This window comes from Rhinichthys klamathensis, unplaced genomic scaffold (assembly GCF_029890125.1).
Source record: "Rhinichthys klamathensis goyatoka isolate OS25496 unplaced genomic scaffold, OSU_Roscu_1.1 h1tg000222l_1, whole genome shotgun sequence".
Lineage (NCBI taxonomy): Eukaryota > Metazoa > Chordata > Actinopteri > Cypriniformes > Leuciscidae > Rhinichthys > Rhinichthys klamathensis.
The window spans coordinates 716510-788598 of NW_026606746.1; the positions used below are offsets into that span (position 1 = coordinate 716510).

Consider the following 72089-nt stretch of genomic DNA (forward strand, 5'->3'; position numbering starts at 1 on the left):
TGTCTCCACATAGATTTTAAACAGATTGATCAAAGACTTTAGACTTTGACTATACCCAGTGCTGAAGTTGCTAGAAATCAGTGTCAGCATCATGTTACAGCGGTTAACATCAGTATTCCATGTGTAAGTCATATTAGAAAATGCATAGACCTATCCACCTAGGAAAAAAACTAAACAGTGAGCTATTTATTTATGCAAACCCTGATGCAAACAGCAACTAAAACTAACCAGTAACTTCTGAGGGCAGTATCGTCATTTCCTCGCGTCTGTTTCGACTTCGACTTGAAAAGCTTGGCTCTGATTGGTCAAATTGAATGTAGCTGAACTGAAAAAGAGGTGCTGTTACACTTTGTGTCAAATATACGAATTATAAGTGGGCTACAAACAAATACCCGTACTGACGAGCTAGATCGTCTACGCACAGCCTATGCATAGAACGTGAAAGAAATTAAACTAAACACCTTGTAATCACGGTTGACTTTGATTACATGATGGAATCATAGCTATACATCTCGTAAGTTATTTTGGCCAAAACGACATGTATCCAAATTCAAGGTTAATGGAACTGCAGTTTTTTATGTAATCTGTTATTGCATTCCACTGTATAGTGGCTTTAAAAGAAAAAGCAGATTGTCTAAAGGTTGAACGACAAAAAGGTATGTTACAGTCAAAAAATAGAAGCTATTCTGGTATATTTTACAGAAATTGCAGGGCGATTGCAAACAAAAACCAGTAAACATGCAGGGGCCAGGCCGTGTAGAATCTTATACACTAGAGTCAAGTTTGAAAAGAGTCTAAAATTTTCAAAACTCAATAAATTGTTTTTCTCTAGGATCTTGCAATGATGGTACCAAAATGGCTTTTTATCAAGGATTTTTATAGCTTGCTTATATAATGATTCTAGAGGTCTAATGGCAGATTCACTGGCCTGTCTGTCCCCAACAGGTGATACAGTATGAAATATGTGAAAAAATTAAAGCATGCATAAATATTTTGGCTACATCCATAGGGAGGGACGATCTAACCTTTCTAAAGTTTGCTAAGTTATATTTAATAGTTTTTGTCATTTTCTTGATGTGTTTCTTGAAGTTAAGATTCAAATCTAAAATGATACCAAGATATTCAAATTCAGAATCAATTGATTCATTTTTAATAAAGATGTCTGCAGTTTGAATCTGCCCCTTGGTTTTTACAAAAGAACCTACCTTTTGTCTTGCAATATTCAAGGTAAGACAAGATCGTTCAAGCCATTATACAACACCTTGCATGGCATAAGTTAATTTCTCAGCTGCTTGCTGAGCGTTTTTTGCATGTGTGTACAGAACAGTGTCATCGGCATATAATTGTATATCAACTCCGTCACAGTGTTGTGGAAGATCATTAATATAAAGACTAAAAAGTAAAGGACCTAACACACATCCTTGAGGCACGCCCATTGTGTTTTTCATATAACTGGAGCGTGCATCTTTAATTCTAACACACTGCACCCTAATTTGACAAGTAGGATGAGAGCCATGCTAGTGTTTGTGTTGAAAAATTGAATTTAAATTTTATTTCTATTGTATGTGTGGCAGTTTGGATTTTTAGGTTAAGCCCGACTACGCCACCCGGAACGGTCCGGGAACCCACCAATACTTTAAATGCAAAGCACACAGATACGTTGTGGCTGCGTCAGATAACAGACAATGAGAATGGTATAAAACAGTTTATTCAGAAACACCATTTAATAAAATACAACACAATCTCTGGTAATAAATCCTAAAAGCGTATAAATCAAACTTCACATACACGCGCGTTCACGCACACACACACACGGAAACGCCCCTACCACTTCAGAACCTGGGGAATCTGTCTTGCTCATCGGATGGACACAGCAATCACTCGTGCTCTCACCACACTCCACACACTGTGAACACTGCAAGCTGTCAGTCAAACCACCACCACACCCAGAAGACTTCAGGAACCACGTATCCCCCAGATTCTGAAGGGAAAAGACAAGAACAGTCAATACAACAGTAATGAACAAAAGACACATACACTTTACACATGAACTAGGTCTACGAAGTGGATGGGTCACACATGGCCAAAAGAGGCCGTCCTTCTTCGATTGCAACACCAGCAACCTGCTGATACTAATGGACCGGAATCAGCACAATAGGGGTTGATGGTGGGTCATTCCCTGTTCTTTTGACAACAAAATAAACAAAATCACAACCAGGGGATCAACCACAAAAAAAAAGAGCAAACAATACAAAACCCAAATTAAACCAACCACCAAGAATAACATACAAGTATCAGGGAGACACACATAGATCTTCGTCCCTCAAGATTACCCCCCCCACGTTTCTCAGTCCATCAGTCGAGGAACACGCACTGTCACCGCACCAATTTAGAGATAACCTGGCAGGCAGCACGCTAACGCGTGTTCTAATCCACTTGAGCGTCGTCCTCTTCCAGATAGAGACCCGCGCTGTCGAATTAGAGCTCCCGTACACGTCCACAAGAAAAGACAAGTCAGACAAGAGGCGGAAGGCGACCGATCAGTGAGACACCCTCCAATCCGTCCGGAGTTGTCTGTGTCACGCAAACAAAAGCTACAACCAGTAGCGCGAGCCGTCAGCGTCCTCTTAGCCTCCCGAAGGGTGCTAAGCCTGCTGCAACACCTCCACGCCCCTGTGCCACTACGTTGAATAGCTCGCATTAATGTTTTAGGAGGCAATCATCTTGTTTAACTTAGACATAAAGAAACCGCATTACATACCTGCGTTGGATAACTCAAGCCGCGCACTCGAGGGCGTGTTAAATAACAGGCTCGCTATGATGAATAGGCATTCCACTTATCTTCATCCTCCTCAGCCACACTGCAAGTCAATTAAGTCCCAAAATTATCCTTCCTGACCCCAAACATTCAAGATACACTTGCCAACACAAGCTCTTACCTCCTAAACCGGCGCCCCGAGAATGACGTCACTTCCCGAACCCGGAATAGCACGCTTGGCTAGATGTCCGTCGCAGCTGTTTTATATATTCACGGAACGCCATATTTGGGAATTAACCCTATAGTGGCTGATGACATCACCACAATCTACCCCCCCATTAGTCATCGTAGTCCCGACGATGAAAAACACTACTGGTCCCATGGTCTGAACCAGGCCGGGCCCAAACTAGAACTAGCAGTAACCTGATGGATTTCACTTCCTAACGCTCGCGGCAAATGGTACCGATTGGAGTGTTGACCTGCCCCGACACAGCCCGTTCGTCTTGGCACACCCTCCAACATAGTGGGCGGTCCTGAAGCTACGGGTTCTAGCTCTAGCCGAGAGCTAACGCCACCTCCATGGATTCTCGCTACAGGCTGGCTAGTCGATTCCTCTGCTCCCGGGGCTTGACTAACCCTAGCCTCCAATAGAGCCCTACTCACCTCTACACCCCCTGGAGTAACCGACGGGGCCTCTACCACCAGACGAGCTAAATCCCCATCTTCCAGCTCGTCCTCCATCTCAGGGGGTGACGATGGCTCAACATGCCCTACCAAGGACTCAGTGCATACTGGGTTATTCTGATTACGAGGTTTCAAGGACGCCCGATGAACGTGACGAACCTTCTCTAGGTCCTGCACCGGTGCCACAGTGTACACTGACCCACCGTCTCGTGGAGTCTGGACTACCTGATATACCGTCGAGCTCCAAAGATCCTGGATCTTATGACGTCCCACAAACCCATGCTCGCGCAGGTAGACTAGTTGACCCTTAACTAGTGGCTGTTCCCTTACTTGCCGGTCATGCTTGGCCTTCTGATGTTGGGCGGCTACTTGCAGTCGCTCACGGGCACCATCAAAAGCCACTTGAAGCCGGGACTGATGCTCTTCCACCCAATGATAGACCCTACCAGCCACTGGCTCCTGCACCCGACCCAGCAGGAAATCCACCGGCAATCTAGGCTCCTGCCCAAACATCAGATAGTAAGGGGCTTCTCCAGTGGCCTGGTGGGGGGTGGTGTTATAACAGAACAGCACCTGGGGCAAACAGTCCCTCTTTCTCCCGGTGGGCAAAGTCCGCAGCAAATTGTGCAGAGTACGGTTAAACCGTTCGCACTGCCCATTGCCCGCTGGATGGTATGGTGTAGTGCGAGACTTGCCCACCTGATAGAGGTTACAGAGCTGCTGGATAAGACGGGACTCGAAATTTCGGCCCTGATCCGAATGGATTCGGCCTGGAACGCCAAACTTATAAAACCACTCACCCACCAGGACACGAGCCACGGTCTCCGCCTGTTGATCCCGAGTAGGGATTGCCACCGTAAATTTACTAAAAACATCTGTCATCACGAGCACGTTCTCTTGCCCCGACTGAGAAGGTTCCAAGATGGTGAAGTCAAGGGCAACTATTTCATTCGGGCGAGAGGCCAATAAATGTGCCATATAACTCCGAGCCACGGGTGCAGCCCCCTTGGCCTGTTGACACCGTTCGCACTGCTGCACCCACTGAGCCACATCGGCCGACATCCCCGGCCAGTAGCATCGTTGTCGCACTAACTCCAGGGTGCGCTCGATGCCTTGATGCCCATGGCCCTGATGTAATTGGGTCAGTACCTCAGGTCGCAAAACAGCAGGCAGCACCAATTGGAGCACCTCTTCACCACCATCGGGACGACGGACCCTTCGATATACCAGACCTTCCCGTTCCTCTAGACGATCCCACTGTCTAAGTAATATTAACACCAGATTAGGTAAGGATCGTCTCTCTTGAGGCCCTGGTCCTCGCCCTTGATGCCAATACCCAAGGGCTGCACCAATAACAGGGTCCTCCTCCTGCAGAGCCAGCAATTCCAGCCCAGATCGACCTGGTATAGCCTGCACAGCCCTCACGGCGGTGGGTCCCATTGGATCTACAACCGCCGCACGCCTCAACAACTCGGGAACTACCATACCCGACTGACTATTGTCCCCTGCGGGCTGTTCCCCAGAAGGTAACCGCGATAACGCGTCCGCATTCTGGTTAGACTTGCCTGATCGATACTGCACAACAAAATCGAAAGCTGCCAATTCGGCTGCCCATCGCTGTTCTGTAGCGCCCAATTTTGCAGTGGCCAGGTGACTCAGCGGATTATTATCAGTACAGACAATACATCGATGACCTAACAGGTATTCACAGAATTTTTCTGCCATAGCCCATTTTAAGGCTAGAAACTCAAGACGCATAGAACTGTATGTGGCCGTATTGCGCTCTGCTGGCCGAAAACTTCGGCTAGCGTAAGCCACTGGCCTCACCTTGCCATTGACCTCTTGAGAAAGCACGGCCCCTAACCCTACATAGCTGGCGTCAATCTCTAAAATAAACGGAAGTCTAAAATCTGCGTAGGCAAGGACCGGCGCGGTAGTGAGTTTCTGCTTCAACGTCTGAAACGCTTGCTCGCACTGTTCCGACCACACAGGTGCCAATTCCTGCCTCCGTCTACTCGCTTTCCCTTTGGTTGCCTCGGTCACTAGCCGATGTAACGGAGCTGCTACTTGAGCGAACCCCCCTACAAATCGCCTGTAATAGCTAATGAAACCCAGAAAGGTCCGCAGCTCCGACACCGTCTTAGGGCAGGGCCACTGCGCTACGGCCTCAACCTTTCCTGGGTCTGTAGCCACCCCCTGGGACGATATTACATGTCCCAAGTACTGCACCGTTTCCCTGAAAAACGCACACTTTTCCAGCTTAACTTTGAGGCCAGCGGCTCTCAGGCGACCCAGCACCATCCTCAATCTCTGCAGATGGTGTTGCACGGATGAGGAATACACTATGATGTCGTCAAGGTACAATAAGACAGACTGGTGTCGCTGATCGCCAAAGAGCCGCTCCATCAAACGCTGGAAGGTTCCGGGTGCGTTGCACAGGCCAAAGGGCATACGATTCCATTCATATAGCCCAAAGGGTGTGCAGAAGGCCGTTTTATAACGATCAGACTCCGCAACAGGGACTTGATTATACCCGCTGGCCAGATCTAATGTCGTGAACCAGCGGGCCCCTGTTAAAGAATCCAAGGTTTCCTCAATTTGAGGCAACGGGAACGAGTCTCTTCGAGTCTTAGAATTGAGTTGGCGGTAGTCTACGCATAAGCGCAGGCTACCGTCTTTCTTCTTTACCAATACCACCGGGGAGGCATATGGACTGCAACTCTCCTGGATCACCTGAGCATCTAAAAGCTGACTAATGTGAGTCTTAACCAACTCATATTCCGATGGAGGAATACGTCTATAGCGTTGTCGGACTGGAGTTTCATCTAATAGAGGAATTTCATGAGACAACAGGTTAGTGCAACCCAGATCTCTCTCACCAGTGGAAAACACATCCTGGAACTGCCAAAGGAGAGCCCTCACCTGTTCCTGCTCCTCGTCCGACAACCCCTGCAATTCTACCTTTTCAACGCCCTCTGCCCCCGACACCACAATCTCATCACAGGTTGCTGTCCTAGCAGTCGCTGTCGGAACCTCAGTCAGCCCCACGGGAGGATCCACAAAGTACACCTCCTGCAGCTTCCCTAGGATTGTTGTAGGATATAAAACAGCATCTAGCAGACCAACATTAACCACAGGGACTAAAACTGTACCACCGCTTACGCGCACCAAAGCCGGAGAGGCTAATAAGCCCCCAGGTAACCCGGTCTCGAGGGGCTCAAATAATACTGTCTTACCACTAAAGATGGACGAACATGTAGCCGTTACAAATCTCAGAGTGCCGCCTGGAACACGACACACTCGACGCCCCACGGATTTTGGTATTACCTCCGCATGTAAGAACGCCATCCACTTTTTGACAGGCTTGGAAAGCCTGGGATAATTCTACATCCCGCGTTACTAAGGGTAAATCAAATAAAGCTGCTCCGTGTTGCCCGAAGAGCTCGCTATAGCAACGACTAAGAACATTCATTCCTAGAATGCCTGGAGTACTTGGATTAGCGCCTGGGGGGTCGCGCACCACCAATATTCCACACCCAGATACAATACGACCACACAATCCAATGTCTAATTCCATGTAGCCAATGTAAGGAATGTCTAATCCATTGGCGGCTCTAAGCCGCAACCAGTGACAGGACTGCAATCGATCCTGGCCCCACGGTTCAAACCACGACCTAAAACAGCTCTCTGTAATGGTCGATACCATGGAACCAGTATCTATCAGGCAGGGCACTGAGACACCCCCGATTGTAACGACAAGGTGTGGGCAAGAGGAGACTAGATGAGACGTGGAAGCGCCATCAAAGAACACGCGGGAGCCATTCGTAACCCCAACCGGACTGTGGCTCTGCAGCCCGGTGGGGACTAGTTTTCCGACTGGTTGGGGAAGCCAGACCTAACATTGCTAGATAACGAGTCAACATGGGGATGAACTGGAAGAACAGGAACATGCTGTTGCCGATTACACTCTCGAGCAAAATGCCCGGGCTGCTGGCACCGCCGGCAAATCACGGACGCAAGACTTGGCGGACGGCCACGAAACTGGGGACTTTGACTACGGGTTAGAATCTGAGTAAGTTGATCAATTTGCTTTTGTTGCTGATGCAATATTTCCCGTAATTCACCTAGTTCTGATGAACGCCTCCCATGTTCGGAGTTGATCCCCATATCGCCTTGAACCCCACATTGATTCCCGTGCACTAAAGGTGCAGATTGACTACAGCCCCTGGCACCACCTGGCATCCCCTCCCGCTCCCAGCGAATAGCTTCACCTCGTACCTCCAAGAGTGTTGCAGCAGGCTGACGCCGTACTAGCTGTTTTAATTCTCGGTGTAACGCATTATCCAGCAAACATTCAATAAATTGGTCCCTTACTATGACGTTTGCATTCAAAATAGCGTGCGGTGACTGTTGTTTAAGTTTGTCAAACAGGCCCAACAGTACCAGGGAGAATTCTTGTAATGTTTCTCCCTCAAATTGTCGCCGCGAGTAAAAAGCCTCTTGAAGTGCAACATAAGGTACTGCACAACCATATAGCTCACGTAATGCTAAAATAATTTTTGTTGGGTCATCTTTATCCATACTCGGTCGGTATCTAATTTCATCTCGAGCCTCTCCTTCAAGATGATCGAACAAAAAGAAAGCCCTTTCAGCAACACTCATAGTCCGCATGCGCATACACGCTTCTGCTTCTTCGACCCATTCTTCAATGCCTATACCGGACCTACCATTGAATTTTGGACAACGCCGTTCCCGCGGAACAAACACGAAGCGTTCGACGGTACCAATATTTGAGTCGACAGAACTGGGCGTTACCGGTCGCGACGCACTACCAGAGGCTGCGCCAGGATCAAGCAACTCAACTGGTGCCCGCTCCTGTCGCAGTCTCTCATTGTCAGCCTTTAACTGAATCACAAGATCTCTCATTTCCTGTAACTCAGCCTCCATTCCTAAATACTGTAGGGGGGGCACTTACCAGACGAATATCCACCGTATTGTCACCACTCAAACACACACAAAAAAGAAAACAAAAAAAACCATCACCGTGTCTGAATCTGTACGACAGCCACAAAACCCTGCCGACCATACGCCAAATGTGGCAGTTTGGATTTTTAGGTTAAGCCCGACTACGCCACCCGGAACGGTCCGGGAACCCACCAATAATTTAAATGCAAAGCACACAGATACGTTGTGGCTGCGTCAGATAACAGACAATGAGAATGGTATAAAACAGTTTATTCAGAAACACCATTTAATAAAATACAACACAATCTCTGGTAATAAATCCTAAAAGCGTATAAATCAAACTTCACATACACGCGCGTTCACGCACACACACACACACGGAAACGCCCCTACCACTTCAGAACCTGGGGAATCTGTCTTGCTCATCGGATGGACACAGCAATCACTCGTGCTCTCACCACACTCCACACACTGTGAACACTGCAAGCTGTCAGTCAAACCACCACCACACCCAGAAGACTTCAGGAACCACGTATCCCCCAGATTCTGAAGGGAAAAGACAAGAACAGTCAATACAACAGTAATGAACAAAAGACACATACACTTTACACATGAACTAGGTCTACGAAGTGGATGGGTCACACATGGCCAAAAGAGGCCGTCCTTCTTCGATTGCAACACCAGCAACCTGCTGATACTAATGGACCGGAATCAGCACAATAGGGGTTGATGGTGGGTCATTCCCTGTTCTTTTGACAACAAAATAAACAAAATCACAACCAGGGGATCAACCACAAAAAAAAGAGCAAACAATACAAAACCCAAATTAAACCAACCACCAAGAATAACATACAAGTATCAGGGAGACACACAGATCTTCGTCCCTCAAGATTACCCCCCCCCACGTTTCTCAGTCCATCAGTCGAGGAACACGCACTGTCACCGCACCAATTTAGAGATAACCTGGCAGGCTGCACGCTAGCGCGTGTTCTAATCCACTTGAGCGTCGTCCTCTTCCAGATAGAGACCCGTGCTGTCGAATTAGAGCTCCCATACACGTCCACAAGAAAAGACAAGTCAGACAAGAGGCGGAAGGCGACCGATCAGTGAGACACCCTCCAATCCGTCCGGAGTTGTCTGTGTCACGCAAACAAAAGCTACAACCAGTAGCGCGAGCCGTCAGCGTCCTCTTAGCCTCCCGAAGGGTGCTAAGCCTGCTGCAACACCTCCACGCCCCTGTGCCACTACGTTGAATAGCTCGCATTAATGTTTTAGGAGGCAATCATCTTGTTTAACTTAGACATAAAGAAACCGCATTACATACCTGCGTTGGATAACTCAAGCCGCGCACTCGAGGGCGTGTTAAATAACAGGCTCGCTATGATGAATAGGCATTCCACTTATCTTCATCCTCCTCAGCCACACTGCAAGTCAATTAAGTCCCAAAATTATCCTTCCTGACCCCAAACATTCAAGATACACTTGCCAACACAAGCTCTTACCTCCTGAACCTAAACCGGCGCCCCGAGAATGACGTCACTTCCCGAACCCGGAATAGCCAAGGGGGTAATCCATCGACCGGAAGTTGAAGCCGGCCGGGTCCCGCCATGTTGTAGCAGAACTTCACTTGCGTTAGCATTTCCATTGACTCCCATTCATTTTGGCGTCACTTTGACAGCGAATAACTTTACATCTGAGGCGTTTAAAGACTCCATTTGTCCATTATTTATTTCTAAAGAAACACGACAATGTATAAAGGGCTCCATTACCTTCTATGTTACATTATGGCCCCGTAGAAACCGATTTAGTAAAAATAGGCTAACGATTGCGTCATAACCACTCGACTCTCTGTCGCGCTGTACAGAAATTACCGTACAGACAGGAGGAGAAGCTCGCAGGCAATCGGGGGGACGTCCCGTCAAGGGAGAAGCCCATAGATAATGAGTCCATAAAAGCAACGGAATACTTACTCCTGCTCACTCACTCCAAAGAACTCTTTGCTCAAGTTCCCCGTCTCTGCAAGATTAACGTTGGCGATTTTCAAGCACAGCTACTAGAAGATTTCCGTCTGTCAGACAGGTTGCTCACGTCATCAAGCTTAGTTTGAGTCGGTTTGAGTCTGCGCGTCAGGAACGGAAGTGCTCAAAAATCGCTAAAAAAATGGGCTTCAACTGTCTCAACTGAGTTCCAATGAGATGGCTCTGTCCATTTCTTATACTGTCTATGGGAATAGCACGCTTGGCTAGATGTCCGTCACAGCTGTTTTATATATTCACGGAACGCCATATTTGGGAATTAACCCTATAGTGGCTGATGACATCACCACATATGGATAAAAAAATAACTGATTACCATTTATGTTCCACAGAAAGACAGTCATTCAGGTTTGGAATGAGAGTAAATGATGACATTTTGGGTGTAACATGTGCGTAGGACAGGCAGACTGATGAAGTCAATAAAGACGAATAAAGTGCCAATACAAGGTTTAATATAATCCAAACAGCCGTACACACACACACGTGCACGCACACACATTGAAACAAGACCGGACAAACTCAAAGGAACAATCAGAAAACGAGACGAACACAGCTGAACCAAACCAACTAATCTCAGTCACTAAAGAGTGTCGGGAATCTAGACTTTAAAGCTGTTTTGTAAATTAAATCTTTAATTGACCTAATGAAATTTACAGTTCTTAGAATCCAGAGTTTTCACTGTAGTTCTATTTAACTGTAAGATCATTGTCAGGTGTGGTGGTGTTGAAAGGAGTGAGGACTCAAGTGCAGAGTTGATGGGTTTTTAATAATGATAAAATAAAACAGACAGCAAAAACTACCCCAAGGGGGAAAACAAGACAGACTTGAACGACTTGACTTGACTGAAGCACACAGCAGGGGAACACACAGTGTACATAAGGCGACGAACCAGGACAGGACTAAAAACACAAGGAAAATAAATAGGGAGAGCAAACAAAGCAGGTAACGAGGGAGGACAGGGGCCTGTTTCAGAAAGGAGGTTAAGTGAAAACTCTGAGTATGTTAACCCTGAAATGAGGGAAACTCTGGGTTTTCTGTTTAAGTAACTCTTGAGTAAGTCAAGCCCGTTTCTGAAAGAGAGGTAACTTATACTCTGAGTCAGTTACCATTGTAACTTACTCTGTGAACCTAACCTGGTCGGGAGCAGGGTTTCTTCGGTAAACATTTTTCTTATGTAGTAAATGCATCTTGATTTAAGAATATTTAAATATTTTGACTGGAAACAATGCAAAAAGGCTAAGTAAGAAAAGCATTTTTTTGCAGTGCAGTACATTCATTCATTGCGCATTTTTATATAACATCGGAGATGCAGAGCACATTAGTAAGGCCACTGTATCAGAGCGGGAAGGAAAGTGTGCCTCGCTCTCACACTCTTTCTGTGAGTTTTTGTGTTGTTTCCTCGACACAAACCCGTGAGATCCATCAACGAGGAGTTTCACAGGATTGCAGGTCAGTGGTAGCCTGACTTCGTACTCATATTCTAGTCAGAATGTGACTCTGATACTGCTCCATAGGGCTTTGATTATGAGGCGTGTCTTAACCGAACCAGGAAAAAAGAAAACTCTGCACTCAATTGGATAGACCTACATTACAACCAATCAGAGCAACGCAGTAAGTGACGTATGTTGAGCTACTCATAGTTGTCAACAGAACGCAAATGCACGCGCACTGGAAGAAGTAGTAAAAGAATGAGTGTTACTTCTTTTACTTGGTCCTCCATGAGTGCGACCAAAGGAGAAACCAAAACGACCACAGGGTTTTCATTGCGTCCCATCTTCTTAGCGACCATCGGAGCCAGCTGATAAATTAAACTTTTGCCGAGTCCCGTAGGAAGGACGGCAAACACATCTTTCCGATCGACAAATGCCTTGATTGCAGTTCTCTGTTCGTCTTTTAAAATTAATGCGCTGTCGATTTCTTTTACAACAGACGCAATAGCGGAATACATCTCAGTTCTCCAGCTGCAGTCAACTCTGAGGGAAACCAGTTCAACCCAAGCGCTCTTTGATAATGTGATGATTACGTAACTGCAGATCATCTGTCCATCATCGTATAAAGCCCGCCCTGGCAATTTGATTGGCCCGACGATTTCTGAACCGATCATAATTACTCCTCAATGGATCGAGTCCAGACCGAACTTCCCGACCAAAAAATGTTGTGGGCGGGGTTCGGGCTGGCATCCAGGCTAGGTCAGTGGTGGAGAAATCGGTTTAAAGCAGCACTCAGTAAGAATTCCGTTTTTGTCGAACAGGGACCCCTAGAGTCGCTGTGGTGCACTTGTACTGTCGTGAATAGCACTCACGCAGAGATGGCTCGCACTCACGGCCGGATCCCCTCCCCCTGTACACTGGTACCTGTTCAGTAGGATGGACGCTGTAACGAGCATGGCTCGCCGGCCCAAGGTTGCAAGGGTGGTTTTGCGGCTCACAGGCACCAGGGGGGTGCGAGACGACCACCATTCAACACGAAATCAGTAATATAAACATTACAATGACTCCAAAGCTGTTCGGTTAAGGTAAAAAAGTGACTTAGTTCACCTTTAAATGAGGATAATCTGATAAATGACATTCACTTGATAACATCTTGCTGCGACCTCTGGAAGTAACCTACAGTCAGGGATGGGCAGTATTTCAGATACATGTATTTAAAATACGTATTTGAAATACAAAATACTATTTTGTATTTTGAAGCCTTTGGGGAAAATCAAATGTAATTTGTATTTAAATACATTTAAGATGAGTATTTTTGTATTTTCAAAATACATCAAATACTTTTTGCCAGTCAACCTCTTTATCCAGGTGCTGGTTTCGTCCATCAACTAGTTCAGACTCATTTATAATTTTAATGAACTTATAGAAACAAATAAACTTTACATAAAATAAATATAAAATTACTTTACTTAAAAAATAGGGGTGTAACAATATCGTGTCACAATATATCGCAATACAAAAATGCAACAATATGTATCGTGGATAATTCACCCCCCCCCAAAAAAACTAATGTGTGAGAAAAAATTCTAGTTTACAGAGTTTTAGTGTCAGTACTACATTTAACTATATAGTGTTGAATATAATAATAATGCAAATATTAGGGAATATTTGTGGGTCCTGATAATGCCAAATGTCTGATGTTAAAGGGATAGTTCACCCCAAAACTCTGTCAGCTCACCCTCATGTTGTTCCAACCCCTTAAGACTTTCGTTCATCTTCAGAACACAAATTAAGATATTTTTGATTGAATCTGAGAGCTGGATCACTCCTCCATAGGCTTCATTTCCTTCTCTGTTGGCCTCGAGATAGTTGTAGTGTAACAGCGCAGCGCTTCTGTGTTGTATGTCACACGTAGGCTCACTATTGGCCGACGCTGGTCATGTGTGTGATGTGTGTGACGTACAACACAGAAGCGCTGCGCTGTTACACTACGTGAAATCTCGAGGCCCACAGAGTAGGAAATGAATAGTTGAATAAAGTCATTATTTTTGTTTGTTTTTTGCGCACAAAAAGTATTCTCGTCGCTTGATAAACTTAAGATTGAACCACTGTAGTCACTTGGACTATTTTAATGATGTCTTTAATAACTTTTGGGCCGGCCAGTTTCGATCCCTTAGAAGCCTATGGAGGAGTGATCCAGCTCTCAGATTTAATCAAAAATATCTTCATTTGTGTTCCGAAGATGAACGAAAGTGTTACTGGGCTGGAACAACATGAGGGAGAGTAATTACTGACAGAATTTTCATTTTGGGGTGAACTAACCCTTTAGCTGTAAAGTAAAGTATGTGGCCTACATTATCTAGTCATTGAAAGAGTGCAAGCATATTCGTCTTAAATAATTCTGTTTTCAGCTTCAGAATCATGAATATTATTCTGGTGTCTCTATTGTCCTGTGCTTTGGGTTTCCAGCACAGAGCCCAAACCTATTCAATTACACACACAATGTAATATCAAATTTAGCATTTTAATCAACAGTAAATTTTTTGTTAACCTTTTTATCATATGTCTTGGAGTATCTCAATAATATCGTATCGTGAGTTCAGTATCGTGATATGTATCGAATCGTGAGATGAGGGTATCGTTACACCCCTACTTAAAAAGCATTGGACTACCCGAAAAAAAAAAAAAAAGCTCCAACAGAGTTTGAAATTCAGTTTTTGCTGTTGTATTAAAACTGATATTGAGAATTGTGAAACCATGATATATATTGTTACTGTGAAGTCAGATTTTGGGTCATATTCTTTGCTAGAAAGCAGACCCACAGTTTTACATGCAGTATGAATTTTTTAATAGTGTTCACCACAAGTAATCGACTACATTGTAACCTGGTCAGAAATAAGTATATAAATGGCTGTTATTTTGCACAAGTTTATTTGTAATGGCCAGCAATTAGGCCTATGTAGTTTCTTTATTCACTGTGACCTATGCCTGCACTGGATGGCCAATTTCACATGTATTTTGTGTATTTTCAAAATACAAAATACTGTATTTGTATTTAAATACATTTTTTCACACAGTATTTTGTATTTGTATTTAAATACATTTTTCCACGCAGTATTTTGTATTTGTATTTTAAATACATTTCCATGTATTTATGCCCATCTCTGCCTACAGTAATAATTAGAATTTCCTTTAGGATTTCCAGTGTGGTTGGATGTATTGATGACACACATAATCCCATCATCGCACCTTTCTTAAATGAACCAGATTACTGTATGGAATGGGAGGATGCCAGATGGAAGCATAGGCGCCGATTTATGTTTTCCTCCGTGGGTGCTCATGGGCGCATCCCCTTTAAAAAAAAAAAAAAAAAAAAAAGGAGTCAAAAAATGTTTGCATTTCAGAACCTTAGGAAATGGACAGCGGGCGGGTCGAACACACACACCTATTTACTTGATTAAAAAAAAAGCCGTAAAGTAGGCTATCTTTCAACTCAGGACAGTGCCACTTCTCACAAATACAGACAGGATTGGAGATGAAAAGTTTAACTGACCCGTAACCGCGAACAGCTTTGCTGTTATGTGCTTCTGACAGGGCACTTGTGGTGGGTGTCGATACACTCGCACACTGTATAGTGGGGGGATGGAGTGGGGTCACTAAAGAGGCGTTTCCATCCGAGAAACGCTGGGATTGGTGGATAGGATATGGAGCAGGCGACTGAGCGACATAACCAATCACAGTGTGACAGACCCTTCACATAGCACCAACTGCAATGTTTAATTTTAAATAAATGTAGTCTGGCACACGTGGGTGCTCGTGCCCCGGAGCACCCACGGTATCGGCGCCTATGGATGGAAGGGTAGAGATATATGCCATAACCACCACAGCTGTTAAATACACAAATTATTCACAATTTATTTGGTCATCTTTATTTCCTTCAAATACAAAAGCAACAGTAATTATTATTCCTGTTGGATTTTAATATTCTTCCAGTATTGTGTATCTCCTCTTCATCTATCAGTGGTGGTGCAGGTCCAGCCTCTGTTGGCGGAGTAGAAGTCAAATATTAATTTCATTAGCCTAATTAAAAAATGTAACAGGTTGGATTAGAGAACATTTAATTATGTGAAAAGTGCATTATACAACATGGAAACATGTGCGGCACATTGAAATAATATAATAGTTGATAATTGATAATATAACAGTGATTGAGAATTATACTTGTGTATTGACTCGGAAGTATGCGGACGTCTTTTTGTCGGGTGGACAATCAAGAGCACATGGCACAAGTAAACATAACAAGCCATGTGCTCACACCAAACATGACAAAAACACAAGCACATGGCCAGTAAAACAAATCACAACAAGCAATGTGCTCACACATGAACACGCACCCAATGAGAACACTCATAAGCCACTTGTTCCACAAAACATGACAACATGAAAGCACACAGCTAGTGAAAACACAAGCTGCGTGCTACACGGAGACAAATCATGACATGAAAGTAGAAACAAGACACACAGACAAGACAAAACAGGAGTATCAGGGCTCTGTCACAAAACCAAGAAATAGACTAGACAGAAGTGACAGAACCCTGACAAAGATGTCAATCCATTAAAACAATTCACACTATTTTTTCTTTTATTAATCGCAATTAAAACACTTAAGTTTTTATACGTTTTATATTTTTATAATGTAATCATTTCACAGTTCATCTCTAAATTAATGTAGAAACAACATAAAGACCGTATAATTAAATGCTTGTTTAATTACATCTTTTTTATAAACGAAGGCCAGTATCAGATACTAATACAGCTATTGATATCTTGATGAAAATGATTTTATCACCAATTTTAAACATTAATTATAGCCATTCAACATTACAGTGTAATTAAAAGCTATCAATTATTATAAACATTTATTTGGCTTCAAAAAATATAATAACTTTTAATTTTAGTGAACTTAAAGGGATACTCCACCCAAAAATGAACTTCTGCTGAACACAAAGTAAGATATTTTGAATAACTAAGATGCAGGTCCCAGGCACTCAAAAAATGGATAAGAAGGAGAAGGTTAAAAAGCCTTTATTGAATATATATGGCTTATTTCATAATAAAAAAGTCACAAGCCAACATGTTTCGACCCACAAAAGGTCTTCTTCAGGGCAAAACCTTTGTGGATTTTAAATCCAATAGAACATTCAAGATTAAAGATTTTATAAATTGTAACACTACATTTATTATTTATCCGTTGTCTTGTCCATGTAAGAATGTGTTTTGGTCGTACAAAAAGACGTCTACGTGATTGGTTAGCGGAGCATAAATATGCCATTCGTACCAGTAGCCCTGATTATCAGATGGCCCAACACTTCCTACATATGCACAATAGTAATGATTCTCTACTAAAGATAGAGGTTTTGGAGCATGTGAAACCTTTAGATAGAGGTGGTGATAGGATTCGTAAACTTAACCAGCGTGAGGCATTTTGGATTCATCAGCTGGATGCACTCCATTATCCAGGTCTGAACGAAGACATTGGGCCCTATTTTAACGATCTGAAACGCAAGTGTCAACGCGTAAAGCGCAAGTAACTTTGTGGGCGGATCCCGGCGCTGTTGCTATTTTCCCGGCGGGATAAATGCCTCTTGCGCCTGGCGCAAATCTAAAAGGGGTTGGTCTGAAGTAGCTTCATTATTCATAGGTGTGGTTTGGGCGTAACGTGAAATAAACCAATCAGAGCGTCATCTCACATTCCCTTTAAGAGCAGGCGCGCTTGTTCTAAAGCGGATTCCTATTATAACGGCGGATTTACCAGGCGCGCGCCAGGAGCGGTTCACAGCCGAGGAGAGCAACGTTCTCGTCAGGGCCGTAAAACACAGAGAAGTGACATTGGGGATGGAGAAACCCACGCAAATTAACTTCTGTTAAACAGGCGTATGATAATTTGGGTAAATGTGTAAGCTACATGTATGCTTTTATAATAAATTGTCTATCTATCTATCTATCTATCTATCTATCTATCTATCTATCTATCTATCTATCTATCGTAATAATGTATGATTTGCAAAAATGAAAACTGCTGCTTAGATGAGAGAATCAACGTGTATGCGCGTTGTGCACACGCTACATTGATTATGGCCAAGCATGCGCCCTTAAAATAGCATAATGAACAACACGCAACGCGCCACTGACTTTAGACTAGTTTTTTTCTGGTCAGTGGCGCAATTGTTTTATAGAACAGCAAAATAGCATGAGGGAAAGTTTGCGCCGGAACACGCCTCCTCTTTGCGCTGAACCGCCCCGGGGAGCGCAAGTGTATTTCTTAGTTAACCGACGTGCGTATGTGGAGGGAAAAGTCCGCTTTGCGCGGGTGCAAAATAGGAATGATACATGCGTCAGTGTACAAAGTCATTTGCGCTGAGTGCAAGATAGGGCCCATTGAGTTTAAGTGCTTCTTATGATATAATTGTCCTATACTTATGTTTTTTTGTTTGTTTTATACATGGTTTATCTCTTTTTTTTTTTTTTTTGTCTCTCCAGATAACCCATGTTGAGGGAGAATGCCTTGTGCTCAATTTGTTGATTGTCCCTATCATGTTAGACTGGGTTACCTATTGGGTTAATTAATTGATTGAATTGGACTTTATTAGGTTAGTTGTATGCTCTCTGATTACAGGTGGGACGCTATTTATAATTTTCCGCCATTCTCATTGTGTATATTACTTTGCCCTGAAGAAGACCTTTTGTGGGTCGAAACATGTTGGCTTGTGACTTTTTTATTATGAAATAAATCATATTCAATAAAGGCTTTTTAACCCTTCTCCTTCTTATCCATTTTTTGAGTGCCTGGGACCTGCATCTTATTTCATTGGAGCCTTTCCCTATACCAAGAGCACCTATCACGGATATACTTCATCTGAGCGCCTGGTTGAATTCTCTTATAGTTCATATTTTGAAGAACGATTGGAACCTAACAGTTGTTGGCACCATTGACTTCCATAGTAGAAAAAAAAATACTATGGAAGTCAATTGTAACGCACGGACAGAGGCGGTCGGATCCATGTGCAGCACTTTATTCCAACTTAAACACAAGCAGAAACAGTTAAACAAGGGGTAATCCAGAAATGCGTGGTGATAACAGGCTTAGGTCGAGGCAGGCAGCACAGGTTCATACACAGTCCAGAAGACAGGCAAGGGTCAAGAGTCCAGGGAAACACGGAATACTCAAACAGGGAATAATGCTCAGAGATGTACGCTTACAAGGTAACAAGACTTCGCAAAGGACACAGGGAAAACTCAGGTTTAAATAAGGAACTCAATAACCCGTAATGAAACACAGCTGAACATAATAAAACATAATGAGTCCATGGGGAAACATAGCACAGGAAGAGAGTGCCCTCCAGAGGCTCACGCGGGCACTCCAGCTGGCATTCATGACATCAATGGTGCCAAACAACTGTTAGGTTCCAATCGTTCTTCAAAATATCTTCCTTTGTGTTCAGCAGAAGAAAGAAACTCATAGAGGTTTGCAACAACTTGAGGGTGAGTAAATGATGACAGAAATTTCATTTTTGGGTGGAGTATCCCTTTAAAGGATTAGTTCACTTCAAAAATAAAATTGTTCCAAACCTGTATGAATTTCTTTCTTCTGCTGAATTTGATCTTCTGGTTCTGCTGTAACCAAACAGTGTTTGGTGTTAACCAAAAAGAAAGAAACTCATACAGGTTTGAAACAACTTCAGGGTGAGTAAATGATGACAGAATTTTCATTTTGAAGTGAACTATTCCTTTAAAACAATCCTCACATAAACCCATTCATGTCATATTTACCTGTGCCCTGTTATCAAACAGTCTTCACTGCATAAATTATAAATGAAATAATCATTATTAAAGTTCTATAGTCAAACGCAGTGAATTTGACTGCAGTACCGATTTTGACCAGTAGTTTTCATTCTTACATACTGCGCCTTTAAGCCTTGTGTTTCTTTCAGTTCTTGGTCAGTTCTACGTTGTTTTAAGTTGGTTGTTCTGTTCCGGTTAACCCTGTTCTTGAGAGTGATTTGAGTTTGCTTCTAAATTAAGACTGCTGCACATATATCCTGCTTCCTCTCTTCTGCAACCAACCGTGACAGTAGAAATACCAGTTGTATCCAACATGTGTCAACACATCTTTGAATCAACTTGAATAATTGAACATTAAAAAAGCTTTAATTGCAATAATTAAACCACGAACTACTGTGTGAAATATAAGCCTGTTTACTTAGGTAAAGAGTAAGACAAATATCACATAATTATGTCTCATAAATCATCACTGTGACAGTTTTTAACAGTTGCTTGACCTGATCACCAAGAAAAAGGAGACTATATAGAATCAAAAATCAAAGTAGGTTAGAAGGTTAAAACATTAAATCTGGAAAAAAGAACCTAGATAATCATAAAACAGGAGTCTGAATTTAACAAAGAATAAAAATAGATTCCATCAGGCCTCAAAGATGTTTAAGTATGTAACCAAACTACTTTTGTAGCCCTGGGTGATGAAACCTACAAAGTTTTTTACAGAACATTGACAATGCAACCTCAAACTGTCCTTTTGTCAGCTTCATTTTGATTTCCTTAATTTTTGCAAAACAAAATATTTAAGGGATAAATAGCAATAAATACAAAATTAACTAACTTAGACTTGCATTTAATTGAAATAAGACCTAGACATGTTCTTGACAGGTTTCATTTAGGATTCAGCTTAATTTATCTTGTTTCTATTTGCATGATGCAAAATCAGAAAGAACAAAAAGCGATCCTTGTCACTCGTCCAGAAGTGTCTCAGGTTTCTTGTATTCAAATAATTTAAAGTCTGTTTCATAAAGATTGTACAGCTTTTTCCTGTCAGCTACGGAAATGCTTGCAAACCAGTCTCGCTCCCAGTCTACTGCTGTCCTGTTCTCATTCCCTGGTGGAAAGTGAATATATTTATCCAGCCCAAGAATCCTCAACAAATGTTCTGTATCCTCATCAAGAGTTTCCAGCTTCCCAACAAAATCATAGTCAATTTGGCACGGATGGCAGAGTCTGTACATCTGCTGCCAGTGTTCATTGAATGGTTTTACTTTCTCAGTCTGTGGATCTAACAGGTACTGAATAAAGTGAGTAAAGGACAGTCTGATACCTGCGGCGAAGGCCTCTTGAGCAGAGTCAGGGGGGGATGAAATATTAGCATAACGCTGAAGCATTGTGGAGGCATACTGCCTATAGAACTCCTCATTTGGCACAGCAAATTTGTTCCGGAAAGCAGAAATAAGGCGTACAAAAGGATCCCGTACAAAAAGGAACTTAGTGTAATTCTTTAGTTTGTGATGCATCAATGGACGTGAGAAACGACCAAAGCGCCTCCAAAGCTTGTTAAACGTCAGATGCAGAGTAGCATTGTGGGATAATGCTGATGGTATGTCAAGAGGATCCAGATATGGAGCTCCATTAGGTGCCTTCAGGTTCTGGCTGAGCACAATCATGACTCGTTTCCAGTTGGTACATGCTACCTTCGGTACAAAACAGTAAATAACACCATGGTGATCATCCACAATGAGATGGTCCAGGGCTTTGTTTGGAATTTGGTCAAATGGGATTAATTTCTCTGCAAAATTCAGGCTGCTATTGGCTGAGCAAAGCTCTCTTATCATACGTCTACGATGTGCTTGACGTAGTTTGAGGTGTGTGAAATCTTGTGTTGAAGCCGTGTGTGGGTAAAAAGTCCCAGATCTCAAATCATTCAAGAAAATTATGAAGAATGTGACAAATACTGCTCCGAAAAAAAAGAAGCATTGGAGTTGCCTTTGCATTGCCATATTCGCTGGACACTTATTCCAGATACTCAAAAGAGATTGAATGGTATATTGTCTCTGGAATTAAGTTGAGAATTCTGGGGGAAAACACAAAAAAAGGACTTTACGATGAATTCTGAATTTACAATCTAGTTCCACAAAATATGATTCATCACTATATCTAAACTCACTCTACAATGTGAACAACATAGCACGAATGCTCTATCTTTCTGGCAGACTACAGAAGATTTTAAAAGATTTTTTGGTAACACCGGGCTTTCCCCTTAATGATTCGGGAAAAGATTCGAAGCAACAAGAGTGTCAAAAACAGTGTTGAAAAATCGAAAAATCAGTAGGCCTACTCACCTTCAATAGGAGACTATCTCTTCATCCTAGTGATGATCGATGGCCGGTTCGTGAAGGAATCGTTCTTTTGAACCGGTTCTTTTTAGTGAACCAGTCGAACCAGTACACTAAATCGGACTGAATCGTTAGAAACAGTTCGCCTCTTGCGTCAGCGCTCATCCACAAGTTACTAAAGTTACTCACTTTCAGACATGCCTGACAGTCCCTCCGAATCGAAATAAACCAATATCCCGGAGTATATTTTACTCCAGTAACTCCAACAGTTAACTGAACTGAGACATGTTGTGCTGAGAGAAGTCATGAGCACGAGCAGCTGATACTGAGCATGCGCATACTACCCAGATAGCAAACAGTCATTGAAACAATGTTGACAACGGAATGTTGATTTAACATAAAGTCATTGAATCAACATCGAACTCTAATGTTGATTCTACATCATTTTGCACCCTGTTTTAATATTGAAACAACATTGAAATCCTGTCCATAGATCAACGGAATTTCAATGGTATTTCAATTATCAGCAATATTGAAACAATGTTGAAATTTCAACTGAACTAAGGATCAACGTGATTTCAATGGAATTTCAATCGTTTTTAAATGTTAATTTTAAATGCCATAAATTAAATAGCCTGCTTTATCTACAGCCGTTGATAAAAAGTAATGGAACCTTTCAAATCTTGTATTAACACTGAACACACCACACAAACAAATTCTTTTTTTTTTGCCTTTTTATTTAATTATTTGTACTCTTTATTTACACTTCAATGTCCTCTGACGCCTGAATATTGTGTCGTCCAGTCCCTCTTACCCGGTCTGGCACATGTGAATTGGGTGACGGTGGCTGTCCCCATCTGAGTAGAGCACCTAAAACAGAAAATAAAATCACAATACAAAAAATTAGCATTTAGGCCTAAGTTAAACAGGAGATTATATTTATTTGTATTGGTACATTCGTGCCGCGAGATGAAGTGTAACGTGGGGCTAAGCCCTCTCCCCTTGACGCCAGGCCTGATTGTCAGGCGCGCAAAAATCGTGATATCCCATAAGCACTAGTACATTCATATTTTGGATTTGTATTACGACGAGATGGTCTAATCGGCATTCCCAGTTACAACTCGAGACAGTTCTGCATTGGATAAAGTAAAGTACCGGTAAGATCATGTCTTCTGTGTAATGGGCTATATGCACGCATAACTTCCGCGTTTGACGCAAGGATGCTCGTGCGTTTCCGGTTGGGGAGATTTAAAGCGGAGGAAAACCGAGGAAAACGGTATTATGGCAGAATCTTCAAAATGTACTGTCCTCTCGTCTTTGAAACGAAACTTTAATACGTTTAGATGTAATTTTATATATAGTTATGTTTATTTAATATAATAAACACAGAAGCATAAACAAAATGAGGAGTGTCTGTTTTGTCTGTTTTTGTGACTAACGTTTCTTTAGTATAGCAATAGAGTATAAAAACCAATATAAATTCTCGGTATAGCATTGGACTCTACGATCGGCGGAAGTAATCCAGCATCCTTAGACCTTCACCGGAAATACCGCCGTGCATAGAGCCCATTCTGGCCATAGACAGTATAAGAAATGGACAGAGCCATCTCATTGGAACTCAGTTGAGACAGTTGAAGCCCATTTTTAGCGATTTCAAAGCACTTCCGTTCCTGACGCGCAGACTCAAACCGACTCAAACTAAGCTTGATGACGTGAGAAACCTGTCTGACAGACGTAAATCTTCTAGTAGCTGTGCGTGAAAATTGCCAACGTTAATCTTGCAGAGACGGGGAACTTGAGCAAAGAGTTCTTTGGCGTGAGTGAGCAGGAGTAAGTATTCCGTTGCTTTTATGGACTCATTATCTATGGGCTTCTCCCTTGACGGGACGTCCCCCCGATTGCCTGCGAGCTTCTCCTCCTGTCTGTACGGTAATTTCTGTACAGCGCGACAGAGAGTCGAGTGGTTATGATGCAATCGTTAGCCTATTTTTACTAAAACTGTTTCTACGGGGCCATAACATAGAAGGTAATGGAGCACTTTATACATTGTCGTGTTTCTTTAGAAATAAATAATGGACAAATGGAGTCTTTAAACGCCTCAGATGTAAAGTTATTCGCTGTCAAAGTGACGCCAAAATGAATGGGAGTCAATGGAAATGCTAACGCAAGTGAAGTTCTGCTACAACATGGCGGCACCCGGCCGGCTTCAACTTCCGGTCGATGGATTACCCCCTTGATTCTGGCGCTAGGTGGAGCACTAGCGTTGGTTCCGCCGGTCACGGTTTTCTTCGGCGGTCAGAAGAAATAGTGCTGTTAATAGATTTCACGGCACAAGCAATAGGCTACAGACATGTATTTTGACTAAGTGTAAAAACACTAAATCTTAAGTGTTCAGTAAGTGTAACAAAATAAAACGTGTTGGAAACATGTTTATCACATAATTACTATATTTTCACTGTAGCCTATTATTTTAAAGATTGGAAACACAATGAATGGATTTTAAAACTAAACATTTATTATTATACTAAAACATTATTTTCAGGAACAGCTAATTTAATTTCTAATAAGTTGACATAAATCTTTGTCGTAAACTCTTGCCAAGGTTTTAAGGGTGCAAAGGAAATAATGTGTTAATCAAAACATAACGTAAACCTACTGTAGACAGGCATCGACTTTTTAGTTTTGTCGACTGTAGGCTGGTAGCCTATGGTTTCAGCAGTTCTCAGCTCAGCGCACACAGGCTTCTCGAGTCAAGACCTAGTTGTTGCAGCAGTTCTCGAATCACCAGTACATAACCGAGAACTGTTTCTTTCGGACACGTTCGATACGGACTACGGAGAACCGATGAGCTTGAGATACTGAGCATGCGTGATAGCACCGTCTCTGAACCGAACTTTCTTTTGGCCAACTGCATGCTGTGCTGATACATGAGCACGGGTGAAACGAGGACTTAAATGAGGGGCCGAATTCAGCGAAATGTAAGTTTATTTAATAAAAAATAAAATAAAATTGATGAAGACCAGTTTATTCACTTTAGATCTTTAAGACATGTAAAACATCCGCGTTTGCACATCGTCTGTAGCCTACAGGGTTCATTAGCAAAATGTAAAAAAACTTCCAAGAGGATTATGACGATGAGTACTATTATTTAACTCAAGTTATGATTACAAATGCCTTTATTTGAATGTATTTTGATCCGCCGGGATGATAGAATTGACGTCATTACGAGAGGACGTAAAAGAACTGATGAACCGGTTTTTTGAACCGGTTCATTGGTTCGCGGAAAAGAACCGAACTTCCCATCACTAATTTTCTGTTTGTTCTCCCTCATTTTCAGTCACTTCATTAAATCTGTTCCACTGTGGCAATCATACAATTAGTTCCAAAGTAGTATTTGTAGTAGAAGCACAGTGTGTTTTTACAACACTCACAATGCTTTTACCACAGTAACCTTAGTTTTACTGTGATATTTGTTGTAAATGCACATTAACCACAACACTTACCATGCTTTTACCACAGTAACCTTAGTTTTACTGTGATATGTGTGGTAAAGGACAGTAACCACAAAACTTACCATGCTTTTTTACCTCAGTGACCTTAGTTTTACTGTGATTGGTGTAGTAAAGGATAGTTATCACAAAACGTACCATGCTTTTAATGCCTAATAATTTAAAATCCCCAAATTGTAAGGTAAATCTGTACTTTTTCCTTTAAATAATTCTGTATATTATACATAGGCCTAATGATATTTTCTTTTCTCTTTTTTCAGCTGAAAAGACCAAAAGGGCCTTTCAGACTCAGTCAGCCCATTATTGTTTGAGGAGAAGTAAAGCTGCAAAGGCAAATATTTGCAATGGTATGTGTTGGTTTTAACCCTTAATCAAACATTTAATCAAGCATTTGTTGTTTCTTAAAACTTTTCTTACAAAACCCATTGCCCAATCAGTAGGAACAGTCTTAAATAAACACTGTCAGAAAGTTTATATTAATTGCATTGTATTCTTTAAAATTATTACAAATTGGACCCTATCTGTTCATGTTCCAATGATACATGATGTCTCTCCACACCTCATGACCTACCTCTGTTTGCAAGAGTGGAAAAGCAAATTTGACATGACATCAGATATTCAATTATTTTGTCATAATCAGTTGTTACACTGCTGATAACTGTCCCTTTTGCATGTAAATCATGTTTGTTTTTTGTTTTTTACGAATTCATATGAATATTGCTTGCTATTAAAGACAATACTTTTATTCATAGAAATGCCCGCATATCAGTGAACTTATTAGATAAAAATGCATTTAACATTTAATTATGCAACACTCTTTACAGAAATAAATCCAACAGTTATAAACTGACTACTTGCATGTAATGTAATAAAATTACCTTCCTTTCTGTCTTGCAGGATTACTTGCAGATAATGTCTTTGATGCTATGTTTGCTAAATGTTGGGCACAGTTTTCAGGCCTAAAGCTGGCATAAAGGTTTTTTGAAAGTGCTCACATTAAATATACAATTTCAGCCTATTCCTCATATATGTCATAAAGGTTTGCACAATGAACATGTTTAGATATCCAGTCATCCCATTAAAGATATTTATTTAACATTTATTGTTTCATTACTAAACGTTTTAAACTACATTACCCACATGGAACAGGAAACATGCTGTAGTTGAAATGTGCAGAAATGCTTAGGATTGGGATCTCGGTAAAGGAGTCAGAGTCATTTCTCACAACATAGAGACACTTTACAGTATAACGTAAGCAATGACGTACATCCGAGTGAACGAGACAGAGGGAAGTTACGAAACTATGAACTATTGTACAGATTATTAGAATAAATAGAATCCTGTTAAATTGAAGTTTGTTTGTGAAAGAAAGTGTAGAAGTGTAAAAAAAACAAAAGAAATCATGTCACGTGTCAAAATCATCAAACAGAATATTGTCCATATAGCCTAGATTCTATTTGATGATTTTGACACGTGACATGATTTTTTTTTTACACTTGTGTAAAAAAAAACAAAAAAAAACTTCAATTACAAAGCATTTTCCTGAGTTCCAAGGTGATCCTCAGTCTGGAGGATGTGCATGAATTGTTGGTTCAAAGCTTTAAAAAGAGGAAAGGGAATAACAGCAGGCCAGTTTTCTATCACATGATCACTGCAGTGGACACAGAGAATTTCCAGGCTTTGTTCAAGACTGTTGAACGCACAGTACTGTACAGGAACCTCAAAGGATTTCCAACCCTGTAAGACAGGGTTCCCACAAGGAGGTTTATGAGTTGCTGTAAAGCTAATGAATCACAATATAGAACAAAATAATCACAACAATCATTTGGCCAAGTTGTACAGCCCTATTTTAATAATTTTAAAATAAAAATACAACACTACAAAAACTCTGAAAATACAGGTTGTAAAAATTAAATGGACCTTTATACAACAAACTTAACAGACTGTACATCATTCTTTATTAAATGGCCCTAAAAAAAAAAGTCTCAAATTGTAACAGTATATTCTCAATAGCAATCTACCATATTGTCCTCACTCTGCTGGGCTGCTGAAAGAATGTCCTCCATTAGCGATCGGGGCGAATTCACGACATGATCACTACTCAACTTCAACGTCCTCTGCATGTCATCTAGATCGAGTATGTGCAGTATCATGGGTAGGCTAATGTCTTTGATGCAGTGCAGATCACTGTCCGTTCTCTTATCAGATGCGCACACAGATCCTTTGGCCTGTTGTGGGTTAAGGTATCTACTCTGCACCTCGTCCCCCCATCTGTTCCCATTTACATTTAAGACAAGAGTGGAATCGAAGTCTGCGCTCTCAGATGTAAGTGTTCTGAGTTTGAGCAAGAGTGCACAGGCTCTCTCACACACGGGTCTGTCGCAGTCAAACAAGCTGTTAAAAAGCAAGTCAAACAGCCCAAATTCTTTCAGTTTGCTCAAGGCCTGCATCAAGTGCGTCTTTTCAGAGGAACCAAAGTTTTGGATTGCGTATGGACAGCAGGTCAGTGTCTTCTCCATCAACACTTCTGCCAGCTCCAGTGTGTGCATTTTCACTTCCCAGTCGAAATCGTTGCATCCCAGTGACAGGACAGAGCTCAGGAACGGGTGCACAGCTGTTACGAGGTGTGATCCTTTCAGCCATGATGTGAAGGCTTTGACCACTGCTCTACGCGGGAAGCCCTCCGTGTCCTGAGAGAGAATGGTCATCATCTGCGTCAAAGCCTCCTCCTAAAGTTCAACAACACGTGAAGATCATGAGATTAAACTGAGAAAGAAAATGAAACAAGAATATTTAGATGATGTCAAGTGTCCACCCATTAAAATGATCAATGAGCTACAATTCGCCTTTGGCTAAGCCCCGCCCCCCTTAGTTACTATTGCTACGTCCGACAAACAAACTTCATCTGGGCTCTGGTATCAACATGGCTTATGCTGTGACAGCTCTTCCTGCTGAAATTTTATCAAACTTTTATAAAGCAGCAAATAAAGTGTCCGATAGAAGTAGTCCAAAGGGTCTGTAATATACGTTTGAAGGCATACGTTCATGACATACAGGTGAAACGCAAGGAACAACAAGGCATCCAAATAGAGGCAAAAGCATACCGGTCACAGTCAAAAAATGAACCACCGCATATCCTACTAATCGAGACGGAGGCTGGGACTAACAATATCAAGGAGCAACACTGTTCATGCAAAGCTGGGTAGGTCTCTATTCACTTCTATAATCGTTATTACGAAGCAAACGGACTACGCGAGTATAACGTTGTATTTATTAGCAGCTTGTGCTAGCTAGACGACACTTGTCAGGATTTGACTTCGGTTTTGGGAAGGGAAAAAACGCACACCCCCCTCCAACCTCTCTGGGAAACGCGTATCTGTGTTACAAATGCCCCAGGCACAACGTTTAACCATATTTTAGATAAAAATATGAGACGCCTGTGTTAAAGTCAATGGAGCGCTGTGAAAAAGTGTCGGACCTCTGTGGGAGCTCGTTCTTGGCTGCGCTGTGATTGGTCAATCTACATTCTAGGGTGTGGCTTAGCCAAAGGCGAATTGCGACACTTGACAAGTCCACTGAGGTCAGAATGGCTTTCTTCACACTGGTGGTCCAAAACTAATTTTTAGATTCTTTTGAGTGTAACATGTTTGGTTTTTGTGGTCCAAACTACTGCTTCTCAGCTGGTGGGATGCAACAGTCAGCGTTGAGATATTGCTTAGTGAACAATTCACTGTTTATCAATTGTTTATCTTGTTTAATTGTCCAGGACCAATTTTTTAGTCTTTTGATCAAAATTTTTAAATATATAGTTAACTTAAACATCTATATAATACCAAGCCTCTAAAGGGACATTGTGGTGGAAAAAATATATTTCAAAACTTTTAGCTCTCAAAACATTTGCGTTCCCCTGAGAAACTTTGCCTTTGGTCGCAAACCACTCAAAAGGTTCTCAGGGGGGGGCGCAAACATTCTGCGAGCGGACATTGGGGGAACGCAAAACATTTGCATGAGAATGCAAAAGCATAGAAATATAATTTTTCCTCCCATCTTACATTGTCCATCATCATGTCCCTTTGTGGGCTCCGTGATATAGCAATATGTTAATAATCAATATTTGATCATGTCATATTCACACATTTTAGTCACTTCTGACCAAAATTGCACCTTTTTAGTTGATAAAATACATTACTTTACAAGAAAGTGCAAAATTAAACCAAATATTGAAACATTATCCCCTGGTTTCACAGGCAAGGTTTAAGCTAGTCCCAGACTAACATGCATGTTTGAGCCATTTTAACTGAAAGCAACTTGCACTGACATATCTTAAAATATGTCAGTGCCATGGCATTGTTTTGTCTCAAGAACCAGTAACGTTTTTTTATTTCTAGGGGACGTTTATAACGTTTATAAAGTTAAAGTCCTAATTGAACTAAGGCCTTATCCTATCTTAGTCTAAGCCCTGTCTGTGAAACCAGGCCTTTATGTATATGTTTGAATAACTAACATTTTTATTTTCACTATTATCACTCTTTTTGGCATGGGCTTTGTCCTTTGTAACTTGCAGATTGACCACAAACAGCTATATTGCACACTAAAGTAAAATTTAAAAACGCATAATAGGTGTCCTTTAATATAAACATGAGAAGCAGTCATCCGTGCTTTGCCAACAAACCGATTTAAGCCTATAATAAAGAGACCTATGTCACTGGTCATTTTGTTTTGCTTTTTTTCTTTTATGACAGGAACAGATTTCTTTTTTTAAAAGTGGGATTAAGGGGACAGGTTCTACATTGATCAGAAACAAGCAATTTCATCACTTGCAAAATAAAAAAAATGCAGGATCATCCTAAAGATCATATTTGAAAAACTGGATTTGACTGAATTGAGTAACTGTCTCACCAGCAGGTTGCTGTTGCTCACAAGCACCGTCTGATGGAGAGAAGAGGTAACTGCCTCCCCGACGACAGCCACAGCACTAGCTCTTACATAGCCTTCTGAATCTGCCAGTGAAGAGAGGAGAATGGAGACCATGCCGCTGGTGTGGAGAGCTTCAATGAAACCACTGGTACCTGGGAGAAAGAGACAAAAAGTACAATTACAATGAAAACTATCCCTAAAATACTCTGCAGAGCAAAAGATGAAATAGTAAAAGCATAACGATATATGCTTGTGGTACCGTTGAGGGCAACAGTCAGCTGGGTGATGAACTCTAGTGTGGAGTCTCTCACCTCCCATCGCAAATCACACATCCGTTTCTTCAATACGGGAAAGAGGTCTGCAGAATACATATGCTCACTTCATGACCATATACTGTGATGTCTTTTGATGTCGATCTGTTTTTGAAATGTGCACGATGTTGTGTCGATAATTTTTCTATATATTAATACTTTCTTCTGTGGAACACAAAAGAAGATATTTGAAGAATGTGGGTTGCCAAATAGTTTCAGTTACTTCCATATACATGTATATTTTTCCCCATACAAATGGCAGTCAATGGGACCTGAAACGGTTTAGATACCAACATTCTTCCTCTGTTCCGCAGAAGACAGAAAGTCATACAGGTTTGGAACGACATGATGGAGAGAAAATGGTGACAGAATTTTCCTTTTTGGTTGGACTATCCCTTTAAATAATAAAGGAATGATGTATTTGTTTGATTAAATGTTTTTAGATAGACCCCTTTTATAAAAATGTCCGCATTACATTACAAATGAGGCTGAAGTGCTCCTCACCATGGCTGATAAACTCCAGGAGATCAGGGAAGGGCGAACACACCGCAATCCAGCTCATAGTGGCCTGATATGTTTTCTTCAAGACCTTGGAAATCACAAGAAGCTTCAAGTAAATAAGGAGTTTCAACAACAGATCTGCTTTAAAGGCAAAAAGTAATATTAGCAAGATATAAGGAAATGTGCGTACTTACTGTAGCATGGGAATCTGGACTCTTTAGATAGTCCAAGAGGACACCAAATATGTCCTTCCTTATATTCAAATTTTCTATATGTAGGAATATTAATCAGATATTACAGCCAACACCAATTCAATACCAATCACTTTCAAGGTCAATGATGCCAAAGTCAGTAGGCTCTGGACTCTGGTCAGTAAGGTTTTTTTATACATACATTTACACTATCATTTTTTATAAATTAATACTTCTATTCAGCAAGGATTATTAAATTGATCAAGTGTGACTGTAAAGATGTTTACATTGTTGAAACATTTCAAATAAATGCTATAATTTTGAACATTCTATTCATAAAAAAAGTGAAATGTATCAAGTGTGTCCACAAAAATATTAAGCAGCACAACTGTCATCATATCAGCATATTAGAAAAATTTCTAAAGAAGACTGGAGTAATGATGCTGAAAATTCAGCTTTGCCATCACAAGAATAAATTAAATTTTAAAATATATTCAAATAAAGAAGAGTTATTTTTAACTGTAATGACATTTAAAAATATTACAGTTTTTTTACTGTATTTATGATCAAACAAAAGAGTTTGGGAAAAAAGCGCCTTTTTTAAATTACCTTTAAATATTTTTAACGGTAGTGTATTGATGCATAAACATTGTGTATATTGATAATGCTATCTTTTGTAATTAATTATGATGTTTTACTCATCCCTGTCATATCAATATCAACATAAGGTGAAACTCAAATTCTATTTGAAGAAGTCTTTACCTTCATACACGCTGAGAGCACCTAATGTATCTAGGCCACACCTCTGAACCTTGCAGCAGCCAATCAGATGGGTGGAGGCATTATTTTGAATCAAAGAGGAGGGGCAATGCCCAGAGCAAATCCTCAGAAGCAACACCACAGACCTGGTGACCGAGTGAATGGAAATGCCTTCAAACTGGTATTTCTAACAAAAGAAAGGTACACATTTCATTGTGGAACACACATTCTAGCATATTTAAATCCATTCCACAGACTTTACAGCAAAATCTGCATGGACAATGCAAAAAAACACACAAAAAAAAAACAAATTCACCAAGACCAGCCTAAGGAACCATTTATATAGAATGTGTTGTTGCTTTCAAAAACGCAGGACAGTGACACCACACAATAGTTTCAACTGCAGAGTGAAAAGAGAGAAAGAGAGCTGCGTTTCGAGATAAATTTTGAAACTTAAACTTTGACCTTGACACAATCTCCTTAAAAAATGTGAGACGCAGTAAAAGCGCAGTGAGATGCGATGCAACAGTCAAAGATATCCATTTAGAGCACGTTAAAAAACAATAAAAAACTATAATAAAAAAAGTAGCACAGTGGGAAATCTAAAAACAGGTTCTGTGTGCACCGGCCCAAAGAGAGTCTTGAGAGTGAAGCAAAAGTCTACTTACTGTGTATGCCAGCTCTTCTAGACTTGATAAACTCTGCATGAGGTGGGAAATACATGAGGCTTTCTGGGATAGCTGTTCCTTTAGGGCTAAATTCATCTTTTCTGCTGGAGATATGAAGACTTCAGTAAGTACAACTGCAAGGTTTTTACAATATAAAAGGCACAATTCAGTGAATGTGTGATACCAGTGTCTTGAGACTGTGCTGACACACACTGCAGGGGGAGCAAGACGATATCAATGGCCTTCCTCTTTAAAACCTCAGGACTAAAGGATAAAGAGAGAGAAAAATAAAGAGAAACAACACGATACATAACTGGCAGCCATTTCAAATGTGTGTATGTGGCATAGGGGTGGATGATACCAACATCTTGTAATTTAAGATCACGTTAACAAATACTTATTTTTGCCGGAAATATTATACATCATTCAAACTTCACAATTCTCAATACAAATTCTGATATCACAGCAAAGCTACTAGCCTAAGTGTAACCCAGGTGGTTTATTAATATTCCATATAGGGTTATTAATATCTTATTTTTGAGAATATAACAGAAAATAGTTAGTTCTGAGTAAGAAGGAAATTATTATTGATTAAACAATAGTTTTAGTCATTCAGAGAAGTTCATTTATAGGATTTATAAGTATATAAAGGGTTTCACATGAATAAGATTATAACTGAGATGTGTTGCCTTAAGAATAATGAGGGGGATTAAAGTTTGTCTGTAATGCACTTGGGGAAAATGTGCTTTTGCCTAGCATTCTTGTATTGCTTTATTCTCATTGGCTGTTGTGTGGTTTATCCCGCCTTCTTTAGTCAGAGGGTGTTTCGGATTGGATGAGAGGGGAGGAGAGTCTGAGACAGGGGAGAGAGAAGGGGGTGTTCGAAAAGCTGAGGTGAAGAAATGTAATCTAAGTGCTGTATAAGTGTTTAATTCGTGTATTTATTCAGTTCGGACTTTTCTAAAACACCAGAAACATTTGTGAAAGAGTTACTCCAAACAGGAGTTCGTCTAGGTGTTTATTTTCATAGTGTGAAAAATACATTAGTATGGAAATGCGGTAGAATCACGGACATTAATGGACTGCACGTTGATTATCGTATCCGTGTGAAGAGGACACCGGTTTGCTGGACTTGGATCAGAGCGGGTCTAGATCGGATGAGCTCTGGATTTCGTTCACTGCTGTCGGGGAAGAAGATGGTGAGCTGATGGTTCAAGTAAAGCCAGTGTGTTCGTAAGTGCTCGCGGATGAAGAGTTGCTGAAGTGTCGTTTGCTGAAGGAGGAATTCAGGTGATCTGGTTTTGTGTTATTTGCTCAATAGAGTGAAGAGGCCATTTGTTGTTTCTAGGCCACAACGAACTCTAGCAACGGTACAGGCCTGCAACGAGGGGTTGGGTGGTGACTGTTTACATTGTGTGTGTGTGTGAGTGCGCGCATGCATATACGAGTGATCACTGAAGGGTTACGGTAAAGTGTTTAAATTTTCTCAAAGATAACAAGAGTGTTAAGAAGTGTTATTGTGGATTTATGTAGGTAACTGAAAAGGTTATTTCTAAATTCGATTTTTTCATTCTATTGGAATAATTTAAAGTGAGTTAGTCTAGCTTAAAGTCACAAAGTGAAAGTGAAAGTGAATTGAGTTTATTTAGTTTCTGAAAGATAAAATAAGTGACAAGAGACAAGTGTTGATTTACATTTGAAGTTTATTGGTATATTAAGACTCAATACAAGGGGTTTTCATTTGTTTAATATTTCTTTTATTGTGTGTGATTAAATGTTATTATTTGTTTATACTTACCGAATGGTGTTGCTTGCAATTCATTAGTAGATACAGATTATTAGATCTCAAAGAAAGGGAAAGAATAACATTATTGCATAGTTGCAAGTCGAGAGACACATTTAAAGAATCCGGAGCGTCGCTTGGGTTACACTCAGAGCATAGGGGGCGCTACACATTTTGGGGGCTCGTCCGGGATCAATTATTCTTTTCCTGAGATCCTGTTGAAGATTTGAGAAGACTAAAGAAGCTGTTAGTTACTTTTTTCAGCTTGAAGATGGAGTTCAAGGGTGATGCACTGTTGGCTGCTGAACTTACAGAGTGGAGTAAGGAAGTTTTGATTGATGAGAATCATGCTATCATGTTAATGGGGGTACCATCAACAACGGAGGTGGCATACATTGAAGAAGCGGTCCAAACCATAAAAGCTGTTGGCAAAGTGAGAGTAAGAGGCTCCAAAGAGGGGAAAACTCCAAATACTGTGATGGTATTGTGTGAATGCCGAGAAATAATTGACTCATCTCGCATACCAGCTGAGTTGCAGAGAGCTGATGGTGAAGATCCATGGAGAGTTATTGTATCATCGGCTGATCTCCATGCTTCTGATTTCGCAGAGAAGTTGAAAAAATTTCTTCGTGAAGAAGGAAAATCCATGAGTGATGTGGGATCATTGTTCCATTCGTCTGGTTCGAATGCTGCGTCGCCTGAGTCCATCATTCGTGCTGTTGGTGATCTGTTGGAGAAGACAAAACCTTCTGGAGATTCCAATGCTTACAGAAGATTGAGGGTGTTCTCTGGTATCATTCCTATTCTGGCTGGAGAGGAGAGTTTTGAGAACTGGTTGGAACAGGCCAGAATGATGACATCTGAATGCGAGTGTTCAGAAAAGGAAAAGAGGAGAAGAATTCTGGAGAGTTTGAAAGGTCCTGCTTTTGATATTGTGAAAGTGGTGAGATTTTCAAGTCCTGAGGCTAGTGCTTTGGAGTACTTGGAGGCACTGGAAAATACCTTTGGATCATCTGAATCAGGTGAAGATCTTTACTTTGCATTCAGATTGCTGAGACAATTCGCTAAAGAAATGCTGTCCGATTTCCTGACCCGATTGGAGAAGTCGTTGACGAAAGTTGTGCAGAAAGGAGGGTTGATGTCACGGTCAATGGATAGAGCGAGACTTGAACAACTTATCAGAGGTGCTTCTGCTGAGTCTGACCTGATGTTGTTACAATTGCGCCTAAGAGAAAGAAAAGCTAAACCTCCTGGTTTCTTAGAGTTGTTGAATGAGATAAAGACAGCTGAAGAGAATGAGCTTGCGAGACGTAGGATTGGAATGCCAGTGAAATCACTGAATCTGAAAACTGAGTCTGAAGTTGATTCTGATGTGGTGAATAAGCTTAGAGCTGAACTTCAAGAGCTGAAATTGAAGATGAGAAAAGATTCATCTAAGGTGCCTGCTGATTCCATGAGGACTGCTGCAGAGAAGCAGGAGAAGAAAAGAGAGCCTACTCGAGGAGACCCGGAGGTGGAAGAGTTGAAGATGCAGATTCAGAAGTTGAACAAACGTCTGGAAGTGATGACCATAACCTCAACTGCTGAGCAGACTCAGACAAAGCGGCTGGATTACAGAGAAATGCCTTTTCGAAGAAATGCTGAGAGAAGGTTGCAGCCTAAGGAGGATTTCTTCTGTTACCGTTGTGGTGAAGACGGACATATTGCCACTAAGTGCAGAGCAACAGAGAATACCGGAAAGGTGATTCAAAAGCTGGTGAAATCCCTACATAGAGCTAAAGCTGAAGTGAGCAGAGCCAAGGATGATTCTACAGGGTCCGGTCGTTCAGATTGTTTCTCAAAGAAGGGAACTACTGATGGCAGTGAAAAGGATGGTGTGCCCAGAGGTCTTGTGGGTCCAGTTTCTACCATTTCAGTGGAAGTGAATGGACGTTCATGTAGTGCATTGCTTGACAGTGGGTCGCAAGTTACCATTGTTTTTGAGCATTTTCATGAGAAACATTTGTCAAATGTTCCAATTCAACCATTGAGTGGATTGTCAATTTGGGGACTGAGTGCTAGTACTTATCCATACAAGGGATATATTCTTGTGGATGTGTCTTTTCCTGAGTCGCTCACAGGAGTGCAGAAAACAGTGCCTGTGTTAGCGCTGGTGTGTCCAGAACCTAAGGGTCCTAAACAGGTTCCTGTTATCATCGGAACAAATGCAAGTTTCTTCCAAAGACTTATTTCATTGGGACAGGACGCAGAAGTTTCTGATACTGTACATTCCTTGAGGATACAGTCGACAGTTTCCATACCTTGTTTTGAGAAGCTGCAGAGGAAGGAAGAAGTGAATGACTGTGTGGAAGGGAGTGTAAAGTGGATGGGTCCTGGAGATCTGAAGATACCTCAGAATGGTGAAAAGTATGCTGAGTGTAAAGTGGAACTCAAGAAACAGACTAGAGAAGATATTCTGATGGTGGAAGCCACTGATGAGAACCAGTTACCTGCTGGAGTGTTTGTTCCTTCGTCTGTCTGGCATTCATCTGATGTGGATGTGGATAGTTTCAAGTTGCTAGTGTGTAATGAGACTGGGAAGGACATAGCTATTTCTGAAGGAACTGTGATGGCGAATGTGTTTCATACGGATACTGTAACTGTGATGCAAAGAGAACAGACATCTGTGACGAAGTTGGATCCGAATATCTTTAACTTTGGTGATTCTCCAATACCAAGTAATTGGGAAGGAAGATTGAGAAAGAAGCTGTCTGAGCGAGGGAATGTTTTTTCAATATCCGAGTGGGATGTGGGGAAAGCGAAGGATGTTACTCATACAATCAGGCTGAAGGATAGTACACCTTTCCGAGAGAGGTCAAGGAGGATTGCTACAGCTGACATAGATGATGTGCGTCGTCATCTGAAGGATCTGCTGGCTGCAGGAGTTATTAAGGAATCGAGAAGTCCTTATGCGTCACCCATAGTCATAGCACGAAAGAAGAATGGTGCTATAAGGATGTGTATTGATTATAGAACTCTGAACTCCAGAACTATACCTGACCAGTATACAACGCCAAGGATAGAAGATGCTTTGGATTGTCTGACGGGAAGTAGGTGGTTTTCGGTGTTGGATTTGAGGAGTGGCTACTATCAAATCGAAATGGCTTCTGAGGATAAAGAGAAGACTGCGTTCATTTGTCCTCTTGGATTCTACCAATTTGAGCGGATGCCTCAGGGGATATCGGGAGCTCCTGCGACGTTTCAGCGATTGATGGAGAGGGCAGTTGGAGACATGCACTTACTACAAGTGATAGTGTACTTGGATGATCTGATTGTTTTCGGGAGAACCTTGGAAGAACATGAAGAAAGACTGATGAAAGTACTTGATAGATTGGAGGAGTTTGGGCTGAGATTATCAGTTGATAAGTGTCAATTCTGTCAACCGTCTGTCAAGTATGTGGGACATATTGTGAGTGCAGAAGGCGTTACACCAGATCCAGAGAAGGTGAAGGCTGTGAAGGAGTGGAAGATACCTCATGATCTGAAGTCATTAAGATCGTTTCTTGGATTTTGTGGTTTCTATCGCAGATTTGTCAAGAATTACTCCAAGATCGTAAGGCCTTTAACGGAATTGACAAAAGGGTATGCACCTGTGAGGGGTAAAAAGAAGGTAGAGAAGAAAGGGAAATACTTCCAAGAGAAGGAATCCTTTGGAGAGAGGTGGACTGACGAATGCACGGAAGCGTTTCATGCTATTATCAAGTGTTTGACTCATGCACCTGTACTGGCGTATGCTGATCCATCTAAGCCATACGTACTGCATGTGGATGCTAGCTTGAAAGGGCTGGGAGCAGTTCTAAATCAAGAGTACCCTGAGGGGTTGAGACCAATTGCATTCGCAAGTCGGAAACTGAGTGAGGCGGAACAACGATATCCCATTCATCAGCTGGAGTTCCTGGCGCTGAAATGGGCTGTTGTTGACAAATTTCATGACTACTTGTATGGAACAAAATTCACAGTAAGGACTGACAACAATCCCCTTACGTATGTTCTGACAAGTGCGAAACTTAATGCAACTGGACATAGATGGTTGAGTGCCTTAGCCACATATGATTTTAACCTACGGTATAAGGCTGGAAGTCAGAATGTTGATGCTGATGTACTGTCACGTTTTCCTGCGGATACAGATGGAACTACAAACTGGATGGATATCCCTAGATCCGGGGTAAAAGCTATTTGTGGACGTGTGAAGAGTACTTACTGGGCTGAAGAAGGGGAGGACAGACTGGTTGATCAGTTGGGTGTGGGAGTGGAAGGTGTTCCAGAACTGTATGTTTGCCCGATTCGTTTGGACACCAATGAGAGAGATTCGTTGACTAACCAGGAGTTGAGAGTGGCACAAGGGGAAGATCCGGTCATTGGTACAGTGATGCGAGATGTGGAGGCTGGAAAGTGTCTGAAAACAACAAAGAGTTCAGATGTGTTGGAGACTTTGTTGAGGAAACAAGGGAAAAAGTTGGTTATTCGTAATCATCTGTTGTACAGAGTGACACAGAATTCTCTTGGAGGAGAGAAAGTACAGTTGGTTTTGCCTGGAAAGTACAGACCGGAAGTATTAAATTCGCTACATGATGAGTCGGGTCATCTGGGAATTGAGAGAACGACAGAGCTGTGCAAGGACAGATTCTACTGGCCGCATATGTCCATGGAAGTGGAAAAATATGTGAAGAATTGTGGGAGGTGTATTGTGAGGAAGACATTGCCGCAAAGATCTGCGTACTTGAATCATATTTCAAGCAGAGGACCAATGGATCTTGTTTGCATTGATTTCCTATCAATTGAGCCAGACTTGAGAGGAGTATCAAATGTTCTTGTAGTAACTGATCATTTTTCACGTTATGCACAAGCGTATCCTGCAAGGGATCAGAAGGCGCTGACGGTTGCAAAGATTCTAGTGGAGAAGTTTTTTGTTCATTACGGATTACCTGCTAGGATACACTCTGACCAAGGTCGAGACTTTGAGAGCCGACTGATCAAGGAGTTGCTGGGAATTCTGGGGATCAGAAAGTCTCGTACATCACCATATCATCCTCAGGGAGATCCGCAACCGGAACGTTTTAACAGAACGTTGTTATCCATGCTGGGGACCTTGGATGCTTCTAAGAAGGAGAGATGGAGTCAGAGTGTGAGTCAGATGGTGCATGCGTATAACTGCACGAAGAGTGAAGTTACTGGATTTTCTCCTTACTATCTTATGTTTGGGAGAGAGGCTCGCCTTCCAATTGATGTGCGTTTTGGAAATGCTGGAGATGGGAGAAGAGGAGAAACGCATGTGAAGTATGTAGAGAGAATGAAAGAGGATTTGAGAAATGCATTTGATTTATCACTGCAGAATGCACAGAAAACGGAGCAAAGGAACAAAAGACTTTATGATCAGAGAGTGAAGTTTTGTGAGCTCGGAAAAGGAGACTGTGTGCTGGTGAAAAACTTGGCTACAACTGGGAAGCAGAAGTTGAGAGATAAGTGGGGTTCAGTACCTTACCTTGTTCTGGAGAAGCTTGAGAACTTACCTGTATACAGGGTGAAGCCAAAGACTGGAACAGGAGGGGTGAGAACTTTGCACAGAGATCACTTGTTGCCGATTGGTGAGGGAGTGAGAATAAACTTACCTTCAGAGAGGGAGGACAGTTCACGCCGTGTGGTGACCAGAAATAAAACTGTGGAAAGAAGACAGAAGAAAGTTGTGAATCATGAGAGAGAGAATCGTGAATCAGCGGACTGGAATTCTATGAGTGATGATAGTAGTGATTGTGTTTATTATCCAGTTGGAAGGACTGTGAACCTTGAAAGACTGTCTTTTCCGTCAGCTGAAAGGGAAAACGTACAGAGTCCTAATAGGTCTCGAGAGGATCCTGATCAGGTGGAAGTGACTCGAGGAGAGGAGTCTGATGGTCAAATGGAGGAGAACATTGAGGATTCAGTGTCTGAAGAAGAAGGAATTGAAACTGTGAATGTAGCAAGTGGGGAAAAGGAACTTGAACGAGGGAGGAATTATCCGAAGAGGATGATTAAACCAGTTCAGAAGTTGAGTTATGATGAACTTGGAAAGTCTTCTGACCAGCCTTTGACTATTGTGTATAGGGGTATGGTTGTGAAGATTCAGGAGTCTTCTGAGAAGAGTGCTTGCAGAACATTGTGGTGTCATCCTATGGCCACCTGTGAACAATGTGTTCAGCAGAAGATGAATCCGAAGTCTGAAGTCTTACTACAGTTGTAGTTGGAGACTCATGAGGACATGAGTAATTTAGCAGGGGGAGAGTGTAACCCAGGTGGTTTATTAATATTCCATATAGGGTTATTAATATCTTATTTTTGAGAATATAACAGAAAATAGTTAGTTCTGAGTAAGAAGGAAATTATTATTGATTAAACAATAGTTTTAGTCATTCAGAGAAGTTCATTTATAGGATTTATAAGTATATAAAGGGTTTCACATGAATAAGATTATAACTGAGATGTGTTGCCTTAAGAATAATGAGGGGGATTAAAGTTTGTCTGTAATGCACTTGGGGAAAATGTGCTTTTGCCTAGCATTCTTGTATTGCTTTATTCTCATTGGCTGTTGTGTGGTTTATCCCGCCTTCTTTAGTCAGAGGGTGTTTCGGATTGGATGAGAGGGGAGGAGAGTCTGAGACAGGGGAGAGAGAAGGGGGTGTTCGAAAAGCTGAGGTGAAGAAATGTAATCTAAGTGCTGTATAAGTGTTTAATTCGTGTATTTATTCAGTTCGGACTTTTCTAAAACACCAGAAACATTTGTGAAAGAGTTACTCCAAACAGGAGTTCGTCTAGGTGTTTATTTTCATAGTGTGAAAAATACATTAGTATGGAAATGCGGTAGAATCACGGACATTAATGGACTGCACGTTGATTATCGTATCCGTGTGAAGAGGACACCGGTTTGCTGGACTTGGATCAGAGCGGGTCTAGATCGGATGAGCTCTGGATTTCGTTCACTGCTGTCGGGGAAGAAGATGGTGAGCTGATGGTTCAAGTAAAGCCAGTGTGTTCGTAAGTGCTCGCGGATGAAGAGTTGCTGAAGTGTCGTTTGCTGAAGGAGGAATTCAGGTGATCTGGTTTTGTGTTATTTGCTCAATAGAGTGAAGAGGCCATTTGTTGTTTCTAGGCCACAACGAACTCTAGCAACGGTACAGGCCTGCAACGAGGGGTTGGGTGGTGACTGTTTACATTGTGTGTGTGTGTGAGTGCGCGCATGCATATACGAGTGATCACTGAAGGGTTACGGTAAAGTGTTTAAATTTTCTCAAAGATAACAAGAGTGTTAAGAAGTGTTATTGTGGATTTATGTAGGTAACTGAAAAGGTTATTTCTAAATTCGATTTTTTCATTCTATTGGAATAATTTAAAGTGAGTTAGTCTAGCTTAAAGTCACAAAGTGAAAGTGAAAGTGAATTGAGTTTATTTAGTTTCTGAAAGATAAAATAAGTGACAAGAGACAAGTGTTGATTTACATTTGAAGTTTATTGGTATATTAAGACTCAATACAAGGGGTTTTCATTTGTTTAATATTTCTTTTATTGTGTGTGATTAAATGTTATTATTTGTTTATACTTACCGAATGGTGTTGCTTGCAATTCATTAGTAGATACAGATTATTAGATCTCAAAGAAAGGGAAAGAATAACATTATTGCATAGTTGCAAGTCGAGAGACACATTTAAAGAATCCGGAGCGTCGCTTGGGTTACACTCAGAGCATAGGGGGCGCTACACAAGTAATGTAAGTAAAAGGTCTTCAAGCCTGTAAAGTAATCAGTCAGTCAGAAGACGGACATTCTTTGACATAGCCTTGCGTGTATCTGACAGTTTAATCGCAATAAGACGTGAAAGAGAACTCAGTTCAGTATCCACATGCTGTATGTGATCGTTCAGAAAACCACCTGTCAGAACAAATCACATGAATGTTTAAACTGGTAAGGCTTGAAAGAGCTTGCCAATAATAAACTTTCACGCTGAACTGCAATGTCACATGAACGTAACCACGATAGAGATTATCATTTCAAATTTTTACCGGTTTATCACCCACCCCTAATGCTGCACTATGCATTTGTGAAAAGTCTTCGGTAGTCACCATTTCTCCAGCTTTATGATAAGTGCAGCACACTGAAAACTCTCATTTTTGCTTCCAGAACCCAACATGGCTTCCAATAATTCCTCCACTTTATACTCCGATTGTCCGAGCAGAGGCGTCCTGCAACAGACGATAAACAATTCTCTGCATCTTTGCATTACACTGAATACATATTTAAGAGAAGATAATACAACATATGTACTTTCCATAATGAGTAATTGAAATAAACTATAATATAGTAATTTATACATTTATTTTAGGTTTGTTTTTTTTAAAGCAGCTTTTAAATTATATCAATTTAACTACAAAGAATCAGAATTAATTAAATGTAACTAATGAAATATCTAAGGGATAATGTTATCTCATTATTATGGAATAATCCTAGATGCAAAGCAGAATTAATTATTTTTTAATTATTTAATTATTATGCTATTAATGGGGTGGTAATAAAAATATTTTAGCTCAAATTAATAGATACATAAAATGTAAAATGTAATTACATAAATGTAAGAAATGTCCTATTCAACTTACCTTACAGCAGCTTGAAGAACAGTCATCAGAGGCTGAGTCAATGATTCAGATCCCCTGTTGATCAAGACTTCCAGAGGTACTAGCACATCTTTCCATAGCGTGCTTCTGATAGGCTCTCCACACTGAGAGGGAACTGATGACAAAAGCCGTAAGCCCTGGAGGACTCGAGGATGATCATTTGAGCTCAACGCCTCCACCACGCCATTCATAATCTCTGAGGAGACCGAGACCCAATCAGAGCTGAAAGATGATTCACTTGATCCCATAGCATCACTGCCATTGGTCATGTTTGATGATGAGAGGAAGTTTAGGATGTGCACTAAAAGCTGATTAGCCAGACAGGCAACAAACAGACTCCCGTCGTTCTGCAGCTGGAGAATGACTTTGATGAGTCCTGTGGATAGAACAGAATATAAGACTTAAGACTTGAAAAGACTAAAGATCAAAAATCTTTGATTTTTATGCACATTTGGGACTTTCTGAATAATTTTGGAATGGATGATAGATGATGACAATTCTCACCGTTTCCACAGATGAAGTCCAGAGCTTGCCGGTGTTTCAGCATATTCAACAGTCCCTGCAGCCAGCCACTGCGAACTGAGGCATCCTCCCAAAGATCACACACAAACCAGGCTTCCCGCTCAAACACAGACACCAAAAGACCTCCCTCCTTATTTCCAAAAAAAGAGAACTCAAAAACATGATGTGACTGGAAAACACTGCAAACTGCAAACAATACCATAGTACTTTTTGGGGTTAGTGCTAGACCAGTGGTTCTCAACCAAGGGGCCTCTGCAAACTTCCAAGAGGGGTGAAAATGACTTCAAATTAAAAGAAAAGAAAATAAACCATAAAAATGATTAAAAACTGACATATTTCTTACTTCTAAATAAAATGCAGTTATTGGGGGAATTAATGAAGAACCAGGAACATTTTTACTTAAGAACCGCAGTCTTGGAAAACCTGTATATATATGGGAATTTTAAAAGTGTGATATCTAGACTAGGAAAATTCATGTAAATTAATAAAATCCTAAAATGTCATGGGCATTTTTTATAATGAATATAAATTGTTCTTGTTATGTCAAGCTTTAAAATATTTTATATGATGTTATAGCAAAAAACAGTATTTCAAAAACAGTAATCACAAATAATGAGAAAAGTCATGTAAATTAATTGGTGTAAAAGCATAAACTCTGAAAACTTTCAGTTATTGAAACTTCTGGAATTGTTGAATTTTTTGACTTATTTATAAATTATTCTATTGAATTTTTTTAAATATATTGCCAATGCTATTTTCTGTAAATAAAGTTTGAAAACAAGCATCATCCAGAAATATTTTGGGTGGCCTTCAAATATTTTCAAAAATATTGGGGGGTCTTGAAGTCAGAAATGTTGAGAACCACTATCCTAGACAACTGTGAGCGAGCAAATAATCTGTCACTGATATTGTGACAATATAGTGGAAACTACCTCACCTCAAGCAAGTGGAAACCTTGCTTGGTGCCAGCCAAAAGTCCAGTGAGTTTGAGGGTGAAAGACAGGATAACAGGATCTGTAGTTTTAGACGTACAAACACTGGAAATGAACTCCTTGAGGCACGGCTGATTTCGCAAAAGCACCTGTTCATTACCTGAGGAAACACGTAGTAATCACTATCAGACAGTATGAGCAGTATATATATGTACGTGTGAATATTGTGCGTGATATGCGAGACCCTAAGGATGCTTACATGTTTCAAGCTCCATCTGGCAGCTTGTTTTTTATCCTGTCAGTAATGTGATTGTCTCAATAATTAAGACACACAGGTATAAGTTCAAAAATAAGTGTAAATACTAGCATTACTGATGTATCGAGAGGATCGATCCTCACATAAAAACATGGATACCAAATGTTTTAACTATTCATTTTCTTACTTATTGTAAAATTAACTCAAAATAAACTTAGTGGGGAAATATTAATTTGTTCAACACACTATATTAAAAACACAGCTAAATATGACATTTATTATAAATGCTTTGTGAAGAGAAGACTGAAATTTTAAATTAAAATTGTAATAATATATTATTATTTATAATATATTTTAAGCCTGTTAAATGTTAAAAAATAATGGTTTTCAATTATACTGTAATGTTGAATGGCTAGAATTACTCATTCCATCCCCAGAAATTGAAAAACTAAAAAACATCAGTAGCAGTATTGGTATATCGATGATACTGACCTTCATTCATTGTACTTAGTAATAAGATGCCATTTAACAAATATTTAAAATGTACCATCTTTGTTGTTTTTGTGTCAATTTGGAGAGTCATTGTAAACATTTGTTGACAGCACTAATATGTATGTATAAATAGATAGATGTGTGTGTACACAGTGATAGTTGTGTAAACACTTAAGTAAAATAATTGAATTTCCCTCTAACACTACAAGCACAGATATATAATATAATACTCTACCCAATCTTGGTCTCAACTAGTCAAAAATTGGTATCAATTTGATTCCAGTTTACTCACTCTGGCTGTGCAGCTCTTTGAACCAATCGAGCAGTTTCTCTAACGAGGTGTCATCAGGTGGAGACTGCTTCGGGTCGGCCAGTACCAGACAGACCGCTGGTAGCAAAGATAAGCAGTCACTGTCCATGATAACAAAATCCCTGAGTCACCAGCACATCAAATCCAACTGCACGTGGGAACAACAAAAAGTTACCTTGATACAATCACAACAGGGTAACGTTACGCCAGTATGGAGAAACGATTCAAACCTTTGTCTGAGTCTGCATCTGTACACTACAATAACTCATTCAAAAGCAAGTGGAAAAAACATCTACAGTATTGAAGGAAAAACCACCCTTTCTGCCTTTCATGCATCACATTTAACGTTAATGTGTCAAAGTTGGCTGCACTTACTTTCGCTCTGTACGGCGTGCTGGAAAGGACATAAAAAATACGAGCAGAGCGTTGACGCTTCCAGCTACGTATGCGCAAATTCGGCGCATTTTAATGTTCTTCAATAAAGTAACCGCCTCTCATTCACACGCATGGTTACAGCGAGTGAGAGTTCCTAACTGCGCAGATAGGAGGCAGTCAGCATCAATATTGTCTGACGCATTTCTACCATAGGGATTTCTACTAGTTGTCTAACTAAAAGCAAACATACTGCATTACAAATTCAACTATTCCTGCTCGTCAGGTGCCTACTGTCTATCTATGGGATTTTGTGGAAGACATCGATGATGAGGTGAAGAGGGTGCAATAGAATCCGCGATGCCTCAACATAAAACAGTCACCATGCACATCAGATTAACTAAAACTGCTTAAATTAAATTGAATTTGGGATTAAAGTAGATTTTAAATATTTTTAGCAATAATATTCTATTCAAATATGATATTTTTCATTCCAGTTTATTTATATGCGCATAGAACAAAGGACATTCTGTCTGATAGAATGCTAGAATTTTTTTTTTTTTTTTGTGAGATTATATTTTATCCATTCAGTTTAGTCTTGGCTACTTTTGGACCTTGCAAATATTTACCATGGAGTTTACCAGAATATTAGAACTATCTGGTAATAGAACTATCTGGTACCAGAACTATCTGGTAATAGTTTACCAGAATATTTACCAGAATACCCTGGAGGTACAGTCATTGTCACTCATTAGAACTGCATATTAAAAACTTGGTTCAACATTTTCATCAAAAGAAATATTAGCCTACATTTGAAATAGATTAAACATTTTATTAATTTAAACAGTAGCTACCTGTCAAAAGTTTGGAAACATTTAAAAAAAAAAGTTTTTGTAAGAAGTCTCTTGTGCTCATCAAGGCTGCATTTATTTGATCAAAAATACTGTAAAAAGAGTAATATGAAATATGACCATTTGAAATAACTGTTTCTATTTTAATATAATTTATTCCTGTGCTGGCAAAGCTGAATTTTCAGCATAATTACTCCAGTCCTCAGTGCCACATGATCCTCCAGAAATCATTTTAATATGTTGATTTGCTGCTCAAGAAACAATTATTATTATTATTATTATTATTATTATTATTATTATTATTATTATCATCAAGTTTGAAAACAGTTTTTGCTGCTTAAAATTTTTGTGGAAACAATGATATCATTCAAACATTTTTGATAAGATTAAAAAAGAGAGAAATTGATACTTATTCATCAAGGATGCATTAAATTGATCAAAAGTGAAAATGAAGACATTTAAAATGTTACAAGAGATGTCTATTTAATAAATAAGGTTATTTACAATAAGGTTTCATTAGTTAACATTAGTGAACTAACATGAACAAACAATGAACAACTGTATTTTTATTAACTGGCATTAACAAAGATTAATAAATAAATACAGTAACAAATGCACATTGCTTATTGTTAGTTCATGGTAGTTAATACATTAACTAATGTTAACAAATGAAATGAGACCTTATTGTAAAGGGTTAGCAATAAATGCAATAAATGCTGTTCATTCAACTTTCTATTCATCAAAGACTCCTGAAAAATGTTAAACAACTGTTTCATACATTAATAATAAGCAGTATTGGGGTTTTTTAGCTACAAATCAGCATATTAGATTGATTTCTGAAGGATCATGTGACACTGAAGATGTATGAGAGAGACACTAATATGTTGGCAATGACATGCATAATAGTTATCATAGAGCAGGTTTTTGCGTAGTCGAGCAAAAAGTTGACTAAAGTACACTAGGCCTATTGAATATTTAAAGTTGCCATGAAACAAGCTGTGATTGTCTTTTCCTCCCGATTGTGATGTATATCCAAGTGAAAGCTTCTCGAACAAGAAAAAAATTAGGGAGGGCTTGATGTTGTCCATCGGGAATTAATTAGATCGTTGTGCTTTGCTTTTGCTGTGATGTCATGTGAGTGACATGTTGTCCCGTCCCCATGTCAGACATGTCATCAGAGAAGAGAAGAGATGTTGCTGCAAGAGGGAAGGGATGTCATTTTGATTAAAGATTAAAAAGGCACATGAATAAAATTAAAAATGATGTGCTCTTATAATAAATACAGTGCATTTATAATAAATACAGAAATATTCCATAAAATACAAGAATTTTGATTGTGAAATCATGGTGACTTTAAAGAGTGTAATACACGTTGCGCATCACCTCTGTGTTTTGGAGCAACTGTTGAGGCCAACAGTCTGAATATTGCTTATACATGCTGGACAAAGCTGAGCTGAGCTTGACTTCGCAAAAAATGGACTGGTACGATTTTAAGGGAGACTAAAGCATTTACATGACATTTAACAAATTATGAATTGTTGTTTTTTAGAAGTAAATTACAACTTTTGAAGTGCATGTAAACACACTTTGTCATATTCCTGCTGAGAATGGATGTTTCATTTTAATATGAATTTTAAGTAAGAGTTCATATTCTTAAATCCCCTGTCATAAAATTTGCATAGCATTTACTGAAAGGAGTAAAGGGCAGTGATTTATCATTTGCTATTCTTCTTCTGACAGAGCATGGTACTTTTGTGGGTTGGTTATCGCTTCTCAAAAGAAAATATTTCTGATACAGGAGAGGAATTTCTTTTGTATTGTGGTCTGGCCTTTTGTATAAGAGCAATTTGTTTACTAAGGAAACGTTTCTTATTTTTTTCCACCATCATTCCAGAGGTTATACTTCTAGACATGTTCACTCGTGATGTCAATGTGCTGCAGTATCATAAGTCATAATGTCAAATCCAAACTGCACTTAATAAAAAAACAATATTGTAAAATTATTAGGGAATTTTAACACAAAAGCATTGAAAAAATTGTTAGGCAAGTGTTATTTATGACATGAGCCATGAGTTTTTCACAAGCATCATACATTTTTGATATGAGAATTTTCTTTGTATTTTATTTAATTTGCTTAATGTTGTATATTTAACTTGAATTTCCCATAAACTGAAATAGTTTTAAAGCCATATACAAGATTGTGTATGTTTACTCCTCTATAGTAAATGTGAACAACTTAATGTTTCTCCTGTGATTTAATATTTTTAAAACTTTTTAAAGCTATTTTTAAAATGTATTGCAACATTGTGGTGGTTTTGCACAAAAACAGTGAGTTCATGTCAGGCCCAGCGCTATGCCCATATGCTAATCCAAATATCACACTATGAAAACAGAACAAAACATTATAAACATTATTTTAACAAAAATTATTTTTTCACAACTGTGCGAAATGCTCTCTCTCTGTATAGAGTAATTAAAAAAATTAAACTTCAAATTTTATGCCGTTTTTTTTCTATATAAATCTTTACTAAACCCTAATTATTATAATATTTTTTCTATTTTATGCTCATTTTAAGCACAAAGTATGTGTGGGTTTTTTTGCAAATGAAATTGTTTTGAGTATTTGTTGCAAGTGTTTTAGACACTTTCAAGAGTTTTAACACTTTCATTTTGTTCCTCTGCTGAAGCTACTCTGTAGCGGACAAACACAGCTGCAGTTTTACTTTTATAGTTGTCCATTGTTTATAAGGTTTTATGCTTTCCCTTGGGTGCCACTGTACAACTGGCCAACAGATGAAAACTAGCCCTTGGCTAATTCTGGCATGTTACAGGTAAATAAATAAATAAATAAAATAAAACATAAATAAGTGTAATTTGCAAACGCGAGCAAATTAGCATTATAAAACGACAAAATATGATAAATATATTATTTAGTCTGGCTAATTTTGGCACAAAAACTTGCCAAAGTAACCAAACAAGTGTGTACTAGTCTCCATAGCAACAGTAACAGTTTTCTTGCGCCAGCACGCGCTGCGAGTGTCTTGAGACTCTTGACTGGTTTAAAGAGGCGCGCAAATACCTTTATCCTTCTTGTTAAATCCTTCACACACGTTTTCTCTCAAATATCAGCATAAATATGAGTATAACTGTGGTTTGGACTGATGAAAATGTTCTTTTAGCTGCACTGGAGAGGATGGGGTTGACATAGTCCCAGCATGGTAGGAGTGCGTTGGGTTGTTTCACACCTCTAGGGGTTTCATCACCGTTAACAACCGTCCGCTGGTGAATCCAGGACCTCCGCAGGGGCCAGCAGCACAAGTCCTGTCTCAGAATGAGATTAGAAGATTAACCAACCCGCAGTAAATCACCAGTATATATTCTAGCGTAGCACTAGCTGAGGCGTATTTTGATATTGTCTGCTAAGAAAAAAACAGGCTTTGATACAGCACAAGACTGGAGTAAGTTGGGAATAAAAAGATGAAGGATTTGCCAGGAGAGTGGAAGGACCATCAGCTCACGGTAGGCTGTCGATCTTTTATTAAAGCACCACAGTTCATTCAACAAAAAGGTTGAACACCTGTCACTTACACCACGTTTCAGGCTAACTTACTCATAGAGATGCATGTTAAGTTAAGGTGATGATGATACACAGGGCAACTTTTTGAGGAATGCTGCTGGGCAATGTTGCCGTCAACGGGCAACCAGATGAGACACAGGGCCCACGACCGATCTTAATTATCTAGACAGAAATGTATTGCCCATTTTCAATGGGAAAGTGCCCAAGCAACAATTGCTCGGCATGATTCCCCAGCAACATTGCTCAAAAAGTTGCTCTGTATCATCACCTTTAATGTGTCTCCTGCGGGACAGGAGAGAGTCATCAAGTGAACAGAACGTTTCTCTTGTTGTGATAACAAATGATAACACTTATAATAACATTCGTTAGTATGTCACTACATGTGGAGACTAGGGCTACAGCTATCACCTTTTAGTGAATATTAAAGTTGCTACAAATAAAGTAGGCCTGATGTTATAAAAAGATCATAAAGGTAAGAGTAAGTTGTCAAAGGGAGGCTAGTTGTTATTGGCAGATTTAGGAAAACAGAAATGGCCATCTTGTTGTATTATATTTGGTTATAAACAATTATGAAATGCAAAATAATTAATGAAAACCACAAGTAAGACGCAACATGCATTAGCCATCCTACCATTCAAAAGTGTGGTCAGGAAGATTTTCTTTTTCTTTTTTGAAATAAATGAATACTTGTTTTGTTCAACAATGACACATTCAATTGATCAAATGTGACAGTAAATACATTTATAATGTTGCAAAAGATTTCTGTTTCAGATAAATGTTCTTTTGAACTTTCCATTCAGACAATCCTTAAAAAAATCTATCACGTTTTCTACAGAAATATTATGCTGCGCAACTGTTTTCAACATTGATAATAAAAAAAATATATATGTTTCTTGAGCTGCAAATCAGCATATTAGATTAATTTCTGAAGGATCATTGAAGACTGGAGTAATGATGCTGAAAATTCAGCTTGGCCATCACAGGAATAAATTCCATTTTAAATTAATTCAATTCAATTTCAATTCAACTTTTATTGTCAGACTCAGGGTCCATTAGAAAACCACACAACATTACAGACACCCAACACCTGAAAACATAAAAACAAAAAAATTATAAAAGACAATTATACCAGTGGTTCCACAGAGGTGACTGGTATCGCACAACACTGATACCAATTACATAAAATAATGTAATATTTTAATACATTATTTTATTTTAAATTGTAATAATATTTTCAAAATATTACTGATTTGACCTTTTTATCAAATAAAGGCAGCCTTTGTGAGCATTAGAGACTTCTGTTAAATTATTATTATTAATTTTTTTTTGGGTCGGGGCTATCAGAGGTTGTGATGAGTTATAATATTTAAGAATAGCTATTTAAACCACATGTGACAACTTGCACTGACCTGACATACCCTGATAACAAATTTCCACCTTTTGTTAAAAAATTATGTTTATTATAGCCTACAGTTGATCCTTGTCACAATTTATAGTGTAGTGTCAAAACCATACAGTAACACTAGATATAACACTACAGTGAACACTTCCCTATGTGACAACTAGCCCTATTCTCCTATAGTTCTTAACAGATCGGAACAGTTCATGTAGATTCAAATATGAATATAAAATGAATGCAAGTTTTTTTAATGATATGAACATACATTGTTAACGTCTTTTGCAGCTAAGGCAGATTTATTTAAAGATACGTTTTTAAATAAATGATGTGCACTGATTCAAGGTTGCTCTGCGCATCCGGCCTCTGAACGATGCAGAGATTGAGGAGGGTGCAACCACAGTGGCGCACAAGATTGACAACCAGGTAGGCAAAAAACAACACAAAGGACCACCTGAGACACATGTGCAGTATTACCTATAATTCCTGTCTGAAATTGTTTAATCAAGTGACTTTTGACTTTAAACCTAAATAGCCTTGTTACAACTAGCCAGTGTCTCCCCTATATATGTTTTGTATAAATTTTGAAAACATATGCATAATATTCACAACTCTTGATTAGGAGTGTAACGGTCACCAGCTGGAGTGCCCTTGAGAGCCACCAGAGGGCACTCCACATCAGACTATATTGTCATTCCCTCACAAACTACATTTCCCATAACTCACTGCCTGGACTCTTCATCCATTATCACATTCACCTGTGTCTCATTATCTTGTTTAGCTCACCCCATATAAGCCTGGTTTTCTCATTCATTATCTGCGAAGTCTTGTTTAGTGTTACACTGCCAATCTGAGCATTCTCCCTGGGGTCATGTCTCTTGGTTTTGGATTTCCTGCCTGTTCTGTGGATTACGGGAGTTGGCTCTTCTCGTTTGCTACAAAGAATCGGCTCTTACAGCCTGCTCGTTCGTGACTGACACATCTCTAGTTTGTTTTAGTGATGGGAAGTCCGTCTCTTTTCAAAGATTCGGTTCTTTTGGCTCGGCTCCCTTAGAAAAGCTGGCTCTTATATGGCTCCCAAACGGATCTTCATTTAGTATCACTCGGAGCTATCTCTTTTAGCCCAATTTCGCAATTGTGAATGATTTGTGTGTTGGTAAACCATTTTTTATTCAGTGTTTCTATAAAACGCATTTAAATCCGGCTCCCCCGCCTCTCTCTGTCGCTCTGTACCTGGCCTGTACCACTACACTCGCAATCTTCGGAGCGTGTGTCCCCCTTCCTTTCACATAATGGTATGATCCTAGTCTGTCCTCCCATGTGATTGGCCGCATGGTGTGCCCATCCAAATAAAGTCCCGCCCCAAATAAAGATTCGTCTCCCCCGACGGGAGTCGGCTCTTCTCGTTCGCTACAAAGAATCGGCTCTTAGTGCCGGCTCGTTCGCGAACGACACATCACTAGTTTGTTTGTATGGACTGCCTTCCTGTGTTTGACCTTGCCTGTACTTTAGATTACATCTTTGGATTACCCTGTTCAATAAATACTGCATTTGAATCCTCAACCTTCTTGTCTCGGAGCAGTTTGTGACTAGCCTGGATGCCAGCCCGAACCCCGCCCACAACATTTTTTGGTCGGGAAGTTCGGTCTGGACTCGATCCATTGAGGAGTAATTATGATCGGTTCAGAAATTGTCGGGCCAATCAAATTGCCAGGGCGGGCTTTATACGATGATGGACAGATGATCTGCAGTTACGTAATCCTCACTTCATCAAAGAGCGCTTGGGTTGAACTGGTTTACCTCAAAGATGACTGCAGCTGGAGAACTGAGATGTATTCCGCTATTGCGTCTGTCGTAAAAGAAATCGTCAGGGCATTAATTTTAAAAGACTAACAGAGAACTGCAATAAAGGCATTTGTCGATCGTCAAGATGTGTTTGCCGTCCTTCCTACAGGATTCGGCAAAAGTTTAATTTGTCAGCTGGCTCCGATGGTCGCTAAGAATATGGGACGCAATGAAATTGTGGTTTCTCCTTTGGTCGCACTCATGGAGGACCAAGTAAAAGAAGCAACCGAAATGGGCATCAGGGCGATGCAACTCATGTCAAAGCCATCGCTACATCAAACAATGGTGACGCTTTGTTATACTGTACTCGCACACCATACCCATACTGGTAATCACTGTACCCCTTATGAGCGGTTTATTTTTTTTAAATAAATCATTAGATGATGTTACTCAATTCAGTTTATTTGCCAGACTCATGTCCAAAACACCACGCAAGACAGAACAAATAAACAAGACAAAGTACAAGTACAAGAATTACTCATAATTTTGTATTTAAATCATCATTAAAACATAATTTTTGCTCCCGGTCTCTTTTCTCTGAAGACTCAAATGAACACGCTTATTCAGCCTGGTGTCTTTCGTCGTCTCTACATTTATTAAAATCAGTCAAGTCGCGCTCCAACCCTGTTATAAAATTGAGACAGGTCAGACAAATGCGAGTGGATTTGTTGGCTTTACTGTCGAGATCTAATCCTAAACGGAGAACTTGTTCGTATATACATTCACATTTTCTATTTCGTTCAAAAATGTTTTTCGAGTTTGCAAGTACTCTGCAAATTCTTTTTGCAACACCGGCAAAGGTGGTTAACACTCATTTTTCTTTTAAATACTTTTTCCAGAGTGCGTGCAGTGCAGTTCAGTTCTGTTGATATGAGTAGCTCAACATATGTCACTTACTGCGTTGCTCTGATTGGTTGTAGGTCTATCCAATTGAGTGCAGAGTTTTTTTTTTCCTAGTTTGATTAAGACAGGCCTCAGAGCAGTATCAGACTCACATTCTGACTAGAATAATCAGTATGACGAAGTCAGGCTAGTTTGTGACGAGTCTGTTGCTGAATCTGTCATGATGAATGATGGTCTAAACACCTAATCCCCCCTTTCATCTGCAGTAAATCCTGTTTACAGTCAGTAAATAAGGTTTACTGTCTTCTTTGCTTATGCTTGATGTCTTAGGATTCTTAAAGGCAAAGAAACATGCAACAGACATGTCTTTGTGTGCATGATTATTAGGCAAGTCAATATTCTCAATCTCATTTTATATAATTTTTCAAGCACATTTTTCCAATTTCAAACCACATCAATCTTAATTATGTATTATATTATGTTAGCAGTGCACCTTATGTTTAGATGTATTTAATTATTAGTTAATTTTTACTACAGGTTATGAAAGAATGCAACATTCTAGAAGTTTGCGAAAAAACATGCTGAGAAGCAAAGCTGCAAATTAAGTGCAAAAGACTTGCAAAGAATTACAGTCAGCTTGCAGGCACCAGGAACTTTGTAGAATGCAATCAATGCATGCCACCGTTTTCCATAACTGTCCACCTGAAGTAGTCAGGTTCTTAGAGACTTCAGTCGCTTTTCCACCGTTAGGAAGAACGGTTTTAAGAATTGCAAGGAATGGTTCTAGTTATTTTCCACTTGAGATTGGTTTGGCAAAGCGCGATCACAAACCGTTCTCGGCCTGGAATTCTCCGCACGGTTGGCAACCACTGCGCATTTGTATTACATTCCAAAGAGCTCTGTTATCAGCCCAGAAGTGGAGATAGAAACCATATCCATACCAGCTGAGCTGGATTTGCACGGACTGGAACGGTTAAGCAATGAGAACGGTTTGCCTGACGGTGGAAAAAAAGGCTTTGTTACGGGAAGGAAGACTGAAACACGGCATCCATTTAATTAGAACCCAGTTCCAATAGCACAACATGAAAGATTTTTCTTGCCATGTACACTACCATGCAAAAGTTTGGGGTCAGTAATTTTTTAGAAGAATAATAACACTTTTATACTGCAAGGAAGCATTAAATTGATCAACAGTGACAGTAAAAACTTTTACATTACTTAATTAAATGCTGTTCTTTTGAACTGTCAATTAATCAAAGCATCCTCTTTCCACAAAAATATTAAGCAGCACAACTGTTTAGCATTGATAATAAATGTTACTGCTGAAAATTCAGCTTTTCCATGAACAATTGTTGCAAAACAGTTATTTTAATTTGTAATATGATTTCACAATATTACTTTATGCAGATTTGGTGAGCATGAAGTCTTCTTTCAAAAACATTTAAAAAAAATCATACTGAGCCCAAACTTTTGAACGGTAGTGTACAGTATGTCACAGAGAGTGTGGACATCAGTCTCAACATATTTCAGGTCATTTATTTTGCAGTGAGTTAATGTTTAAACATTGCCGAATTGATCTAAGAGTTCATTCTAATATCTAATTACTTTCTTTTAGATGGTGGTGTTGATGGACCCCTGTGAGGATGCTGACAATGTCCTGAGGGCCAACCGTTCACGTGAAAAAACATACATGTTTGATGTGGCATTTGATTATACTGCAACCCAGGTGTATAGTAGTGATGCTCTTCCACACAAAATATTTGTTTTTGTTGGTCATGGGATACTTGATCCTCGTCCTACTTGTTCATTAAGATTTGAAGGTGCCGTTTTAAGGTTTTGAAAGATACAGCATGATCACAGTTCCAGACCTCAATGTTACTTACTTTTTTCTTTACTTCAGGAGGATGTTTATGTGGCAACAACAAAAAATCTTATTGATGGTGTGATTGCTGGTTATAATGCCACCGTCTTTGCATATGGACCCACAGGTAATGCAGATGTGAATTTTTCTTTTTAGTGTTTGGATTAAAAAAAAAACACATACTTTAAATTCTAATACCTTACAAAACTGCATTCACGTTTCCTGCAAACTTCTTGTAACAATCTATTGATTTTTTAGGAGCTGGAAAGACATACACTATGTTAGGCTTAGATTCTGAGCCTGGCATTTACATCCGAACACTCAATGATCTCTTTACGGCCATTGAAGACAGCACCGAGGACTTGAATTGCAGTGTTTATATGTCATATATAGAGGTCAGTCTTATTGATTTGATGATATTACATCAATTTTGGTACTGTCCCTTTAGGACTTTATACAAATGCAGAGTGTCCTGAATGCACTAAACATTAATGAACTTCTTTGCAGATTTATAATGAGATGATCAGAGATCTGTTGAATCCATCTTCTGGATACCTTGAGCTGCGTGAGGACGCTAAAGGGGAAATACGAATTGCAGGCATCACTGAATTTTCTACATGTAATGCTAAAGAGGTACTTTTTAATAGCTTAAAATACACTACCATTCAAAAGTTTGAAGTCTGTAAGATTTTATTATAATTTTCTTTAATAAATGAATACTTTTATTCAGCAAGTCTGCATTAAATTGTTCCAAAGTGACAGTAGAGGCATTTATAATGTTATGAAAAATTCAAAATCTTATGAAAAGATTTCTATTTCAAACAAAAGCAATTCTTTTAACCTTTTATTCATGACAGAATTCTGGGGGGAAAGTTTCCACAGTTTCCACACAAAAAAATATTAAGCATGATAATAATAATACTAAGAAGAAATGTTTCCTGAGAACCAAATCAGCCTATTAGAATGATTTCTGAAGGATCATTTGACACTGAAGAAGTAATGATGCTGAAAATTCAGCTTTACAATCACAGGATTTTATTTTAAATTGTTATAATAGTTCACAATAAGACAATTTTTGCAGCTTTGATAAGAGACAATAAGACAATTTTTGCAGCTTTGATAAGAGACTTTTCACAAATATTAAAAAAATCTGTAAATCAGTGTAAGTCTAGTTATTAGAAGTTACGTTTGTTTTGATAAAATGAGCATGTCATTGTAAGTGTCATCCTGAAAGTGCCAGCAGCCATATCCCCCTGTAGCCAAAGACTGGTTTCCCACTGAAGCTAAGCAGGGTTGAGCCTGGTCAGTACCTGGATGGTAGACCTCCTGGGAAAACTATAGGTTGCTGCTGGAAGAGGTGTTAGTGAAGCGGTGGTCTGTGTGGGTCCTAACGTCCCAATGAGACGTTAAACCGAGGTCCTGACTCTCTGTAGTCATTAAAAATCCCAGGATGTCCTTAGAAAAAAGAGTAGGGGTTTAACCCTGGCACCCTGGCCAAATTTGCCCATTGGCCTCTATCCATCATCATGGCCTCCTAATCATCCCCATATATACTGATTTTGGCTTCATCACTCTGTCTTCTCTCCACCAATAAGCTGGTGTGTGGTGGGTGTTCTGGCACACTATGGCTGCCGTTGCATCATCCAGGTGGATGCTGCACATTGGTGGTGGTTGAGGAGATTCCCCCCTTCCATGTAAAGCGCTTTGAGTGCCGAGAAAAGTGCTATATAAATGCAATGAATTGTTATTATTATTATTAATTTCCCATGATTGGCCTGTCTACTCCTTATAGTGTCTCCAGTAAAGGATGATGTCCTTCTGAACCTGGTGTTTGCTTGTGATTTTAGATAATGGCTCTTTTGACCAAAGGGAATAAACTGAGGACCCAGGAGTCGACAGCTGCTAACAAGACGTCATCTCGCTCTCATGCTATACTTCAGGCAAGCCTAAAACAGAGACACACACACACACACACAATAATCATGTGCATGACCTCAAATTGGCACTGTTTGTGTGTGCGCCTCCTGCTTTGTCTACTCCACAGGTGGCAGTCAAGCAAAAGAGTCGCGTAAAGGATATCAACGAGGAGGTCAGGGTGGGAAAGCTATTCATGGTAGACTTGGCAGGAACTGAGCGAGCATCACAGGTACATGCTGTGTGTGTAGATGTGATGAAGTGGAAACGCAAAGCTTTTAAATTCCTCATGGATGCCAGATTTTATAGTCCAGTGCCCTCTCTCATCTTTCATCGAAATAAATATTTAAGTCCTTCTATCCTTCATTATTCATATGCAAATAATGTGAGACTGATTAAAGAATTTGAGCATGTCACATTTCACATGGCAGCCAAAACATCACAAACATCCTTCGTTAAATTCAAACATTCTTAGACAATTTCTTTGTCTATGAACACCAACAGACAGTCATTTGTCCTGTTCTGAAGCACATATTCTTTTCTCTCAGACTCAAAACAGAGGAAAGAGAATGAAAGAAGGAGCACATATAAACCGATCCCTGTTAGCACTGGCCAACTGCATCAATGCCTTGAGTGAGAAGGGTGGGAAAGGTGCTCAGTTTGTCAACTACAGAGACAGCAAACTCACTCGACTTCTTAAGGTGAGCAAAACCAGCCAGGCTACAACAGGTTTAATTATTCTCCTCATTCAAATAGACTTTGAAATGCCTACTGTAAAAAACAGGCTATAGTATATTTTATATAGCATTATATATTTATATCTATATATACAAAGTTCTGTCATGAAACTCTAGATGGCGCAGACTGATATGTCCTAACTCAACAAACACTCAGAGAGTTGTCAAGACATAAATATAAATAATACATCATACGATTTCTTTATTTCTGCATTGAAAATCCAGATGAACTACTACATTTACCAAAATGTGAAGTGTACATCCAGAGCACACTGCATGGAATACTGTATCCCACAATGTTCACACATGCCTTAATCATTGAAAGTCTTGGTTTGCACAGTTGTCACATAGTTGCAAATTTTGATGTGGATTTCAGGATGCTTTAGGAGGAAACAGTCGCACAGTCATGATTACCCATATTAGTCCTGCCAGCTCTAACTTTGAGGAGTCAAGAAACACACTGGTTTATGCCGACAAAGCCAAAAATATACGAAACAAGGTAAACACACTTAATCGTATTTGTTTAGAAAGTCTGCATCAACCACAACTTAAAACTGTTGATGTTAATATTTTTTTTCTGTATTACACAAACAGAATTAAGTATTAACCCTCTGATGGTCTTCGGGGTCTATTGGACCCCAAATGACTTTTGCTCAAATTAAAAAAAATGTTCTCTTTGTCCAAATGGTTTGAAACTTTCTACGGCTCTCAACACTTTCTAGATCTACAAAAAAAAAAAAAAATTAATGATATCTGTTTTTATGTTGGCGTGACAAAAATAGTCACACTCGTGGTCTTCGGGGTCTATTGGACCCCGCAATCAAAATAGACAAAATAACATCATCAAAATCAGAAACAACGTAGAACACATAGACAGAAATGACAGAAATAAAGTGGCACACTTCCAACAATGCAAAAAACATCCACAATTCAAAATGATCATGCTCACCACACACACACACACAGACACACAAACACACACACACAGGAATACATTTGTAAGGCTATAAAAAGTCTTATAATTTGTCAAATAAAATCATACAAAATGAAGAACCACCACAAAAATAAATTGGTGACACTGTACACATAAAAATAAAAATAAAATGTACACACACACACACACACACAAAACAACAACAACAACAGTGAAGTGCCAAACCTGCTCCAACCCTGTCTGCAGAAGTCATGCAGTTTACCATGCATAGTGTTTTTTCAGTACAAAAAAATGCTAAATTTTGACAAAAATTATATTATTTTTGTTATAATTGTGATTTTATAATATTTAGATATGAATCCAACTGAATCCAACTTTTGAAACTATATCTTTCAGTAATTCAAATAGCAAATAGCATATAATGGAGCTCTATAGCCATCTAGTGGTTAAAGTGTTTTATTACAAATTTTAACCTGTATTTTCCAAAAAATGGGCAAAAATCTTACATTAAACCTTGTAAAATTATCCATGGTATCCCCAGGAATGAAAGTTAGAAATCTGGGTCTTTTATAAAGTTTATTTAACATAAAATGCTGTTTTTTGTAAAAATCCTATTTAATTAAATATCTATTTATTTATTTATAGAAATTTAAAAAAAAACATAAATTCTCCAAAAACTGCACAAATGTTGAGTAAAAACATTAATAAACTTAAAATTAAAAGTAAAATTAAATTTGTAAAAAAAAAAAAATATTGTTCGGTTACAAAATTAAATGTTGTTGTCTGGGGTCCAAAAGACCCCGAAGACCACGAGTGTGACTTTTTTTTGAAGACCATCAGAGGGTTAAAATGTATTAACTCTTTCCCCGCCAGCGTTTAAAAAAAAAAGAAGTTGGCAGCCAGCACCAGCATTTTTTATCATCTTCACTAAAGTTTCATGGCCCCCAGAATATGTTTTGTTCAGGAGATTCAGTACCCTTTCAGAATATGTGTAAAAGCGCCCCCCTACTGTATAACAGTATTTACTGTATACATTTCCGTCAATGGCAGGGAAGTGTTGTCTCACAAATGACGGAAATTTCCGCCAGTGGCGGGGAAAGAGTTAAGTAAAGGTTAACGATTAGGATATTTACAGTCCCATTCAAATCTTGTGGGTCGCAGAGATTTTTTTAAAATGTTTTTGAATAAAGTCTCTTACAGTGCACTCACCGTGTCTGCATTTAATATATTGTAAAATGTTATTACAATTGAAAATGTAATTTATTCCTGTGATATTTTTGTGTAAACTGTGATTACATTTTAAAATGTAAAAACTTTTACTGTCACTTTTAATTAATTTAATCTTTCCCCCCTGAATTATAAATTTCTTTAAAAAAAATACCGTATTGACCACAAACTAGCTATTGAACGGTAGTGTATATTTCACTGATAAATAATTTTCTGTTATGGTTTAAACATGGTTAATTCAGCATTATATTGAAATAATTTTTCATAATTATGTTTACTCTGTGGCGACATCAATTAAAGTTGTGGCAGAATTCACATACAGTGCTTGTTAGGTTTCCCCTTTAAGAATGTTAGTTGCCTGCGGTGTGTGTTTCCCCTTTAATGGATTGACGTTTTTTCTTTTGAGTGTGTTCGGATTAGTAAAAGTGTTGGCCAGTTCACACAAACACCTACACCTCCATAAATATTGTGGATCTTAATGATATCTTCTCTTAAAGTTCAGTGTCTGATTGTCCAATTGTTTAAACTCTTCTAGGTGAAGCGTAATTTGATGAATGTTTCATATCACCTTGCCCAATACACCAGTATTATTGCTGATCTGCGGAGTGAAATTGACCGACTTCGTGCAAAGATTGACCAACAGATTCAAGAGCAACAAAAAGGAGAGAAAGCAGGCATTTGTGACATTCAAGGTGTGTTTAATTTTGTGTTTGTATTTGGGTACATTAGCTGACAATTAATATTGAAATAATCAATTTTATTAAAGATACACTATGTGACTTTTTTTTGGTCAAAATGAACAAAATTTAAACGAGTCAATACGTTATCAATCCCTCTTCCAAAATGTGCTTTTGTCTTACCCTGATTCACTATGGTAAGCCTGTTATAAGTGTTTATATTTTAGACCTGTCAGGATGATTTCACAGGAAGTTGCTTACATGCCATTTTTTAAATGGGTGATTCTGGGGAATCACCCATTTAAAAAAAAAAAAGCAGAAAAGAGGAGAGTCTGCTAGCAAAAAGAGAAAATGTCAGAGCTCGTAATAAAACAAGAATCAACATTCGCTTGGCTTTTCGGAGATGGCGAGAACTGAGAGATTTGAAATGTTGTAAAAACGACATAGAGATGGTGTTTTTATTACTCAACAGGGGTCTCGTTTATAAAACTGTGCGTAGGATACTTACTAAAAGTGTACGTGCGCCCAAAAGCCAAAAATGGCGTACGCAAAAAAATATTCAGACTTATAAAACCGTGCGTACACCAGAACCTGAGCAAAAGTCCCTTTATAAATCCCAGTCAGCGGAAGAATGTGCGCACATGCGTCTCCTCCCCGAAATAACCATATATGGAGATTATAACGCCTAGTTTTACTATGCATTTCCTCATCTGCATGTCATTTGCATATGATTATTCATCCACGTGATACCATGTTTAACGGTACAAGACGTTAGTAAAATATGAAATACGGATGTGCCGTCACATTATTACATTCATAATTTTTTTTTTTTTTTTGTAGCCTATATCCTTGCCTTGTTTTTGAATAAATAAATCAAATAGTGTAAAATACATTTCAGAGAAAGTTTTTCTCAATCTTTTCCACTGGCCAAATAGTATTTTTAATTGATTTATATTTGTAATGGAAACAGATATTGTTGTGCATTATTTGCACGAAACTATTTTCCCAGACAATCTGCTATTAGCTATCAGTTAAAACATTAAAACACAGCATGCCAGAGAGAAAAGTGTTCAAAAGCATTGCATCCACAACAAATAGGTATATTTCTATTTATTGAATATATATATATATTTTTGTAACTTCTCAGTAATGATTTCATGTAGCTAGTTTAAGTGTTTAACTCCATTAATGAGAATGGCACATTTAATCTAAATGTTTATATCAGAAGTAAAACAGTTTAAATCATTCTTTTACTTATTTAAAATGTTATTGTGAACACATGCTTCTTGACGGTTTTGTCATGAACACCGTAATAGTTAGGACCGATGATGAGTAGCGATTGTGCTTCATGACTGTATTTGCAGACTTTGACATTTTATGATATATGTACATTAAGGAAAATATTTCCTTTTTACACGGTGTTCTGCAGTTCTCTAATAAAAAGGCATTTCATGCTATTCTGTATCACATGTAGTCGCGCCATGTCCTCCTGCGCTCCCGTTGTGGACAATGTGACTGTAAGGCAGCGCTGATTATTATTATTATTTTTTTTTTAATACATTTTGAATTACGTTTGGATTTTACTAGATGTATATAGCCTAAAACAATCGGCACAAATAACACTGTTGGATTTAATCTTCATGATAATGTGGATATAACGTATGAAATGGAGTGAAAATTAAATGTCATTAATTCTTATAATCGTTCTTCTCACATTTATTTTCTACAATCTAACTTCAGTTCACGACCTCACCATCTGTGTCGCCAATTCCCTTTGTCTCCAGAATGTGCGTACGCACGGCTCAAAGTTTGCTTAAAGGTGCGCACATTCTCCCGTCAAGTTTGTTTTTTATAGATCACAACCTTTGCGTGGAAACTGGCGTACGTACATTTCCAGCCCCGTTTTGTGCGTACACACGCTTTATAAATGAGACCCCAGGTGAATAAGATGTTTTATTGCCACATGTAGAGTTCATTGCAAAGCATTATCTACTGTGAAGGGTAATTTCATTATGGATTGTTGTAGCACTGTGCTGGAATTTATTTTCAAGGAAGTACCATGCCTATGAATGGGTATAACTACAGTTACATCTTCAGCTAGTCAGTTTGAGATCTTTTCCATCTAAACTGGTTATATCTCTTAAGCCTTGTAGAGAATGTTTTATGAGCAGTAGGATAATCTCTCTCTCTCTCTTTTTAGTTATGAGAAAGATTCATATTCATCTGCACAGTCACGCAGAGCCGAAGCACAACCAAAACAATGTTCTTCCACAAAATGCATGCCGTTTTGTTTTTTAACTGCTAGAGGTCCAAAAGTTACATAGTGTATCTTTGGGATTTTAGACTTAAAAATGTACACACTGTACAAGTTATGGACCAAAGTTTAATACTTAGTCTTTTGTTCAAATCCTCAAATCCCTAATGTATGCAAGTATGAGCAATATGAGATCTTACCATATTAGTATCATCATGAGGACATTCTCTCTTGAAATAGCAGTGAAAGGGTTGCTTTTATGACTGCCAACTGATTTCTCTGAATGGTTTGTTCTTAGCTGAGGTGCAAGAGTACAGTCACGGTGAGATGGCTTTACTGCAGGAGCAGCTCTTGTCTGCCTTCAGGGAGCAGATGGAGATCAGACGCAGCTTGATGGAGCTGGAGAACTGCAATATGGAACTCCACATAGACACATCCAGACATCTGCTCACCATCTCAGAGTAAACACAAACTTACATGTATAATCAGTTACACTGATCAGTAAGGTTTCAGTTAGGAGCAGGGTTAATATAGTTACCAAAAACTAAAACGAGAAAAATGATTAAACGTTAGTCACCTTCAAAATTGACAATTCTTATTTTTTATGGAATATTGAGTAGCTTCGCCTCCCTCTTGCAGCAACATCTTTTCTCTTCTCTGATGACGTGTTTACAACCTGTCACTCACATGACATCACAGCAATAGTAAACCACTACAACCCAATCAATTCCTGATGGAAAACATCAAGTCCCACTGTCCCAGCCTACATTTTTTCTTGTTAGACAAGTCAGTTATAAGTCACCATAGGAAAAAAAGGATGATTGCAACTTCCGTTTCATGCCGACTTTAACTGAAATAAAATATAAAAAACTTCAACATTTCTCATTTTCGTTAAGTTTAACTTGATGATGTACTAAAATAACTGAAATATAAATAAATAGAAACAGTACAGACATTAAAAAAATAAAATAATAATGATAAACACAAAATTACAAAAAAAATTTGCTAAAAAAATACATAAATCTATTAAAAATATGAATTAAAACTGTAATAGTATCTCAAAGATACTAAAACAACAATGATTAGGGTTTAATATTAATTTGAAGTTTAATTATAAAATTTAATTATAGTTTAACAATAATTCAAAGTTTAATCACTTTAAAATGTTACTGTATCTCTTTAATTACTTCCCCATATTTTTAAGAGTGTTGCAGTAGTAAATTTGACAGAGTGTCTATTTTGGGCTTGTCCTCCAAATATGTCATTACGACCTTACATCATTGCCATCTCACAAATAGTTAAAAATCTACACCATCACACATTATACCAAAATCCACTTGAAATTTCCCAGGACGTTTTATAAATGTTTTGATAGTTAAATGTTTCTTTTTTTCATTTTAAGTAGTCAAAAATATTCCTGATTACATTATGTACTATTACATCTTATTCTTATTATTTTCATCTCATATCTACCCTCTTTCTCTTTTCTTCATCTGGTAGTTGGGAGCGTGATCGAGCACGTGCCTGGCGGGGGAGAGACGAGGTAACCGAAGAGAAAAGAGACAGAGATAATGAAGAAGAGCAAGAGAGTGCGCCAGAGGAGCCACCGTATGTTACAGCAGCTCGAGAGGAGATCGGCCCCCTACTGGCTGAACAGAGAAAAACAATGGAGCAGAAAGTAAGCAAGTTTAATTAAGACTCATTTTGAATGGACATCTGACATGTAAAGCAGTGACAGCAGTGTAATCCTTTTTAATGTTTATACATGCTGTTTTATGACCAAAGCTTAATTAGGAGGCATTTTAAAATATTTGTATTTTTGTTTGCCAAAATTAGTTTCCATATTGCTTTCCACTCTGTTTTTCAGCGTGAACTGGAGGAAAAATTATTGAACATGAAACTGAAGTCATCAAAGATTGAGGAGTTGCTCCCTAAACGCATAAGTAACAGTGAGCAGAGAGACATTCTGACACTGCTTTGTAAAGTCCATGAGCTGGAGCTTGAAAAGACTGAAATCCAGTCAGCTGTTCTCTGCAAAGAAAACGTTCTCCGAACAAAAGACTTCATCATTCAGCGCCACGAGCAGCAGCGGACACTCTGTGATGACATCATACACCAGCAAAAGGCTCTGATTGAAGGTGTGGGTCATTGAAATGGGCAGGTGTCTTTAAAAAGACAGATTATAGCATCTGACATTTGTTAAATAAGCATTAGGAAATTTCAGATATAAATTTATATTATCTGATGTATTTATTTATTAATTCTCTCCACAGATCAAGGACTTTGTGTACCTGAAGAGTTACAAGAGCTTTATTCACTATACTTTGGTGAATTAAGTGATGCAAGCGTGGACCAAATTTTTAACCTTCACACTTTCGTCACAAACCCCAAACCAGTAAGCAGCACTCGTTTTTTGTTCTATTTGATCTCTTCCTTTCTTTCTCCTTTTCTTGTCCCTTTTCATTCAGTTTCAAGTTGTCTTTTTTGATTTTTAAATATACACTACGTCTAAGTAGTAATACCCCGGACATTGTGTCAAGATGATTTATTACCCTATGATTGACAGGTGGGCGGGGCTAACCTTTGACCTTCCGGAGTGTGTCCCGGAGGTCGCTTTGATCTAGGGATGACCCTTTGACCTATCGATCGATCAAGTTGACAGTTGTCTTTGATCTGGGTTATGCCGGGTGTCTTTGATGTGGTTGTATAATCATTTATTTTTGACAGTTGTCTTTGATCTGGATATGCCGGTTGTCTTTGATCTGTGGGTGTATAATCATTTATTTTTGACAGTTGTCTTTGCCCTATTGACCCTTCTATTATACGTCAAGTTGCCAGTTGTCTTTGATGTGGGTATGACAGCTGTCTTTGATCCGGAGGTATTATAGAATAAAACATTGAAGCGGTGTGCAATAAATAAAATCATCTTACTTTATCAGACGTTCCCCAAAGATGTTCCTCCGAGTGACTCTCTTGCTCACCGGCCTTTTTTCATGACAGCCATGGTCACCGCACTAAGCATCTGCATCTGTGTGTGTGTGTGTTACATGATACCCTCCGCATTCCTGAAGCAGGGGGTATACATTTGCGGGGGTGTGAAAGTGAGAAAATATCGTGCACTAACTAAAGTTGAACAACATTGTTCATTTAAAAGTATATAAATAAAATGCTTTTATCGTTCATTGTAAAATAAATAACTAAAATGTGCTGATCCAATTATTTTAGATAAAAATCATCCGACATGTTTTATAGATTAGAAGAAAACATACAGGTTGCTAACGGTTCACAAAATAAAATCATCTTACTTTTTTCACCAAGTTGAAGAAGTAGTTCCTAAGATGTCCATACAATATGAATGGTTTAACAAAGATGTAAAAGATGAGTTTAAACATGAAAAGATCCCAGATTGTTTTCTCTCTCACAGCGAGTCTGTGGCTGACCAGCACCTTTTAGTCTTCTATGTATGTGCGTGTGTGTGTGTGTGTGTGTGAGTGAGTGAGTGAGTGAGAGTCCATCCCATTCCTGCACTCTTGCTGGGACAGTGAGAAAATATCTCACACTGGCTAGAGTTGAAACCATTCAGTTCTTTCAATTGATATAAATGAAATTACAAATATTTCACACCAAACCAATTATTTTAGATAAACAAATAAATAAAATGCTTTTCTCATTCATTGTAAAATAAATAACTAAATGTACTGATCCAATTATTTTAGATAAAAATCATCCGGCATGTTTTATAGATTAGAAGAAAACATACAGGTTGCTAACGGTTCACAAAATAAAACCATCTTACTTTTTCACCGAGTTGAAGAAGTAGTTCCTAAGATGTCCATACAATATGAATGGTTTACAAAAGATGTAAAAGATGAGTTTAAAGTTGTCCCCCAGTGATTCTCTCTCCCCCACGCTTGACCGGAGTGGTGTGTGTGTGTGTCTATGTGTGTATGTGTAAGAAATGGGTGATCTCATCGGCAATAAATTACTTTAGACCTCTCTGAATCCTGAAAACCTCTAAGTCAGAGGGGCCCGGGCGCGCGCTTATCTGTGTGTGTGTGCGTGTGTGTGTGTGTGTGTGTGTGTTACATGATACCCCTCCAAGTGAGCACAATATGTATCATATATTTCACACTAAAGTTGAAAAACATCATGCTCTATATAAATGAAAATGGTTAAAATTTACATCTAGTAATTTACAAATATATTATTTCACACTAACTTAAGTTGAACAACATTCTTCATTTAAAAGTATATTAATAAAATGCTTTTATCGTTCATTTTTTAAATAAATAACTAAATTTACTGATCTTACATGTTCAGAGAGCTGTAGAAAACATACAGGTTGCTAACGGGGTGACAAAAAATAAAACCATCTTACTTTTTCAGCCGGTTGACAAAGTAGTTCCTAATGTCCATACATTTAAAGTTGAAAAGATCCCACAAGTAAGTGTGTGTGTGTGTGTGTGTGTGTGTGTCTTTTCAGCGGTCAGAACGAGACATTGCATGTGTTCGATTAGTGTTAATCTTATTTCATAGTATAATCATTAAAAGTTTAAATTATATCTTTTAAAAATACAAGATATTTTAAATTAAATTAATTCATAAAACAAATATGCTACATCGTGGAAAAACTTGACTATATTTTTTATTTATCAGGGTACATGTAAAGAACTTTGAAATTTGGGGCTCTCACAAGTCATCTCACACATTGTGTGAAATGTTCAATAATTCCTCAAGTAGTATCTGTGCGAAAATCACCACATAGGCCTATCTTTAGTGCGACAGCACCAATGAAGACATTTAGAATCTGTGATGCCTCAGGCCAGCCCCCATTAGCTTCAGGATAGAGGGTGACAGAGCAGATGAGTCTCTGTGCATCGTGTAATGTTAGTCTGCTAACACCTTTCCAGAGCCAAAATTTTGTTCGTACTAAGATTATTTCAAATCATAATCGTAAAAGTTTAAATATTTTAAAATGAAAAGATGGTTTAAATGAAATCTTTATAGTTTTAATACATTCGTATCTTCTATTTATCTTTTAGAAGATTACTGTAAGGATTTTGTTTAACGGTGACCTAAAGTATAATTTTTATTAATATAGCCATAATAATTTTTGTACTGTAACAGCATATTCTACCGTGTACACCTGAAAGCTGCATTTTTACATTTTCAAAATAAATAAAAATAAGTAATTTAATATAATTTCTATATATCGGTGTTTTGCGGCTCCATAAAATCTCTATTTTAAAATTAAATTATTATAAATAAAGTATATAACTCAATGAATAATAACACATATGCTACTAAAATGTATTCATACAAATTAAACATAGTTTTATCTTAATTAATATATTTATAATATAAATATAAATATATATATAAATTACATCTATAATTATAAAAAAAAACTCCTTACATTTTCATAGAACTGAAGAAGTAGTAGAATCTAGATCTATGCAATGATAAAAAACAATTCAAAAAGTAAATAGTTTAAGTTGTGATAAACAAACAAAGCCCTCCCAGATCCTTCAGTGATAAGCTACAGGGTGAGATGAAGCTTCAGACCCGCACAGAGACGGAGGAGTTACAGGCCAGATGAGCCTCTGGGGCACAATTATGTCACAGCGTACGCAATGCTAGTCTGCTTTTCATAGGTTTATTCAAATTAAATTCATTTAAAAGTATAATCTTAAAAGTTTAAATTAGATCTTTTAAAATTAAAAGACTGTCTAAATCAAATCTTTTCTGTTTTAAAATCATATCTTCTATTTATCTTCTTAGAAGACTTCTGTATGATATAAATGATTTGCATAAAGCTATTATTTTTACTAAACATCGTTTGTTCAAAAATCAAATAAAAATGTTATAAATCAAGAACTGTCCTTTGGCATCTTAGATCTTATTTCAAATAGCATGCGACATGAAACATGTTGTCAAAGTTTGTCACAATGTTTTTGTTTTAAAAGAAATCCCAGGACTCTACATTGCTCTTATTTAGATTAAGTTGTATCATTTAGAAAATCACCACACATTTTCAGAGACGCTGCATAAGTAAAGTTTGTCTTGAGCGAATATTTTAATTTTACTCGTCTTAATTCAAAGTATGATCTTACTTTTTCTGCTGTAGCTATGACCTATTGTACGTATAAGATATATCATATTACTTTTCTTGCATCTCTCAAACTATCCTTATTCATTGTGGAAGCACACAGGGTGAAACCCTTCACTGAGAATATACTATCGGTTATCTACTCAAAATATATGTAGAATTTTCAAATGCTAGCATTTGTTGATGCGACAGGCTGTCTGTTGGCCGCATGAACAGACTTTGGGGAGAGCTGATGAGACTATAGCAGAAAGCATGCCCCCTTTGACCTCCTCGATTCAAACGCATAGTGCTCTCTAGCGCCACGCTTTTTCAAATGCGTGTTGCAACTACGGTAACCGTTATGTGCCAAGAAGCTACGACATGTCATCCAATATCACTTCATCGAGTTTAACTATACACGTTCTACCGCTATGCTGCCTATTTAATGAATTGCACAACCACGGAATGAAAAAGCTTGTAATTTAGACCGTAACATTGACTTACCTGTCGAGAAGAAAGCAGGCAACTTCTCCTTCATTAGCTCTATCCACCTGGGAAAAGCTATCCCGATATTTACCCTAGTTTTGAATTTGCCGGACACGTTTCACTTTAAATAATGTTTTTTAAGCTTTATTATGGGATTGTATTATGAAGTGCCGTGCAATCTTTCAAATTTGCCGGGGGAGTGACAAGCGCCTCTCACTGACCTCCTTGTGCCCCTTTCAGATGGTTTCAGTCAGCCGGCTCTGAACGAAAACGTGTTGTAGAAACGCGTTGAGGTAGCCTAGTGCTTTTTGTACCTCTCCGCTATTATAGTTTTTTTCAAGATGGCGGAACGACATGGAGGCCACCATGGACTTACCCGTCAGAACATTGGCAGAGCTAATTTTACACCAATGAGATCATATTTATTAATAATGACAGTGATTTTAGCTATTCAAATACTTTTTAAAAAACTACTGTACCTTTAATTTCAGATGTGTAAATTACAAAACTTTCAATTTTACAATTACATTTTTCAACCGAGTGAATCTACACATGGGCGATCTTCAGAAGTCACAACTTCAGGGGTCGATGGGGGTCCTGAGAATATTTAATCCCCCTCAAAACCAAAGATTAAGTTTAATGACACTAGTTTGCAACGGTCCCCCCAAGACCAAATAGTTTATACGATTTGTATCACACTTTTCAAAGGGTAATCTTACTTTAAAAGTTTGAACAAAAATGTAAAAGCACTTCTTCATGTTTGCTGTGTTCTGACACAATGTCATTAATTGGTACTTTTTTTCCTTTAAACTTCTTTTTAAAATATAATTTTCTTATTTATACAAAGGTTCAATTTCAATTCATTTCCTAGCAAGTATAAAGTAAAAAATATGATATATGATATGTCTGATGCAATGTTTTTGCAAAAGAAATATGTGCTGCAAAACTCCAAACAGTTCAGCTCACAATGACAGCATTAAGGATGGCCGAAAACGTGCGTAAGGTGGTTTTCCAGATTTTCCACCAAAAAAACAAAACAAATACTGTATTAAACTTTTCAAAGATTAATTTAGCTTTTAAAGTTAGAATAAAAAACCAAACATAGTGTTGTGTTCTGACACAAGTCCATTAACCGGTTCTTTTATAAATTTAC

General features: G+C 39.0%; 3 protein-coding genes and 1 long non-coding RNA gene across 7 annotated transcripts in view; 1 reads left to right on the top strand and 3 right to left on the bottom strand.

Annotated features, from left to right (window-relative positions):
• Positions 1 to 20648: 20648 nt before the first annotated feature.
• On the bottom strand, positions 20649 to 21887 carry LOC130097613 (carbohydrate sulfotransferase 12-like). Its single transcript, XM_056264529.1, has one exon. The coding sequence runs from the start codon at positions 21710 to 21712 to the stop codon at positions 20675 to 20677; it is 1038 nt and encodes a 345-aa protein (XP_056120504.1). The 5' UTR covers positions 21713 to 21887; the 3' UTR covers positions 20649 to 20674.
• Positions 21888 to 27496: 5609 nt separating this feature from the next.
• Positions 27497 to 46270, bottom strand: brat1 (BRCA1-associated ATM activator 1). Of its 4 annotated transcripts, none has more exons than XM_056264560.1 (14): positions 46250 to 46270; positions 45857 to 46022; positions 44822 to 44976; positions 43867 to 44014; positions 43345 to 43738; positions 42814 to 42933; positions 33089 to 33168; positions 32905 to 33008; positions 32240 to 32423; positions 31481 to 31554; positions 31290 to 31374; positions 30734 to 30832; positions 30457 to 30626; positions 27497 to 28286 (listed from the first exon to the last, which is right to left on the bottom strand). In XM_056264560.1, the coding sequence occupies exons 2-14, from the start codon at positions 45981 to 45983 to the stop codon at positions 27564 to 27566; spliced, it is 2463 nt and encodes an 820-aa protein (XP_056120535.1). In that variant the 5' UTR covers positions 45984 to 46022; positions 46250 to 46270; the 3' UTR covers positions 27497 to 27563. The 4 variants fall into 4 exon arrangements, with proteins under 4 accessions (XP_056120535.1, XP_056120534.1, XP_056120537.1 ...); XM_056264559.1 differs by lacking the exon at positions 46250 to 46270 and adding an exon at positions 46105 to 46190; XM_056264562.1 differs by lacking the exon at positions 46250 to 46270 and having other exon boundaries at positions 43867 to 44011; positions 45857 to 46097.
• Positions 46271 to 50538: 4268 nt separating this feature from the next.
• si:dkey-26i13.8 (kinesin-like protein KIF19) overlaps positions 50539 to 72089 on the top strand; it is a 36172-nt gene continuing 14621 nt past the window's right edge. The window contains exons 1-15 of the mRNA XM_056264563.1: positions 50539 to 50616; positions 52416 to 52496; positions 56374 to 56484; positions 56659 to 56746; positions 56878 to 57014; positions 57127 to 57252; positions 58467 to 58559; positions 58664 to 58765; positions 59082 to 59234; positions 59647 to 59769; positions 61967 to 62123; positions 64661 to 64823; positions 65863 to 66040; positions 66230 to 66500; positions 66636 to 66757. Of these exons, the coding sequence (XP_056120538.1) occupies positions 50575 to 50616; positions 52416 to 52496; positions 56374 to 56484; positions 56659 to 56746; positions 56878 to 57014; positions 57127 to 57252; positions 58467 to 58559; positions 58664 to 58765; positions 59082 to 59234; positions 59647 to 59769; positions 61967 to 62123; positions 64661 to 64823; positions 65863 to 66040; positions 66230 to 66500; positions 66636 to 66757 (1947 nt within the window). The 5' untranslated portion in view covers positions 50539 to 50574. The remainder of the gene's footprint in view (positions 50617 to 52415; positions 52497 to 56373; positions 56485 to 56658; positions 56747 to 56877; positions 57015 to 57126; positions 57253 to 58466; positions 58560 to 58663; positions 58766 to 59081; positions 59235 to 59646; positions 59770 to 61966; positions 62124 to 64660; positions 64824 to 65862; positions 66041 to 66229; positions 66501 to 66635; positions 66758 to 72089) is intronic.
• Positions 62978 to 64051, bottom strand: LOC130097633 (uncharacterized). The gene is made up of 2 exons (XR_008808322.1): positions 63862 to 64051; positions 62978 to 63017 (listed from the first exon to the last, which is right to left on the bottom strand). It is a non-coding gene; the product is annotated as an uncharacterized LOC130097633 (long non-coding RNA).

Excerpts from the sequence above, each read along its gene's own strand:
- brat1 (XM_056264560.1), bottom strand. The coding sequence starts at position 45,983 with ATGGACAGTGACTGCTTATCTTTGCTACCAGCGGTCTGTCTGGTACTG. Across the intron at positions 44,977-45,856 it reads CAAAGAGCTGCACAGCCAGA|GTAATGAACAGGTGCTTTTG; the intron begins GTGAGTAAACTG and ends GTGTTTCCTCAG. Across the intron at positions 30,833-31,289 it reads CCTGGAGTTTATCAGCCATG|ACCTCTTTCCCGTATTGAAG; the intron begins GTGAGGAGCACT and ends TGTATTCTGCAG.
- LOC130097613 (XM_056264529.1), bottom strand. The coding sequence starts at position 21,712 with ATGGCAATGCAAAGGCAACTCCAATGCTTCTTTTTTTTCGGAGCAGTA.